Source organism: Peromyscus leucopus, chromosome 20 (genome assembly GCF_004664715.2).
Source record: "Peromyscus leucopus breed LL Stock chromosome 20, UCI_PerLeu_2.1, whole genome shotgun sequence".
NCBI classification, from domain to species: domain Eukaryota; kingdom Metazoa; phylum Chordata; class Mammalia; order Rodentia; family Cricetidae; genus Peromyscus; species Peromyscus leucopus.
This window is the reverse complement of record NC_051080.1, coordinates 36,757,671-36,826,779: the sequence shown is the minus strand read 5'-3', so window position 1 is coordinate 36,826,779 and position 69,109 is coordinate 36,757,671. Positions and strand designations below refer to the sequence as shown.

General features: G+C 51.0%; 2 protein-coding genes, 1 non-coding gene and 1 pseudogene across 7 annotated transcripts; 2 read left to right on the top strand and 2 right to left on the bottom strand.

Annotated features, from left to right (window-relative positions):
- The first annotated feature begins 6,107 nt into the window (after nt 1–6,107).
- Nucleotides 6,108–26,049, top strand: Cbx7 (chromobox 7). Of its 3 annotated transcripts, none has more exons than XM_037197675.1 (6): nt 6,108–6,411; nt 8,311–8,354; nt 17,216–17,281; nt 20,402–20,468; nt 22,708–23,134; nt 23,404–26,049. In XM_037197675.1, the coding sequence occupies exons 1-6, from the start codon at nt 6,343–6,345 to the stop codon at nt 23,556–23,558; spliced, it is 828 nt and encodes a 275-aa protein (XP_037053570.1). In that variant the 5' UTR covers nt 6,108–6,342; the 3' UTR covers nt 23,559–26,049. The 3 variants fall into 3 exon arrangements, with proteins under 3 accessions (XP_037053570.1, XP_028727002.1, XP_028727004.1); XM_028871169.2 differs by having other exon boundaries at nt 6,109–6,411; nt 23,401–26,049; XM_028871171.2 differs by having other exon boundaries at nt 6,111–6,411; nt 23,062–23,134; nt 23,401–26,049.
- Nucleotides 26,050–31,700: 5,651 nt separating this feature from the next.
- Nucleotides 31,701–31,774, top strand: Trnaa-agc. The gene has a single exon. It is a non-coding gene; the product is annotated as a tRNA-Ala (tRNA).
- Nucleotides 31,775–40,962: 9,188 nt separating this feature from the next.
- Nucleotides 40,963–68,312, bottom strand: LOC114694361 (DNA dC->dU-editing enzyme APOBEC3-like). Of its 3 annotated transcripts, none has more exons than XM_037197674.1 (8): nt 68,212–68,312; nt 52,950–53,106; nt 51,558–51,834; nt 51,335–51,449; nt 42,984–43,149; nt 41,936–42,194; nt 41,571–41,683; nt 40,963–41,182 (listed from the first exon to the last, which is right to left on the bottom strand). In XM_037197674.1, exons 2-8 carry the CDS (start codon nt 52,998–53,000, stop codon nt 41,117–41,119), a joined length of 1,047 nt encoding a protein of 348 aa, XP_037053569.1. In that variant the 5' UTR covers nt 53,001–53,106; nt 68,212–68,312; the 3' UTR covers nt 40,963–41,116. The 3 variants fall into 3 exon arrangements, with proteins under 3 accessions (XP_037053569.1, XP_028727114.1, XP_037053568.1); XM_028871281.2 differs by lacking the exon at nt 68,212–68,312 and adding an exon at nt 55,836–56,294; XM_037197673.1 differs by lacking the exons at nt 40,963–41,182; nt 68,212–68,312 and adding an exon at nt 55,836–56,298 and having other exon boundaries at nt 41,572–41,683; nt 41,913–42,194.
- On the bottom strand, nt 60,949–61,586 carry LOC114694360 (annotated as a pseudogene).
- Nucleotides 68,313–69,109: the final 797 nt, after the last annotated feature.

Sequence of the window (69,109 nt, the reverse complement as noted above, 5' to 3'; positions counted from 1 at the left end):
CAGAAAGATTAGACATTATCTCAAGATGTAGAGGAAAGGAATATAGAGCTATGATTTATGTGATTTAGGAAAAGCCCTACAAATGGACAGTAGTATTAGGACATAATATCATGAATGTAACAAATCAATACAATAATGTAATTAATGAATATCATAAATATAGTTATTGAATGAATACTGCAAATGTGATCAATGAATACCACAAATGTAATTAATATCATGAGTGTAATTAATATCTTGAATGTAATTCATGCCACTGAATTGTGAACTTAGAAATAGTTACAATTAAAAAAAAGATAATTTTCTTTCTAGTTTCAACTCTGCCATAGTATCTTCCTTTTTTTTTTTTTTTTTTTTTTTTTTTGAGACAGAGTTTCTCTGTGTAGCCCTGGCTGTCCTGGAACTGTGTAGACCAGGCTGGCCAAACTCAGAGATTTGCCTGTCTCTGCTGAGATTAAAGGCATTCACCACTAGCATCTACCGTATTTTTCCTTTTTCTTTTCTTTTTTCTTTTTTTGTTTTGTTTTTGTTTTTTGAGACAGAGTTTCTCCGTGTAGCCCTAGATGTCCTATAACTCTCTATAGATCAGGCTGGCCTTGATCTCACAGAGATCCATGTGCCTCTGAGGCCTCAGGAGTGCTGGAATTAAAAGTATGTGCCACCACTACCCAGCCATATTTTCCTTTTTCGTGGTGGATATGTGGAATTCAATTTTCCTGAAGTATCAAGAACCATTTTGTATTTCAAAAAAAAAAAAAAAATCCACTGTGTTCTTCCTTTGAGGCAGGAGCTGGCAACGGTGGGCTTTCTCTTGAATTCCACTGACCATCAGAGCAGTTGGAGTTAGATACAACTTGTCACTGAGTACATTTGTCACATTGACCCACTTAGAAACAGTGATTTTCTTTTCATTTGTTCCTCTGGAACTGGAGTTATATAGAGACCAGTGTGGATCACCACACGGTGCTAGAACTGAACCCAGATCCTCTGCAAGAGCAACAGGTGCTCTAACCACTGAACCATCCCTCTGTCCCCATAATTATGTTTTTAATATCAGAACTTACCACTTACATTAGGTTTGGTTTTTGTTTTTTTGAGACAGGGTTTCTCTGTGTAGTTTTGGTGCCTGTCCTGGATCTCACTCTGTAGACCAGGCTGGCCTCAAACTCACAGAGATCCGCCTGGCTCTGCCTCCTGAGTGCTGGGATTAAAGGTGTGGGTTACCACCTTTAGGTTTTTAAGCCACATGGAGTCCATTTTGTGAGGCAGGAGACCTAAGGGAACCATTCCCACATGGATAACCAATCATTCTAGCACCATTTGTCAGAAACATTATCTTTTCTCCACTAACAACCTGTCTTCCCTCCCTCTTCCTCTCCCTCTCCCCCTCCCCCTCTCCCTCTCCCTATCTCTCTCTCTCTCTCTCCCCCTCCCTCCCTCTCTCTTCCTCCCTCCCCCACCCCTCCCCCTTCCCCTCTCTCTCCCCCACATAGAATCTACAGATGCACCTTCTCTCTGCAGCTCCTCCTCCTTTTCTTCCCTCTCTCTTTGTACAGCTTGGGGCAAGGGGACTTACAGTTTTGTCCCATGTCCCCATTTGTCCCTTTTCCTGTCACTCAAACACTGTCCTGTTCGCTTTCTGTTCTGGTGTCTTCTAGGAAGCCCAACACGCTGGGAAAAAAGCCTGAGGGTTTAAGGAAAGCGAGCTTCAAAAGGATAGCTTTAAAAAAAAAAAAAAAAGCTCTTCAAATCGGAAATTCAGGCTGACTCAAGCCTCTCGCAGGGGCTGCAGTCTGTGAGTTACTGCCCTCAGGGTGGGTCTCTTTGGCTTGGTCTAGGGTGAGCCCGCCCGCCTAGGGGTGGTCCTTTAGCCAAAGGGTTTGAACCCGCCCGACTGGAATTGTAAGCCTCCCTGGCAGCCAGAGACTCAGTTTTCTTGCCCGGGACTCGGGGGTTTTTCTGTTTGCTCTTCCGATCTGGTGCAGTGTGTGATGGATATGGGCGTCGCGCTGAACTCACCCGGCCGTCCATCTCCAGCAGATAGATAGATGCCTTCAGCGTTCATCATTAAAGAGGAAATTTGCTGCAGTTTTTTGTTTAGTTCAGTTCAGTTTTGTTTTGTTTTAGATATCTTCATGGGGATAAGCCATTTCCCTGCGGTCCTAATTTACTTTGATTTAAAAACCTAAGCTGGGTTTGGTGGTGCATGCCAGTAATCCAGACACTGGAGGCCAGTGACTCTCTCCTTCCACACTTAAGCACAGTCACCAGGGATGGGTCCTGTTGAGCTTTACTCTTCATCTAGGTGCTTTTTGGTAAATGGCTCTTTTTTCTAGGAACTTGCCCTTGTAGTTAAGATTTCCAAGAGACTGTAATGAAATTATTCACAATCCCCCTGTATCTCTTCACTTCTCACCCCTGGTGTTAGCTAATCGCGTCTTCTCACTTTTCTCTTGATTAATTTTTTTACCAGAGAGTTATCAATACTGTTAGTCTTTTCTAAAAGAAAAAAATCCCAGCACTCGGGGAGGCAGACTCAGGCAGATCTCTGAGTTCGAGGCCAGCCTGGTCTATAGAGTGAGTGCTAGGATGGCCAGGGCTACGAAGAGAAACCCCGAGTTTTGCCTGCCTGTATGTCTGTGTACCCTCAGAGGCCCTGGCCCGAAGTCACTGACAGTTGGGATCTGTCTTGTAGTTGGTGGGAACTGAACCCCAGTCTTCTGCTCTGGAAGAGCACACAGTGCTCTTAATTGATGAGCCTTCCCTCAGGCTCCGTCCCTAGAACTCTTGATCCTTCTGCCTCTGCCTCCTCAGTGCTGGGGTCACAGGCACTTGAGCACCATTGAATACCTGGTTTCTCAGAATTTAAAAATATGTAACCTTTTCATTCTCAATCAGTTAAAATATTTTATAATTTCCATTATGATTTTTTTGATCCATTAGTTATTTAGAGACATGTTTGTTAATTTCAAAATATTTGGAGGCTTTCGATGTTATCTTTTATGAAGGTTTTGAATTTAACTTTTTTTTGGTTTTTCGAGACAGGGTTTCTCTGTGTAGTTTTGCGCCCTTCCTGGATCTCACTCTGTGAACCAGGCCGGCTTCGAACTCACAGAGATCCGCCTGCCTCTGCCTCCCGAGTGCTGGGATTAAAGGTGTGCGCCACCACCGCCCTGCAAATTTAACTTAATATTGTATGTGTGCCCTGTGTATTGCATATGTGTCCGTGTGTGTACCACAGCACGTGTGTGGAGGTCAGAGGACAGCTTTGTGAAGCCAGGTGTCTCTCTCCACCTCCACCTGGGTTCCAGAGACGGGACTCAGGTCTTGGGGGGCAGGCGTCTCTACCCACTGAGTGATCTCACCAGCCGCATTTTGCTTTTTTTAATCTTCACCTTATCATATACTTTATGTATTGAAAATTTCTCAAGGTGAACTGTTTTGGTAAATGTTCCTTTCGTATGAAAAAGAATCTGCGGCTTGGTGTTGACACTGTGTCCTAGAATAGTCCATTAGTCAGGTGTAGGAATCATGTTCAAATCTCCGATACCTTACTATTTTTCTGCTGGTCCACTGAGGGGAGGGTGCCCTCCCTAGTCTGATCTGTGGATTCCTTTGTGTTGGTGGAAGTGCCTGTCTTCTGTTTTTGTTTTTTTTTTTTTTCACTTTCTGTTTTGTAATTAATTTATTTTGATTTCATTTGCATTGGTGTTTTGCTGCATGTATGTCTGTGTGAGGATGTCAGATCTTGAGTTACAGACAGCTGTGAGCTGTCATGTGGGTGCTGGGACTTGAACCCAGGTCCTCTAGAAGAGCAGTCCAGTCAATGCTCTTAACCACTGAGCCATCTCTCCAGCCCCCTCCCCCCCCTTTTTTTTCCACTTCCAGCTGTGGTGTTTTGCATGCCAATTAGAAGCCATTCTCCGGCGCCGTGGACCTTCAATGCGAAGGGGCTTCCTCTGTCTTTGTGATGCGTTTTCCCTCATATTTAAATAGCTGCGCCAGCCTTTCCCCCTCAGCGTTTGCCTGCTGTCTGTCTACTGTCCTTGCCTCACAAACATCCCTTGGAGTTATATCGTGTAACTTGCGTCTGCTGGGATTTCATGCAGCCTGGCGTTTTAAAAAGTTGACCACAGTGTTAGTCCACTAAGTTTACTGAGTCACAGGACATTGGAACCTCTCTCATCTGTTCATCTTTCTCTCTTCTTGCTTGGTTGCTTTCCTCGGTTTTCTTCCTCTACTCTCATGCACGGTTCTCAGAGTTTGCATCCGTCTGGTGTTTACCCTAACCTTGGCAACTTGTGCCCTCAACTTATCCCTTCTTTATTTCGCTCCGGGATGTGTAAGAATCTTAGCACACGTCAACTCCAGTCGGTCGCCCTAGTTACTCGAGGCGCCTGTTGATTTTCCCGTCTGTTTTTCTCTGGAAAACGCGGCTTCTGCTTTTGTGCCATCAGTGTTTTTCATTGTCTTTCCTCAATGAATCAGACCTCTCTGTGTGCTGGTCTCTTCCCCCTCCTCCCCACCCCCTACCCCCAGTTCCTCGTTTGGAATTCCCCTCAGGGATGGTCAAATTCCTAGTGTCTGTTTTCGCAAATGTCTTTATTGTATCTTTGTTCTTAGCAGACATTTCCTCGGGATATACAGTTCAGGATGATGCTAATTTTCTCTCGGGACGGGTACTTGCGTCCTCTGCCTTCTGTCTTTCTTTGCGCTTGGTTAAAAACTCAGGTGTCAACATAGCATTCTCTCTCTCTCTCTCTTTTTTCTCCGCCGGACATAGGTGTTTAGAGTTTATTTTAAGAATAGGGAACTACGGGATGTTTCTTAGCACTGGGTCACAGGGCTGGGGGAGGGGGGCGCAGCCAGAGGAGGTTGTTAAGACTCCGGGTTGTGGGGGTGGTGATGCTGAGGGGCGACCCTGAGTCACCTCCTGGAGGTCAGAGCGGCAGGAATGAGGAGGAAGCGGGCGGTTTGGGGGCGACTCCGACCTGATCGCCATTGTAGAGAAAGGTTGGGGGCTGCGTCGGGGTTTAGGAGTCCGTTCGTTCGTTCCACACTTAGCTGCGACAAAAGTGCAGAAAACCGAGGAGGTGGAGAAGACCACTGGAGTCGAGTCTGTGGCGGGCTCTGCTGCCAGCAAAATAAAGCGTCTCCCTCTGAGATGAACTCTTACTGCCTAGCCTGGACTACGCGCTCCGGGTGGGAAACCTTTGCTGTCCGCCCCCTCCTGCCGCGCCAAGGTCCCCGCCCGGCCTGGTCTCCTTTGTGGGAAGGGGAAGCAAATGACCGGTTTATTCTGCCTGTTTCCTATCTGCATAACACGGCCCCACACCACTTTAAATTTTCATTTTTATTTGATTTTTTGAGACAGGGTCTCTCTCTACATAGCCCTGGCTGTCCTGTGTAGACCAGGCTAGCCTCGAACACATAGGTTAAAGATGTGAGTCACTATCTTCAGCTTAAGATTTTTTTTTTAAATAGTTAATGTGTACGCGTGGTTGCCTGTTTGCCCACGTGCGTGCCGCGTAGATCGGAGGGTAGCATCGAATTCCCTGGAACTATGGTTGTGAACCATGTGTGCGTTGGGGACCGAATCCAGGTCCTCTGAAAGAGCAGCAATTGCTCTTAAACACAACGCCATCTCTCCAACCCTTGTTTTAATCAATTTATTTGAGACAGGGTCTTATGTAGTTCAGGCTGGCCATGAACTAACTCCTCCTGATCCCCCTGCCTCAGCTGCCCAAGGGTTGAGATCACAGGCCTGCTACTCTCGGCTTCAGGGCCACACCATTTCGGACCTTTCCGAGTCACTTGGGAGGATTTGGGGGGAATGATCACGTCCAGCTCAGAAGCGGAAGAGAGAGAGATGGGGTGCACCGCAGATCGTTATGCCCAAACCCCAGGCTCGCAGTAAGTCGGGAGCATCAGACGCGCCGCCAGCCTCCCTACTTGGCTGGCAGGCGGGGTTAGGAGAAGGGGCGGGGTTAGGGAAAGGGGCGGGGTCCCGGCCGAGAGGGGCGGGGCTGACCCTCTGGGCGCTCTCAGAGGCCCGCCCCCTTCCCCTCCTCCCCGCCCGCCCGCGCGCGCGCGCGCGCGCGCGCTCCCGTCCGCCCGCCCGCTCGCCCGCTGGCGCTGAGGAAAACGTTGCGCAGGTTCAAAAATGGAACGTCGGCGGCGGCGTGAGGGAGCGCTAGGGGGTGTGCGCGCGTGCGCGTGCGCGCCCGGCCGAGCCTGACGGGGTCCCCGCCGCCCCGAGCATCGCGCGCAGCAGCCGCGGCCCCGCAGCTCCACCCCCGGCCCGGCCCGGCCCGGCCCCCGGCCCATCGCCCGCCGCCCCGCATGGAGCTGTCAGCCATAGGCGAGCAGGTGTTTGCGGTGGAGAGCATCCGGAAGAAGCGCGTGCGGAAGGTGAGGCTGCTCGGGGGCGGCTCCCGCGACGCGGCGAGGTCGCCTCCTGCTCCCCAGCACCGCCCCCCTCCGGGTCGGGGCCGGGCGGAAAGTAGTGCGGGGGGCACCTGGGGACCACCCCGCGCCGCTCGGGCCGCCGCACAGCGCGCTCCCCACTTTGCCCGCCGCCGCCGCCACCGGCGCGGAGGGGCCGGCCCGAGTTAAAGTTGCTGCCCCGAGATGCTGGTGCATCTGAGGCCATCTGGGATGGAGAGGTGGACGGGACAGGAGCGTCGCAGCTCCATGCCGCCCCGCTCAGTTCCGAGGAGGGCTTCAAGCTCACGTTGAGGAAGCAACTCGCTAGTGTGATCAGAGCCCAAGTGAGTCTCGAACTCGCGCCTCTGGATTTTTCAGTACCGAGCCCTTTGAAGAAGTTGGCAGCAGAGCTTTGGGGAAAAGAAAAAAAAAAAAATCTCCCCTGGTCTCTGAAGTTTCCCGCTTGGACTTTGACCTTCCCGATCCCAACCCCCGCACCCCTCCGGGGCACACCTTTCTTCTCTTCCCCCAACACTCCCCTCCCCCACCGACCAGCCCGGGTGCCGCTCCGGAGCCTGGGCCACTGTTGTTGGGGCATCCTCGAGGCTCCTCCCCCTCTGCCAAGGCCTTCCAGTCCTCCCCTGAGATTGAAGGAGGCGGTTCTGCCGCGCTCAGGACCACACACACCTCAGCCCCGGCGTTTCCGGTCCAGACCTCAAGTGTGCGCTCTTGGTGCACGTGCTGGCCGGAGGGGCTCACCCCGGCGTGAACTTGGGTCTGGGCGCATGCATGGGGGAAAAAAAGTTCTTCTCTTGGATCTACTCAAGATCCCCTTCCCTTTTCTCCCTGCAACTCCTTGAGAAGCAGGCTCCTGGCGGCCGCATTCTCCCGCTTGACTGAAGTGCAGGCCGGGGGGGGGGGGGGGGGGGGGGAGCACCGGCTGGGGGAGCCTCAGCAGGGGTTTGGGTGGACCCAGAGTGGGTGGCTTGGGGCTATGGCTGTCTGGTTTGAGCTGCCTCCTGTCCCTGCCTTCCCGGAGTACTAGACCGAAGCGGATATAGCCATCCTCGCCTCCAACAGGGCACGGGGTGGGGTGGGGGGTCAGAGAGGGAGCACGTCATTCGTTCAGCTCAGCGCTCCAAACCTACACTGAGGCTGCAGTCTGCTCCAGGTACCGCTCTGAGCCCCAGGCTCCCTTTTCTTAGAGCTAGCCTTCTGGCAAGGGACACAGATGCGGGCAGGATGAATGAGGAAATAAATGCAGATGCCTCTGGCGGACTAGGTGCTTTTCATTAAGAACTGTCCACTGTGTGGTGCTAGGGAGGAAAGCTTTTAGCAAGGTACTACTACAAATGAACCTCGAAGCTCGCCTATGGGGGTGCTTCACTCGGGGCATGGGGCTGGGCTGGACGCTCAAAGACCCCTTTTCCTCGAGACTGCAGTTTCTAACAACTGGAGCGCTGGCCGCCTTTCAGTGGGGTCCTTTTTTCTCTCCCAGAGAGAAAAGCGAAGGTCTCCAGTAGCTTTCTTTCTAAAAGTGAGGAATCATGGTCTTGGCTTGGGACTTCAGCCACTGTGCACGGCTCTGCATCCACGCTTCCATGTGGTCTCAGTTTCCCTCTGTGCCGTGAGCCCCTGACTTGGAGCCCAGCGATGTTTGGGACCAGATGCACCTCCCATGCTGCAGCGGGGAGGGTTGTGGGATGGCCATGTGGTAGCCAGAGTTTGGGGCAGCGTCTCTGGGTTGAGAGGATCTGGCCGAGAGCCTTGCCGCTCATAGACTGGTCATACTGTACTGCTGTGGAGGGTCCTTTGGCCTTTATTGTCCTGCAAGTGGTTGTAGGGGTGTGTGTATCTCACTGTGTCTTTTTTTTCTCTTCCCAGGGCAAAGTGGAGTACCTGGTGAAGTGGAAAGGATGGCCCCCCAAGTAAGGCTCCTTCCTGTGTGTGTATTCCCCTGCCTGTCATCCCCTCCCCACGCTGGCTTCAGCTCCGGTTGCTTTTGTGACTGAACCAGCAAGCTCTAGCTAAATCACTAGCTTTTCTAGGCCTCAGTTCCCCTCTGCTAGGGGGTGTTCTGCTTGTCTCCTCATCCTGCCCCCCGCTTCTGGCCATGGGTGTTAAGGCCCAGCACCTTGGCTTCCTCCATGGCTGCTGGCCAAGTGAAGAGGTCCCCATGCAGAGCAGGCACAGTGCTAGTGAGACAGGAACCTTGGGCAGTGGATCTCCAGTCCTCAGTGCAGTCAGCGTGGAGAGGGATGTAACCTGGGTCATCTTGCATTTGGATGGTACTCTCTTGTCTACAGAGTAACTTACCAGGCATCCTTTTTAAGTAGGTGTGATTCTGAGCTTTTCAGGTGAGGAAACAGTCAGAGATGGTAAGCAACTTGACTTCAGTCACACAGCAAGGGAGGCAGTGCTGGGACTTGAACTAAGCCTGGTCACTTTTCAGGCCTCTCCTCTATGTCTTCCCAGTATTCTTTCCTGGTGTTGTGGGGTAGAGAATTAGATATGCTACCTGGTACAGCTGGTGGACCTCTGGTGTTGAGGCCTGATGAGGAACCTTCTCACTGACCGATCATCTCCCAGCAAAGAGTTGTTGGGGTTGGGAACAAGCTAGATGTAGGACCCTCGTAATGGTTTGTGAATGCTCTGCCCTGCCTCCTAGAGACTGGCTTCTGGAAACCCCCTCTGCTTTCTTGATGGCTCTGATAGCCCTGGAACTTTTTCTTCATATGTGTGTGGGAGGGGCAGGGAGCATATTGGGAGGTGTGGAGGTGGAGGGAGAGGGCTGACTTGTGATTGGGTCCTGGGGTGTCGTGGAGGGATGGTGGGAAGAGGGGAAGTCAGTCCCTGAGTGCCCCAGCTTCCCCCTCTACAAAGTGGGTTCAGTGGCCCAGGGCTTCGAATCTCTTACAGGCTGCTTAGCCTGGCAAGGTGAAAGGCCTGGGCATTGGTTCAGAGTGGACCACAGGCATCCAGGTGGTGTGTGATGACACATTTGTCTACCCTTCCCGACCCGTCTTCCTTTCCCAGATGACCGTCCACTGGTCACTAGTGGTCATCTGGCCTGGGCAAAGAGGAAGGGAGTTAGGGCAAAGGGGAACAGCCAGCGGCCCGAACAGGGCTCAGTTTGCTGTCCACGTCCAGCTGCAGTTGACCACATCGACAGCTTCCCTGACGGGAGGGGAGCTGAGCTGAGCTAGGGCTTTGAGAGCTCTCCTGTTTCTTTCCAAAGCCATTGACTAGTTCACCTGAGGGTGATGCCTTCTGCTCCCTTTGCTTCTAGATTTCAGGCCTGGATGCCTATTGGGCACTTGTGAGCCCTTGGGCAACTCGTCACCTCTACTTGCTGGTATAATAATAATACCGAACCCCCAAAGCCTCTCAAGAACCAGTGTTGTGAGAATTGAACTAATAGTACAGGGCCGGCTGAGGAGGCCTCTAGGCTGTTTTTCTGTTGGAAGGAAATTCCATTCCAAATAGGAGCTTAAAGTTTCCTTAGAATAATATGTAGTCTTTTCAGATGGAGAAACTGAGGCTCAGAGAGAGGAGGTTATTACAGGAACATAACTGCTAATTCCCACCTCACAATTCCCGTTTCGTATGATGCCTGCTGCCTGTGTGGGTCAGGCCCAGCTGGTTTTCAGAAAACTGACTTGGAGCAGAGGTTGAGAAAGTGTGAGGAGTGGGCGTTGTCTGGCCTGGGAGTCTCGGGCAGGGTGAGATGCTCCCATTTTTGTAGCTACCCTCCTCATGGCTAAGTAGGGAACTCCTTATTAGTAACTGTGACAGGAAGGCACCTCTGCCAGGCCACCGCAGAGCCGTTTTGTCGCTGCCCATTTTCTCCCCAGCCAAAAGCAAACAACAGCCTCCCCTTCCCAGTGGATGTGCTAGAGGGGAACTCTTGGATCCTCTGGCCATCAGGCAGAGGGTGTTGCTCCAGGTGTTCTGTTCCCCCTAGAGACCCTTGGGTACTGCACTTTTGCCTCTGCCTGCCCGGCACCCTGCAGCTCCTCATCTTCATTCCTTCTCCCCACGCATAGAGCTCCAGCTTTTCAGAAAGGCTGCTCCCTGGAGCTTCAGTAATGACGTCATTTACCAAGCTGCCCGTGAGAGCCCCAGTGTGAGCCAGGCATCACCCACCTCCGAGATGGAGAGTCCTCATTTGAGATTCCGGCCTGACCCCTGGAATACATGGCCAGCGTGGCCACGCAAGGGGCCCCGGGGTGGCCTTTGCTGTTAGCTTTTCCAGTGTCAGACTATCATGCCTCCTCATGAACTTCGGGTGATTGACAAGCCATGACCCAAGGCAAAACTCTTAAGTTGCCTGTGCCTCCATTTCCTCACGTGTGATGAAGCCCACTAGGAGTCACTCATGCACCCTGGCAGCCAGGCACAGGGCAGGGTGCCGCAGCCACCGCCTCCTCGCTAGGCCCAGAAAGAAGCCTGGTTAAAAAGCCCTGGCAGCCATGCCCGCAACCTTGGGCTTGGGAAGCTGGTTTCATGAACGCTTCTTGGATTTTATTATGTGTCACACTCGAGTATGTGCGTCCTGCGGCTTAACACATGGAGTCTTCTCCACAACTCAAGGCTGAGGAATTACAGGGAGACTCAGTTTAGAATGAGGCTCACCGTTGGGGCGGTTGAAACTGGAGTCATGGAGCTGCCGCTGGCCTGGCTCCGCGTGGCCCCAGCTCGCCCGGTTTCGCGGACAGCTCAGCAGGCCCCTCCCCCACCCTGGAACGGCAGGCAGGCTAGGGCCCGGCGACCTGGCTTGCTTGGGGGTGCTGCGCCCCACCCCAATCGCCTGACCCCCGGCTCGCGGGGGCCGGCAGAGAAGGGGCCGGGTGCCGTGGCGGAGCTTGTTTACCGGGCGGGGAGGCGGGGCTGCGGTCACGTGGTCGTGTTTATCTCCAGCAGGCAGGCGTGCCCCGCCCAGATAGGTTTCCAGTGATCCGGGCTCCCACTCTCACGCTGTGCTTGCAGCGCCGGCTCTCTACCTGCACCAGATGCTTGCAGTGCACCAGAAGCTTGCAGCGGCACTTTGCGGCCAGTTTTGGACCCTCTGCAGGACCCTGCTGTTTCACTTTGCCTCAGGGGTTAGCGGTCCGGTCCTCGCACCACCCGGCCCTCCTGCGGCTCCCTTTCTCTGCCTTGGAACTTGGTTCTAGGACTCTGGCCGCCCTTTTTCTGTGGTTTCACAGCTTGTAGGGCTAAGAGGGCCGAGATATAGGCAGTGATCCTCCCCCAGGGATGCTCCAGCTTGTGGGGAGCCCAAGGAGGTGACCTTAGGCAAGTTGCTTAATCTCTATGCCTCATCTGTAAACTGGAGTGATTATTTAGGAACCTGCCGTGGTGTAAGATTATGGGGGATGCTTCAGAGTAGACTGGTGTGTTCTCGTGACAGACAGTGGGGGCAGTTGTTCTTTAGATGAGGGAATTGGGGTGCAGAGAAGGGTAGAGACTTACCAGGAATCACATCGTAGCTGCGGCGGTAAGGAATGGGCCCGAGGGGGGGCAGGGCAGGCTAAAGATGCTGAGCAGGCAGGGAGGGTACAGTAGGCAGAGTGCCTCTCCCTTTGTTGGGCAGAAGGCATGAGTTCCACCTGCCCTGGTCGGGGCAGCTCAGCAGCTTTCCCGGAACACCTGCGGCTGAGGTGTGCGTTCATAGTTGCACGGGTCCTCCTTAGCAAGGGCCAGTTGGGCCGGGGTGGAGGGTGGGGCTGGTGATGCCACTGTTGAAACCCGAGAGGCAGCCCAGGTACCCACGTGTCGGCTGAGTACCAAGGAGGAAGGAAGAAAGTTCTGTCCCGGGACCGCTTGCCCCTCTGCATGGTCCAGTGTCCCTGAGACTTAAGACAAAGGTTTTAGCTCTTAGGGTGTCTCTGCCTCCTTTCTCCCTGCTAGTGAGCCCTCCCACCCAGTTGCCTGCTTTCTCCAGGAGGACGTTGGCCTGAATCACAGAACATGGCCTTGTTTTTTTTTTAATTATATAACACTGGGGATTTGGGATTTAGCTCAGTGGTAGAGCGCTTGGACCCTGGGTTCGGTCCTCAGCTCCGAGGAAAGAAATTATATAGCACTGGACATGGTGGTGCAGGCCTTTAATCCCAGCACTAGGGAGGTGGATTTCTTGAGTTGGAGGCCAGTTTGGTTCACAGAGGGAGTTCCGGGACAGCCAGGGCTACACAGAGAAACCCTGTCTGGAAAAAACAAAACAAAAAACAAAAAAAAGCAAAGCACATACATACACATATATGTGTATGTGTATATAATTTATTTACATATACTTCATATGTGTATTATCATTATTTTATTTTATTCTTTGATAAATTCATGTGTGTAAAATTTAATATCTTTATTTATTTATTTTATTATGTATATAGTGTTCTGGCATATATGCCTACATGCCAGAAGAGGGCACCAAATCTCAATATAGATGGTTCTGAGCCACCATGTGATACCTGGGAATTGAACTCAGGACCTCTGGAAGAGCAGCCAGTGCTCTTAACCTCTGAGCTATCTCTCCAGCTCCTATAATTTAATATTTTAAATATAAAAGATTTAATTTTAAAAATTATGCACATGAATGTTTTTGCTTGCATGTATGTATGTGCCCCACCTGAGTGCCTCAGAGGCCAGAGAAAGATGTCCCTTAGAACTGGAGTTACAGGTGGTTGTGAGCCACTGTGTGGGTGCTGGGAACTGACTCAGGTCCTCTCTGCAAGAGCAGTAAGTGCTTTTAACTGCTGAGCTATCTCTCCAGTCCTAATTATGATTATATTTAAGTCCATTTCCCTCTTTTTTGGTTGGTTTGTTTGTTTGGTTTGGTTTTTTGTTCGAAGCAGTGTTTCTCTGTGTAACCTTGACTGTCCTGGAACTCACTCCGTAGATCAGGCTGTACTCGAACTCAGAAATCCTGCCTTTGCCTTGGGAGTGCTGGGATTAAAGATGTGCACCCGGCTTCCATTTCCCTTCATCTCCTTTTACTGGAACCATTCTTGCCAACGTGTCCCCGTGTCCGCGCGCGCGCGTGTATGTGTGTGTGTGTGTGTGTGTGTGTGTGTGTGTGTGTATGTATGTGTATGGATGTGGGGTTATTTACTGGGTCGTAGGTGTCTTACCAGTAGCCACACCTCTGAAGAAAAATGACTTCTTTCCTAGCAGCTATGGACTTTCAATGGTTCCTCAGCTAGGGGCATAGTTTTGTGTGCTTCCTCCCTCATCCATACTGGAATGTTGACAGGCTCCATTTTGTGCAAATAACCACAGCTCCTGTGAGTTCAGGAATGTGGTAGCCATGTCGTGTCCAGGACAGCATCTTACAGCACTCCTCATCCTCTGGCTGACACATTCTTTCTGCCTGCTCTTCTGTGATGTTTCCTGAGATTTCTTGGAGAGGACTAATATAGATGTCCCGTTTAGGGCTGAGCATTCAAAATTTAACTCATGCTCAGCAGCATTTCTACCTTTTTGTTATGTTTTTGTTTTTCTTTTTCTTTATTATTTTTTTTCAGAGCTGAGGATCGAACCCAGGGCCTTGCGCTTGCTAGGCAAGCGCTCTACCACTGAGCTAAATCCCCAACCCCTGTTTTTGTTTTTCAAGACAGGGTTTCTCTGTAGCAGGCTTTCTTAGACTGGTAGCTTCCAAACCATGACACGGACACTTATTAAATATGAATGCTCAGCCTTTAGCTTAGGCTAGCTTTTATAACTTAACCCATTTCTATTAATCTATGTGCTGCCCCAAGGCTCGTTTACCTCATCTACGTACTGTCCATCCTGATTTCCTACTTCCTCTGTGTCTGTCTGTCTGGCTCCCTTTTCTCTCTGCCCATAAACACCGCCTATCCCTCCTCTGCGTAGCTATTGGCCATTCAGCTCTTTATTAGACCAATTTGGCACCTTAGGCAGGCAAGGTGAAACAGCAGCACATCTTTACATAGTTAAACAAATACTCTATTCCACAACATTTCTCTGTGTAAAAGCCCTGGTTGTCTTGGAACTCACACTGTAGACCAGGCTGGCCTCAAACTCAGAGATCCACCTGTCTCTACCTCCCAAGTGCTGGGATTAAAGGCATGCACCACCACCACCTGGCTTCACACTGACCATTTTTGAGTCTGCATAAATTCTGCTCACTGCAAAAAGCAGCTTCTCTAAGATTGAAAACAGCATAGAGCTATGGGTATAAACACTTAGAAGGCAGTTTGATAGCGTGTCCCTTTGGCAAACAACAGATGGGTTCCCTCCTAGGAACTATGATTCCCCTCCATGGTTTTTAACCAAGTTTACAGCCCCAGACGTAATTTTTCTCTTGTGGAGTTGGCCTCAAATCAGTTCAGAAAGTGGTTGGTTACTTACCATTTATGCCTCTGTTATACCATTGGCAGTGTCTTGCCTAGCCAGTCAATATTTAATAAGAAGCCCCAGGTCAGTTTTAGCTTGATTATCTAGGTCTCATAGTCAAAATATATGGTGTCTTCACTATCAGGGTCCTACTACTTAATTTTGGTGGGCAACCAAGAACAATGACAATAGCCTGTTTTGTTTGGGTCCTCTGACCTTCTTGTCAAATAACTCATTGAAGCCTGGCGGTGGTGGCGCAGGCCTTTAATCCCAGCACTCGGGAGGCAGAGGCAGGCGGATCTTTGTGAGTTTAAGAGGCCAGCCTGGTCTATGGAAAGTTCCAGGACAAGCTCCAAAAGCTACACAGAGAAACCCTGTCTCGAAAAACTAAAAAAACAAAACAAAACAAAACAAAACAAAACAAAACAAAAAAAAAAACTCATCGGGAGGCATCTCATGCCTGGCACTGAGATTTTCACTTAGTAACCTGTGCTTTCTGGGAGCAATAGCAATAGACCTCCATTCACAATCCTGTTTTTAAAAATACTGTGTGTGTGTGTGTGTGTGTGTGTGTGTGTGTGTGTGTGTGTGTGTGTACGTGTACAGGTGGGAGGGTGCATTTGAGTCTCACTGTGACAGTTGAGTACATCTTGGTTCTGTCTACCTGGTAGGTACCAGGGAGCAAACTCAGATTGTCAAGCTGGGCAGCAAGTACCTTTACCTGCTGAGCCATATTACCAACCCTTAATCTCTTTAAAATAAGTGTGTGTGTGATGGTGATGGTGATAATGGTGATGATTATTAATCGTTTGTGTATGTGTGTGGTTGTGTGCACATGCGTGCAAGTTTCCAAGGAGACCAGAAGAGGGCACTGGACCCCCAGGAGCTGGGTGGCACAGGCTGTTAAGAGCTACCTGACCTGGGTGCTGGGCACTGAACTCCTGCTTCTTCCAAGAGCAGCACGTGCTCCTAACTGCTAGGCCATCTCCAACCTCTATATTTTAAAAACTAGCTTACGGATTAGTGGTTTTGCGTTGACTTCATACGTCGGTAGTTTTGACTGGCTCTCTCCCATCCCTTGTTCTCATCCCCACTTAAGCCTTTTTCCACCCCTGGCTGTCTGCTCCACTCCGACGCTTGGGTCCGCTCTCCCCCTCCCACTTCCAAACCTTCCCCTCTGTCTCATGGGACCTTTCTAGTTTCCTGACCTCCACAGACACTGCAAATTAACACACATCTGAAAATATGAAACTAGGCTCCATCCATATGAGAGCATGTGGTGTGGTCTTTCTGGACCCGGGTTACTTCTTTTACTGTAGTTTCCGCTCCCATCCATTTTCCTGTGAATTTCTAGTTTAAGTTTTCTTCACATCTGAATAAAATCCCGTTGTATATGTGCCACATTTCACTGTCTGTTCATTGATGAACATCTAGGCTAATTCCATTTCTTCACCATGATGAACAGAGCAGAAACGAACACAGGTGAGCAAGTGGCTCTGCAATGGTCTTTAAGTACATGCCCAGGAGTGGTGGTTGAGCCCGTGCCTCTTTATTTATTTTTTATTATTTATTTATTTATTTATTTTAATTGAGACGGTCTCACTATTGTCGTTTTGGCTGGTCTGGAACTCAGTATGTAGACCAGCACACCCAGGCATCCATCCATCCATTTTTAATTAAGAATTTTATACTTGCTAGGTGGTGGCGGTGCACTCCTTCAATCCCCGCACTCAGGAGGCAGACGCAGGTTGACCTCTGACAAGGCTAGCCTGGTCTACAGGGCAAGTTCCAAGACAGCCAGGGCTACACAGAGAAACCCTGTTTCAAAAAAGAAAAAAAAAACACAAAAAACAGATTTTCTACTTGTATTCCCACTTACTGCTTTAGAATTTTATTTATTTTTGTTCTTTTAAGATACCTGTCATCACTAGATGCTTAGCAGACTCCTGTGATGGGCAAGGCTGCAAGGAGGGGCTGCAGGCCTCACTTGATGCCTGGGGCCGGGGCTGAGCAACATAAAAACACAGACAGCAGAACCCTTTCTCTGCAGGCACCACCGTGAGCAGCCCGAGACCCTCGGTCCGGACTCGAGTACTGAGAGAGAAACACGGAAGGAAGCACAGGGCTGCTGAGTGTGTAGCCCAAGGTTACACCGTCAGCTAGGGTCAGAGCTGGGATCGGAACCCAGATGGGCTAGCCCCAGAGCCCCTGCCAGGCTGTGGGATGAGGAACGGAGGCATCCTTAGGCCTCACTCAGGAGGATGTTAGAGCTAACTGGGGTCTGTAGTAGGAGTCTGATCACAGTGTGGCATGAATGGGGGGGGCGTTGTGACATCACACACCTCCCGAAGGCCTAGGCTAGGGCTCTCATACCACACAGGCCAGCCCAAGGCTAGGTGGTGGCCGGGCCGCACTGACCTTTTGTTCTTCTCCCCAGGTACAGCACATGGGAGCCAGAGGAGCACATCCTGGACCCCCGCCTTGTCATGGCCTACGAGGAGAAGTAAGGGCCCTGCCTGTTCTGGGCCTGGCCTGAGGCCAGCTCCAAGACGTCTCAGGAAGCCTGCCAGTGGCTTGGCCCCGGGGAAGAGTCTTTTAGGGCAGGGTGGGTTAGGGGGTGTGTGGCAGGGACAGGTGGTGGGCACCTAAGACCTGTTCCTGTGTCCTGTTGGTGTCTCCCTCTCGGGCAGCTTTTGCCCTCCTGTGGCTTCTGAGTCCCAGGCGGAGGATTCATTCAGAAGCACTGACAGGTGTATCCCATGTGGGAACGACAGCATCTGGCTCTCCCTGTCAGAGGAAGAAGTCTGCTGAGGTCAAGCAAGGCCAGGGATGTGAGGAAGGCTTCCAGCTTGGCCTCTGACCTCCTGTCAGCACCCTGAAAGTCATGATCCCACCCTTCCCATGGGCTTCACTGCTCCCACCTGGACCATGGAGTGTGTGTAATTCTCACACACACACACACACACACACACACACACACACACACACACACACACACACACACGCCGCAGTGCATGTGTGAAGGTTAAACAGTGACTGGCGTTGGTTCTCCCAGGGAACTCAGGTTGTCAGACTTAGCAGTGAGCCGTTTGCCAGCTGAGAGATCTCACCAGTGTCCCCCACCCCGCACCTGTTTTTAGGTAGTCTCCATACGCCCTGTAGCCCTGGCCCACCTAGACTTGTGGCTGATCCACCACCTTCTTTCTCCTACTTTGTGGACTTAGGGTGTGGGCTAAGGTGTCTAATTCTCAAAACTGGTTTTTTTGTTGTTGTTGTTGTTTTTGGTTTTTTGAGACAGGGTTTGTCTGTGTAGCTTTGGAGCCTGTCCTGGAACTCGCTCTGTAGACCAGGCTGGCCTTGAACTAACAGAGATCCTCCTGCCTCTGCCTCCCGAGTGCTGGGATTAAAGGTGTGTACCACCACCACCACCACCACCACCACCACCACCACCACCACCCCCCAGCGAATCTGAGTTTTCTACAAGAGCAACCAGTGCTCTTAACTATTGAGTCCCTGCTCCAGCCCTTCGTCATCGCTCTTAACTCATTATGATGCTGTTCCTGTCCCACACTTTCTCTCTGCTTCTTGGTGAGATCTTGGTCTAAAACAGTGGTTCCCAACCTGTGGGTCATGACCCCTTTGGGAACTTTTTTACAACCCTTTACACGGGTCACCTAAGCCCATCAGGAAAACACAGATATTTACAGTATGACTTGTAACAGTAACAAAATTACAGTTATGAAGTAGCAATGAAAACGATTTTATGGTGGAGGGTCAGCATGACACAAAGAGCTGCATTAACGGGTTGCAGCGTTAGGAAGGTTGAGAAGCACTGGTCCTCAGGGTCGTGTCACTGAGAGAGTCTTTTCTGAGACAGGGTCTCACTCTATAGTCCTAAAGAGGAACTCACTGTATAGACCTGGCTGGCCTTATACTTGTAGCAATCCTCCTGCCTCTACCTCCCAAGTGCTGGGATTACAGACATGTGCCACCATGCCCAGGTGTGTGGCAGAGAAAGTGGGGAGGATCCAGGCCAGGTGCCATTCCTCGGATCATTGCTTGGCAGGGGTGTGGTAGCTCCCACCAAGAAGACCAGTTTCCGACATTTGGGGAAGACTGGTTTATGGCTAGCCCGGATGAGGAGGTGGCCTAAGGTCACCCAGCCATAGTGGAGAAAGAGCACGCTCCCGGCCCCACCTGACTTGTCTCTGGGGTCTTTGTGGTGGGCTGCAGGAGAATGAGTGGAGGGAACGGAGACAGTAGAGGATGCAGTGTCCCCATGTCTTTGGCAGTGCCGTGTGGGATCTCAAGTTGTGTCATATAGGTTGAGGGAGGTTTTGGAAGGAGGGCACCCTGCAGGGCCCTTTCTGCAGATTCCAGTAGGTCCCAAATAGGATGGCTGGGTCGATCTCCCCTTGTCAAGGAACTTGCGATAATACTTAGTGCCCTAAGACACTGAAGGCCAGCTGAGTTCTTGCTGAGTGAGAGTGGACAGCAGAGCTCCATTCTTTTTTTTTTTTTTTTTTTTTTTTCATGTTTTATAAAATCTTTATTGACAAATAATTCATAGTATACAATTACAATTTGCCTGTTTGCACAATTTGATAGACTTTAGTCCAGCATCCTCATAGGCCCATGACATCATTACCACTTTCTATTTTAGAATATCGCTGTCTTCAATTTATTTTTCTTTCTTTCTTTTTTTTTTTTTCTTTTTTTTTTTTTTTTTTAATGCCGAATGTTGTTTATTGAAGGGGGTAGGAGGTCTTAAATACAGGCTTACAGCACAATGGGAGAACCCTGGAGGGCAGAGTTCGCTACTGATGTTTTACAATCTTGCATCTAAGCTGTTAACACCCATTATGCAGGATGCACAGACAAGGAACTTCCCTTAAGCATTCAGGAGGGTGGAACCTGGCAGGGAATTAGCATAGGGAGGATATCAAGGTCAAGGTCAGCAAGCAAGGCAACAATTACCCAAAAGGGGCCAGGGCCCTGTAGGTCCCCCTTTTACTAAAAAATGAGCTTCTGACTTGGTTTGCGTGGGACGTCAGCAGGTCACCTTACCCATCATGGAGACGCCTGCCCAGGCCACACAGGCGCTCTGTCTTAGGTTGGTGAGCGCCCCCCCCAGGCATTACCCATCAGAGCTCCATTCTTTTTTTTTTTAAGATTTATTTATTTATTATGTATAGTGTTGTTCTGTCTGCACACACCCCTGCAGGCCAGAAGAGGGCACCAGATCTCACTACAGATGGTTGTGAGCCACCATGTGGTTGCTGGGAATTGAACTCGGGACCTTTGGAAGAACAAGCAGTGCTCTTAACCTCTGAGCCATCTCTCCAGCCCCCAGAGCTCCATTCTTACGGGGTTCCCAGTAGCATAGGCCGAAGAGCCCTGTGTGGCCCTGGAGTGTAGCAAGGACCTGTATGTTTTCAGAGGAAAGGCTAAGCCCTGGAAGTTGAATGCCGCCCCCACTGTTATGGCCCCATAGAGCAATGGGGAGGGTATGGGATGGCCTATGTCCCCAACCCAGGTGCGTGATGGGGGGTTGGGGGGGTGATGCTTCGCTTAGATGTCACCAGTGTTTATTTTTCTTCTGCCTTCTTCTTCGTACTCCCAGGGAGGAGAGAGACCGAGCGTCAGGGTATAGGAAGAGAGGGCCGAAACCCAAGCGGCTTCTGCTGCAGGTAACCACCATCTCTGAGCCTTCCCCCTTGCCCTGCGCGACCCTGCCTGCCCCCACCTGCATGTGCACCGGCCCTGGAGTCCATCTTCTCACCCTACCCAGCACCACCCGGTGAACTGACACTCAGTGGGTACATTTCAGTAGGAGGGGTTGGGTAAAGGCCACGTGTGAGCCGGAGCCAGGGAAGTCAGCCTGGGCTGGGGACTCCGGCGGGCCTGAGGGTAGACATGTAGCCAGTCTTTGAGAACTTGAAATGTTGTAAGTCTTTTTATTGCTCCAAATCTCTAAACACAAAACAACCGAGGACCTTAGTGTTGAGGGAACATGGCACTAGGATTGCAGAATCCAAGAACCGGACACCCTTAGCATTCTGAGCATGGCCTTGGAACAGCAGGCTTACAGAGCCGTGGTCTCTTTGGATGGGAAGAAGACCGTGAAGCCTGTGTTGTCCCGCCTTACAGAGGTTTCTGCTCATTCTCAGGATGCCTTAAGTCTTGGCATAGAAGCCAAAAGAGGATGAAGCCACGCTGTTCAGTGATTCTGGGCAGGTCTGAGTGTTTTCTCACCTGTGAGGGGGTGGATGGAAGTATGCGTTCTTGATTTCATGAGCCCCGTCTGGGCATTTGGCTCGTACGTGTTTAACCGCTCCTGGTGCTGGATTACCTCGGGGTCTCTTTAGTGGACAGGAAGGCTCGCCTTTAGGTGGAGATGACCCATGGGGTTTGTCATAAAGTGGCCTTTACTAGACATGCACCCAGCACACATCCTAAGTGGACACGTTCCCTCCCTCCATCAAAGCCGGGGGTGGGGGGCGGTTGTAGCAGTCACCTACTGCTGTGTGACAAACTCCCCCACCCAGCACAGCAACTTGAAAATGGAACTGTTGTTGTATCATGTGGCCTCTGCGGGTCCAGAAGGGGGTGCGGCCTCAGCTGGTTGTGGAGTCCCTCAGATCCTTTCCGGATGGCTCATGTGCCAGGGAGTCGGTGCTGGAGGTTGGCAGGTCCTCTTGTGTGGGTGTCCTCACAGTCAAGTAGGTGATCAAAGAGCAAGGGAGCCTCCGCCACCGTGTGTTTGTGACCTTGCCTGAAGTCACACTCTGCAGAGGTCCAGAAGGCAGCGCTGACGGACACAGGCTAGTGTCTGCCTCTCCCTTTGAGGCCGTCCTGACGGCTCAGCCAGGCCTGGGCTTTGCCTGGGGTCACACAGCAGGGTAGAATCCAGCTCTGGAGATGGCAGGGTGAGGTCACAAAGACCAAAGGATCTTGCTGTGAGAGGGCTTGTGAAACCCTGAAGTCTCCTGAGGGCTGGCTTCCGGGCAATCCTTGAGGTCCTCACCGTGATGTGCATGATGATGAGCAGGCGGGGCGGAGTGTGGGGCTGGCGGATGAGGATGACATCGCCTCCTCCACCTTCAGGGTTGGTGACCTCATGGCTCCATTTGATGGCGCTTGTCCTGGGAACCTTGGCCTCTGGTGGCATATGGCAGAAGATGCTGTCCCAGAGTAATATGGGATTTTCTTTGGTCTTGATCTAGGATTTTTTTTTTTTTTTTTTTTTTTTGAGCTGTGCAAATTTTACTCCAAGTTGGGAGGACAGACTCCCCATTCTAGAGTTCCAGCCCTTAGTTGTGTGAGCACCATCCTGCTCTGCTTCTCCGAGGTTGGGTTGGCAGCAGAGACCCAGCCCTAGAGAGGGGCCAGGGCAGTTGCCTGCAAAGAGCAGGTGGGGTGCTGTTTCTGCAGGCTGGACTTTGCCTCTGCCATCTCCCTGAAGAGCCTGTTTCAGCTTTCAAGGCTCCTTGGGAGGCAGACTCCTCTCTAAAAGGCAAAAAGCCTCCTCAACGTGTCTACTTCAGAAATTGAGTTTTTTTGTTTTTGTTTTAACTTTGAATAACACTTGATATCAAATCCAGGCCCGTGTTCGTGGTGGGCAAGCGCTGTGCCCCTACCCCTGTGGGTTAGTTTTCCGTAGACTTGTGTGCTGTCCTGCTGTGGGTCAATGGAATAAGCCCTACAGCCCTGACCCTCAGCCCTGGGGAGACAAGGCCCGTGCTGTGGCCAAGAGGGGTGACTGGACTCAGCGGGTGTGGGGCTGGGCTGGTGTGGGCCCATGGACAGCGGTGCAGGTGGGACAGATGAGACCTGGGTGTCCCCTGGGGGAGTTACAGGCCGCGCAGAGGAGCCGCCGTGGGAGGCGGGCTGACCCGCGCCCTGGCTTGCCCCTGCTTGCCCCTGCAGCGGCTCTACAGCATGGACCTGCGGAGCTCCCACAAAGCCAAGGGCAAGGAGGAGCTCTGCTTCTCTCTGACGTGCCCGCTCGGCAGCGGGAGCCCCGAGGGGGTGGTCAAGGCGGGGGCGGCTGAGCTGGTGGACAAGGGCGCCTGGTGCCCGCCCTGCCCTTCCCACTCCGGGGTGGTCAAGGCGGGGGCGGCTGAGCTGGTGGACAAGGGCCCCCTGGTGCCCGCCCTGCCCTTCCCGCCCCGCAAGCCGCGCAAGGCCCACAAGTACCTGCGACTCTCACGCAAGAAGTTCCCGCCACGCAGCGGGTCCCACCCGGAGAGTCACAGCCATCGACGGGAGCTCTCCCTGCAGGAGCCACCAGCCCCAGATGTCCTGCAGGCCGCCAGCGACTGGGAGCCTGTGGAGCAGCCCCCCGAGGAGGAGGGTAAGCCGGTCATCCTGAGACCTCAAACCCTGAAAGGGAGGCCCCTGACCTTCGTCCAGTGGGGCTGGAGACCATGCAGCTGTGGCACATGAGGGCCGATTGGGCCTGACCCCTCCCTGCCCATCCCGTCTAGCCGGGCAGGGTGCATGCGTAGCCTCCTAAGCATCCGCTGGGGGGCGGGCTGCATGCTACCATCACTGCTAATGGACCACTTTGTGCCTACCTGTGCCTCATCTGTGTCTCTGTCCCGTGTCCCGTGACTGCAGCAGAAGCAGACCTGGCCAATGGGCCCCCTCCCTGGACACCCACGCTCCCCTCGAGTGAAGTGACCGTGACTGACATCACCGCCAACTCCGTCACCGTCACCTTCCGTGAGGCTCAGGCTGCCGAGGGCTTCTTCCGAGACCGCGGTGGGAAGCTGTGAACAGCGGCTTCCCTTCCTCTTAAACTGTGTTCCTTGGGGCTTGGGTGAGGAATTCCAGAGACAGGAGGGGCTGGGAGCACGACACATACTTTATTTAAGAAAAAAAAAGCAGAAGCATGGGGAAGACCCCACCACCCTGCCCTTGCCCCACGAGGGTTGTCTACAAAGGGGCCTCTGGGACAGGGAGGGCAGGCCAGTGCTGTCTGGTTCCTGTCTCCAGGGCAGATGGGGATGGGCTCCCCTGCCCGGTCCGTCTCCGCCATTATCTTACAGAGGCTGATCCTAGGAGTCGGAGGAGCCCAGGAGGTCCAGACCTTGCCTTGGCAGTCACCCCAGCTTTCTGGTGGTGTCCCCTCTCTGTTCCTTGGCTAGGGTCTTTACTATGAACTTTCCACTCCAGCTTTGTGGTGGGACATGGAGGCTGGCTTTGGCCACCAGGGGCGGGATCAGGACAAAGGGTGTGTGGACTGGACCAGAGAAGAGGTTGCCTTCCAAGCCTCCTCTGAATGTGCTTTCCCCTCCTCACTGGCCTGTGTAGAGATGCCCATGAACACATCCAGCCCCCCCAGTGTGTACACACTGCCTGTGTGTGTGTTCACACCTGCCCCGTGTTTATAGACCTGTCCACATGGACCTTGCACACCTTTAGAAACTGATCAGGTGAACATGGCCTAACTCACAGCACAAATGAACGTGCCACGGCACCGCCACTCCACCTTGCACATATGACATGGGACAGGATCAGACAGCGCGGGCCCACCCTGGGCCTGATGGCATCTGATCTCCCGACCACAGACAGAACCAGGCTCCGGGTGTGCCGGCTGCAGATGCATCCGCACAGGATGGTAGACACCTGGCCCTTCCTTCCTCCCACAGGAGTTCATGTTCTTTCTGACTCAGGTGACTTTTCAGCCCTTCCAGCCTCCCCCCTCCCCCTTCTCTACCCTCTCCTGCGGCTCAGCTGATCTGGGCATCCGTGGATGCCTGTAGGTGTGGGCAGTCAGGGAGGGGGTATCCCCCCACTTTCTCAGGGCAGTCCTTGTCTTCTGTGTTCCCTCCCCACCCACCCTGAATGGCACAGCTAGGGAGGACCCCTCACGCCTGTGGGGATTGAGCTGTGGGACGTGGTGAGTCGGGCTGCACGCAGGCCTGTGCTCCTTCCTGTGAGGGAGCAGTTTGCTGCTTGGCACAGCAGGTGAACTGGAGGCCGACACTTCCCCTGTGTGGCTGGGTCCCAGCAGCCCCCGGTTCTGCTGTGTTTTTAGGAGGCCAACAGAGTTTGCCTGAGCAAGGGTGGTGGGACTCACTCCTAGACCCCCATCCCCTAACCAAAGAGCCTGGACCCTGTGTCTGGGATTCTGTCCTCAAATTTCTCAAGTCCCTGGTCTCCCTCCTCCTCCTCCTCCTCCTCCTCAGTTCTTGGTTGTCCAGGGTTAACTCAGTGCTTCCATTGGGGGCAGTCTCCTGTGGGTGACCTGCTTCACCTCTGACCTGGAACCTGAATGTAGAGAATGTCGGGGTGAGCTAGGGAAAGGAGAGTCAGGAGGAGCCCCAGCTCAGAGAAGGTGAGGGTGGGTGGCGAAAGCTTTTCTTTGTAGCTGGGTTTGCTCCCCCACAATACTGGGGGACAGCATCCTGTGGGGAGCATGCTCCCCATCCCTAGGGGCATGAGACTAAATGCCTGTGCAACTTGGACCAGGAGGCTCCCGTGGGGAGAAGAGGCCTTTCCAGGCAGCGGTCTTCTGTCCCTTTCTCCCATGTGGCCCTTGATGAAACCCACCAGCTTGGGGAGATTGTGGCCTAGGCTGGGGATCCCTCAGGGCAGCCATGTGGCTCTGGACTGCTGTGGACTGGTTCCCTAGGAGAATGGCTGCAGGCTTTGAGTGGCTACACAGGCTTCTCCCAGCCTGAAGCTACCCAAGTGGACAGTACCCCCTCCACACACTAACCCCCTACAAGGCCAGTACTCGAGTGAGGAGTGGTGGCCGCCTGCCTGTCTTTCCCTTGGCCCCACCCATTTGAATGTAAAGGTTGGGGTGAAGATGTGCCTCAGCCTCTGGTGTGGGCACTTGAAGTGCCACAGCTGAGCCCATTCGGGCTGTGCGGTTATCATCTGGTAAGATGGTGATCTCATTGCCAAGTTCCTCCCACCTCCTGCCCACTGGGGAAGGAGCTCAGGGTCAGTGAGGTGGCACAGTTTTTTGCTTTAAGTGGCGGACCAGACCTGGCCGCCAGGTCTCAGCACAAGATGGCTTCCTTTGCACAGAAAGCTCCGAGCTTTGTTCAGACTACATGAATGTATTGGGAGGGATTGGGATGGGGCACAGGCCTTCCCCTGGGGGATGTGTGCTGGGGAGAATCAGCAGGTGCAGAGTGTGGTTTTATTTTTGTACTGATGGGTAAGAGACTGTATAGCATCTATTTATTTAGATGATTTGTCTGGTAGATGAGGCAAAAATTATTAAAAGTACATTAAAACGATTTAAGAGTTCCTGTGTGTCTGATTATTTCTTTTGATGATGTCATAGCTGTGTGACAACCAACTCCCTACCCCAAGACTACAGCCTAGGTCAAGACTACAGCCTAGGTTGGTCTCCAGGTCTCCCAACAATAGTTTGTGATCTGGGACAAACCAATCTTCCGAACCCTCTAGACCACCAGTGAAAATCAGCTGGGGACAGAAATGAGACTAGTGTGTCAGTGGGTAGGGCCCCTGCAGTGTCCTCGGACTGGGCCTGCTTCTGTGGGCTTTGTTCCGCATTTTCCCCAGAGTATCTTGTTCTAGAACTTTGGGTCAACAACCTGGGGCTCTGCGGTCCCAGGTTAGAGAACCCAGGTCTACTGTGAGGCTAACTCACGTTCACACAGGCTCTGCACGCCTGACAGCCCTAGACAGGCAGGCAGTGCACAAAGCTTGGTGGGTGAGTCTGAGTACACCTGTGCTTCGGTTCCTCACTGGCTTGCAGGGTGGAGCTGGACAGGAACCTGGAGGAAGGTCAGACTGATGCAGTTGTCCGGGCAGAGGATAGCTGTGGCCACAATAAGGGATATTGTATGGGAGAGATGCTTATGCTGGGGGTGTAAGGCAGGCGGGAGAATTGTCACACTCAACACTGATGGAATGTGAGGTGGGGCATGTGTGTGCATACACGCCAAGATCATGCCTGAGTTTCCAATTGGAACATTGGGTAATTGGACCCCATCTGTAAGGAGACAGGGAAAAGAAGTAGATTTGGGGGTGTTCTGAGTTATCCCCAAAGCTGAGCCTGAGACCAGGATGTTCTGTGAGAAAAGAGTGCTTTGGGGGTGACTCGGGAGCAAAGTGAGAGGTTTGAATGAATGGAAGGATGGATAGCCACCACTGTGGTCACCGGGGTCAGTTGTGAACTAAGACTATTGAGATGTACACTGCATTGCCCAGTCCCGAGAATGGGGTGGGAGGGAAGCCCCTCATTGGGTGGCTGGCCCTACGTGTGCTCGTGTCCGCCTCCCTAACCACCCGCCTGTGGTATTGAACCTGGACTAGAAAGTGACATCAGCTGTCATTTGACCTGCAAAGGGGCCTTCCACATACCATCCACAGCCAAGGTCAGAGGGGATGTCAAGAGAGCCAATGGAGGTGTGGTGTCTCCTCCTCTTCTACCTAGCTCAACCCCACGGTAAGCTCACACCCTTTGGGATTCTCCAAAGAGGGGGGGCCTATGAAAGTACAACAAAAGAGACTCAAGAACTTTTTGTTTGTTTGTTTGTTTTGGCTTTGTTTTGTTTTTTGAGACAGGGTTTCTCTGTGTTGTTTTGGAGCCTGTCCTGGATCTTGCTCTGTAGACCAGGGTGGCCTCGAACTCACAGAGATCTGCCTGCCTGCCTCTGCCTGGGATTAAAGGTGTGCACCACCACTGCCTGGCTTTTTATTTATTTATTTGGAAGAACTTCTTGGTAGGATGGCCATTGGTCCTTGGAGGCCCTTCATACGGGCCCCAAGGTTGCAGTGAACAGTATCCATCTCCTGCTTCGCCCCCCTTCCGCTGATCAGTGCATTTGTCTGAGGGGACCAGGAGGGACCAGTAGAGGAGAGATGCTTATGCTGAAGATGTAGGAAGGCGGGAGAATTGTCACACTCACCCCTGATTGAATGTCGGGTGAGGCATGTGTGTGCATACACACCAAGATCGAGCCTGAGTTTCCAATTGGAACACTGGGTAATCGTTTCATCAGAGGGGACCGATTACCTTCCCTTCATCAACCAGACCTTGCTTCCTATAATGTCTTAGTCTCCACTAGGGATGCGAACAGTAAGACCGCCCAGGGACAACTCCAGGTTCCAGCAAGCTGCCCTCTCTCTCTCCTGGATGTGAAGCAGTAGCCTCAGGACCAGTGGCAGCCTCGAGTAAGCGCTGTGTTAGCTTGTTTGTCCTGTTGAGCCGCTGACGACTTCTGATCCTTTCCACAGGAGGAGCAGATTCCACAAGTCCAAGAAAGGACGTACTTAGCTTCCGGTCCTTGCCATTTCCTGGACATGGCAGCATTCACTGGGCATGTGTACTGGGTCTTCAGAGGTGTGACCTGCACAGACACCCCCCTCTGGGCTGTGTAATTCATTGTCCCCACCGGCCGGCCGGCTGCCCTGGATAGTGTCCCATGGGGCAGGGCAGCGGGTCTGATGACCATGCTCACATGGCAGCATCCCCTTCCCCGCAACTAGGAGGCTGCTGCTACTGAAAGCCTGTGTGGTAAACCCTGTGTTTTGTCACCCATAGGTGGCAGCAAGGACCTAGGTGATGTGCAGCCTGACTAGGTGTTAAGCAGACGTAAATGACTCTAAAGCAGTGGTTCTCAGCCCTCCCCATGCTGTGACCCTTTCAGACAGTGCCTCATGTTATGGGGATCCTCAACCATAAAATGATTTTCATTGCTACTTCATAACTTTGCGACTGTTATGAATTGTCATGGAAATACCTGATATGCAGGATGTCTGATATGTGACCCCCAGAGGGGCCACGACCCGCCGGTTGAGAACTGTTGCTCTAAAGGGTCAGGAGTCCCATGGTGGCCAACTAGCCATGACACTGGCAAGTGGCCTCCGGGAGCATCACGAGGGACCCACCATCAGTTCCCGCCTCTGGCGGATGCTGAACCCTCACGTAGCCTCTGCTGCCCATCTCACCTGCTCCAGGGGCTGTGTGTGTGTGTGCCACTGGGCAGATGCTGGGGTGAGGACTGGAGTTGGCCGTCACCCACTGTCAACAAATGGAGGGGGAATGAACCTCCCAGCCTCGCGTTTCCTGAGAGTCCTCTGTGGTGCTGGTCTCAAGCCATACTTTATGTACACTTGCAGTCTCCGTGGTGGGGAGGCTGAAGCAGGAGGATTGTGAATTTGAGCCTAGCCTGTATATAGGCTGGGTCTACAGTGAGTCCTTGTTTTACAAACAAACAAACAAATAGAAATCCAGGTAGGAGTCAGACATGGTACTACATGCCTTTAAGAGTACTTTCCAGCTGGGCAATGGTGGCGCACGCCTTTAACCCCAGCACTCAGGAGGCAGAGCCAGGCAGATCTCTGTGAGATCGAGGCCAGCCTGGTCTATATAGATCGAATTCCAGGACAAGCTCCAAAGCTACACAGAGAAACCCTGTCTTGGGGGAAAAAAAAAAAAAAAAAAAAACCACTTTCCAGGGTTCCAGGGGCTGGAGAGATGGCTCAGCAGTTAAGAGCACTGGCTGCTCTTCCAGAGGACCCAGGATCAATTCCCAGCACTCACATGGCAGTTCACAATTGTCTATAACTCCAGTTCCAGGACACCCTCACACAGACATGAATGTGGACAAAACACCAATGCACATAAAATAAAATTAAATAAAATCTTCTTCTTTTTTTTTTTTTTTTTTAAAGTGCTTTCCCAGGGGCTGGAGAGATGGCTCAGTGATTAAGAGCACTGGCTGCTCTTCCAAAGGACCCGGGTTCAATTCCCAGCAACCACATGGCAGTTCACAACTGTCTGTAACTCCAGTTCCAGGGGATCTGGCAGCCTCATGCGGGCAAAACCCCAATGTACATAAAAAATAAATCTTTAAAAAAAAAAAAAAAAAAAAAAAAAAAAAAAAAAAAAAAAAAAAAAGAGCCGGGCGTGGTGGCGCACGCCTTTAATCCCAGCACTCGGGAGGCAGAGCCAGGCGGATCTCTGTGAGTTCGAGGCCAGCCTGGGCTACCAAGTGAGCTCCAGAAAAGGCGCAAAGCTACACAGAGAAACCCTGTCTCGAAAAAACCAAAAAAAAAAAAAAAAAAAAAAAAAAAGTGCTTTCCCAGCACTCTGAAAATAGAGGCAAGCAGCTGTTTATGAGTTCGAAGCTAACTTGGTCTACTTAGGGAATACCAGGCAGCCAGGGTTACAAACCCAAACAAAAAGCTGGGCGTGGTGGCCCGTATGTGCAAAGCCTGTATACTCGGAGGCGGGAGGGTGGAGGAGCTCAAGGTCATCCTTGGCTATGTAGCAATTTTGAGGCCAGCCTGGGCTATGTGAGACTCTGTCACCAAAAAAAAGAAAAGAAAGAAAAAAAGAAGTGCAGGAATTGAAAAGGAGGGAAGGAGGAGGACACTGACAGAGTCGGGGCTGACACTGTTTACATTAAGTCCACTCAGCATCCCACCACGTGGAGATCTCAGCTCCTTCACACAGAGACTCCCAGGCTGATAGCCCCCTGCAGAGGGAGAGGGAGTCCAGAGAGCTCAAGGCAGCCCTCCCAAGCAGCCCCAAATGGCCTGAGAGGACCAGCAGGGGAGATCCATCGGCCTGGGTGTTCGCTGTGGTGAGGATGTTTGTGAGCTAGGTGGCCAGAGTTCTCCTAAAAAGGGGGTCACACCGCACCCCACACTCTCATCAGCTCTCCCAGGTGCAGAAGGGAGGGGAAGGTGGACGCTGTCTTCACACCCACGCTTCCGGAGCATGCTCGTCACTGTGGTGGCCTTGGTACCAGGTCCTGGCCAGCCTGTGACATCCTGTAGGTGGCAGGCCTCTGTTCCACAGGTGCTTGCTGGGTAGCCATGTTCTTATGTTCTTTTGACTCTCCAGCTACTGCATCTTTGGGAGGGAGTCTACTTGTAAGTGTGGTCTGAGCTAACAACGGGAGGTGGGGGTGGGGTGGGGGTGGTGGGGGGTGGGGGTGGTGGTGGTAGTGCTGGTTGGTTTTCGCCAACTTGACACAAGCTACAGTCATCTGGAAGGAAGGGACCTCCACTGAGGAAACGCCTCCATCAGATTGGCCTGTGGGCAAACCTTTGAGGCCTTTTCTTGATTAATGATTGATATGAGAGGGTCCAGCCCACTGTGGGCGGTGCCACACTGGGTAAGTGGTGCTGGGGCGTATAAGAAAGCAGACTGAGCCGGGCAGTGGTGGTGCACGCCTTTAATCCCAGCACTCGGGAGGCAGAGGCAGGCGAATCTCTGTGAGTTCGAGGCCCGCCTGGGCTACAGAGCGAGTTCCAGGACAGGCACCAAAACTACACAGAGAAACCCTGTCTCAAAAAAACAAAAATAAAAACAAAAACAAAAAACAAAAAATGAAGAAAGAAAAGAAAAGGCACACTGAGCAAGCTATGTGGAGCAAGCCAGTAAGTAGCACTCCTCAATGGGCTCGGCTTCTGTTCCTGCCTCCAGGTTCCTGCCTTGACTTCCCTTTTTGAGGTACTGTGATCAGGATGTGGAAACCGAACAAGCCCTTTCCTCCCAAGTTGCTTTTGGTCGTGCTGTTTATCACCGTAATAGAAAGAAAACTAAGCCAGAGCCTCTTCCCCACAGGCTGGCTCTCAGGCCCTGTAGGAATCTGCTGGGCCTTCCTTGTCAGGGTAGGAGCTCCATGCCTGCAGAAGCTGTGTGCTCAAGCTTCTCTCCATCTCCTTCAGGGCTGAACATACCCTAGAAAAAATACAAAAGAAAGTGATGATGGGAAAACCTCATCTTCCCAGGCAGCCAACTGGATGAGAAAGGCCTCTGGCTCTCACGGCATGGCCTTTGTTGACGACTGAGTCCCTGGTACTGTCTGTAGGGCTGAGCGTGGAAACTAAGGTTTCATGCATGTGAGGCAAACACTCGATCATTGATGGTGGGCTTGGTTCTGCCTGGAGTTTTGAGGACCTAAAAAAAAGGCTGGGGGTGTAGCTCAGTTGGTAGAGTGCTTGCCTAGCATGCACAGAGCCCTGGGTTCGAACCCCAGCACCACATAAAACTTGGCACAGTGGTGCCAACCTGTGATCCTAGGCGCCAGGGAGGTAGAGGCAGGAAGATTTGAAGTTCACGAACATCCTCAGTGTGTAGTGAGTTTGAAGCTAGTCTAAGCCACATAAAACCTTGACTGGGGGGTTAGGGGAGAAACCCTCTTAAAAGCATCCTTCAGTGAGGAGGTCCCTGCAGGTTCAGACAGGGAAGCAAACCTCTTGAACAGATGAGAATGAAAACCTAGTGTAGATGGATTCCATCAACCTGGATCAGATTTCGGGGAGTCTAGTGTCACTGTCAGCGTGTGTGTGTGTGTGTGTGTGTGTGTGTGTGTGTGTGTGTGTGTGTGTGTACACACACGCGCGCGCATGTGTGTGTTTAGTTTCTCAAGACAGGGTTTGTCGTGAAATGTCAAGGCACGGGTGTGTGGGTTCACACAAATCTGTGAAAAGAAAACTCAGAGGCACCTTAAGAATGAATTTAGCCTTTCATGGCTGCAAGGTGATCCAGTTTCTAAGGACTGGAACATTTTTCCCTTCACCCAGGGCTTTTTTTTTCTATGTTTACAGTTTAGCCAGTTGACTTCCAGATGTTCAAAACAACCTGAAAGGAGCTCCCAAAAATACATTGCCAAGTGCAAGTCCCTCGATTCATCAGGTACCACAATTTCCTGGGTTTCCTGAACCAAGTTTTGCATAGGCCTTTGTATCCTTGGGAGACTCTGAGACAAGATTCACATAGGGCAACAAGAGAAACAAAGGGTGTCTGCTAAACAAAGGATAGATTAGGGTCAGGTGCTGCTCTCTGGAGCCCAGGCCAGGTGTAGCCCAATGGGAATGTAGCCACAAGGGGTTCTCTGTATAACTGCTGTGGCTGTCCTGGATCTTGCTCTGTAGACTAGGCTGTCCTGAACTCACAGAGATCCGCCTGCCTCTGGCACCCGAGGGCTGGGATTAAAGGTGTGCACCACCATCACATGGTCATTGTGAGCATATTGAAAACACAGTACAATTTGGGCAAACGTTTCCAGGCAACAATCAATCCAATTAGTCCAATTTCCGGTGCACAATAAAGCTTAAGGTGTGACTAAGTAGAGACTCTTTTAAAGAGTGCGTGTGACCATGAGGGTGGGTTCTGTAGCTAAAAGGCCTAGAATCTAGTGTGGTCTCTGACCAATAGCATAGATGTCAGCAGGCCATAAAGTACATGTGACATCTCCCTTAAGGATGGGTAACGGTCTATGGAGAGAAGAGTCTGGAATAATCATTCTGGGGAATTTAGGTGAAGTTTTCTTCTACAGCAAAGGTGGGTGATATCTGCCTCCACAGACAGCAAAAAAAGTCATCAGGCCATTAACAAAATCCACTCCTGCAGACTGTCCCCACCCCCACCCCCTAAGGCAGGGTTTCTCTGTGTAGCTTTGCACCTTTCCTGGAACTCACTCTGTAGCCCAGGCTGGCCTCAAACTCACTCCTGTAGTCTGAAGGTTTCTCCAGTCCCACCCAGCCCTGAGGTCCCACAGCCGCTTATAAAATAATCACTCACAGGCTCAATATTATTTACAAACTGTATGGTCCATGGAAGGCCTCTTGCTAGCTAGCTCTTATATCTTCAATTAACCCATTTCTATTCATCTATGCTTTGCCACGTGTTCCATGGCTTACTGGTCTGCTGGCATGTTCTTCCTTGGCTGGCAGGCTGGGTCTCTCTCCAAACTCTGCCTTTTTCTTTCCTGTCTCTCTCCTTGGATTTCCCGCCTGCCTCTAAGCTGCCTTGCCATAGGTCAAAACAGCTTATTTATTAACCAGTGGGAACAACATATATTCACAGCGTACAGAAAGATATCCCTCAGCACACTCCTACCTTTCTGAGTGGGAAACAGGTATTTTATCTCCTCCAATGAGAAAAGGTGCCTGTGCATTTAACATTCTTGGTTTTCCTTAAGGCTTCTCTGTGAGTACAAAGATCTCTGTGTCCCCAAAACATTAGATCAGGTGGTAGTGGCAAACATGCCTTTAATTCCAGTACTCAGGAGGCAGAGGCAAGTGGATCTCTGAGTTCAAGGCCAGCCTGGTCTGTGGGAGTCCAGTTCCCACCTTTTGAAGGGTTCTTAGGTGGAGGAGAGGAATTAAGAAATGATAGATAGAGAGACTTAGATGATAAGAAAGATAGAAACACAGGATAGCTTTGGGAGGGCCTGGGTCAATATCCAACAGCCTCATCCTTTATTGAAAAGGGATTTTTATAATATGTCAAGAGGAGAGGCAAAAGACCCCCCCCCCTTGGAAGATCAAAGCACACTGTGCAGCCAAGTGTAGACCCTTCCAAACACCTGGTAACCATGCCTGTGGTCAAATCATCCCATTATGCAGCCCTGCTGGGTAAAGCAAGCTCAGATTCTCTGACCCTGAGTAAGTTCTCACGAGGAAGCCTCTGTGGGATCCCACACTGGTCTGCAGAGAGTTCCAGGACAATCAGGGCTACACAGAGAAACCCTGTCTCAGAAACCAAAACGAAAAGTGTTCGTCTGAAGTCCAGCATTCAGGAGCTGGTTGCCCATACTCTATCACTCCAGTTCTTCTTCATTAGCTGGGGTACCCAGAAGGAGGACTCCCAGCCCCTTCTGGGTCTTTTCAGAGGCCAAATAGCCCCACTTGGCATCTGAGGAGCCCCCAGGCTTGGTAGGAAGTGAGAGAGACACATCAGTGTCAGAGTCAGCAACTGAAACATTTTGCAGGTGCAAGTTTCATTCTGAGTTGAAGGTGACTGTGGGCGTCCTGGTACAGCCTGCTCGCCACACACTGATGGTTTAAGCACATCTACCTCCCACAATTTCAGCGATAGAAAAGGTCAAGTCCAACATAATGGTGCTGCTTGGGTATGGTGAGGGCTGCTTATGGGTTTGTACATGGTCACCTTTTTGCTAATCGATCCTGGGGAGGGATGGTATCTCAGGTGACACCCCCCCCCCACCGCCATGTGCTGTTTGATTTTTAGGTACTCTTTGTATATTGTGGGAAATTGCCTCCTTGCATTATGTGTGCATGTCAAGTCTCTTTTTCCAGGCTTATTGCCTCTCTGCTTTATGTGTATGTTTCCCCATGGTTCTGTGTGGTCCTGAGAATGATCTCCAATAGCCACAGTTGTGGTTTAATGAGTAAGTTTATTTGGTAAGCCACAAGGCAAAGTAAAAGAAGAACAGCCATAACAAAACATCATCAAATGGGGCTTATAAACGTCCAGCAAAAGTCAGCTGGGGAAACCCTATTAAGGCAGCCAGCTGTGTTTCCCCCATGGAGTCCTGGGCAGAGCCGAGTGTCCCCTCGGGTAAGGCTTTCAAATAAAGGAACAAATAGCAACAAATAGAGACAACATCATTCAGTGAGGTGCTCGCATCACCCAGCAGAAACCAACTGGAGAGGCAAAGGCAGTCAGCTGGGGGTCCCGCTGCCTCCGGGGCTGAACCTCCAGCCTCTTCTCACTCAGAGCACTTTTCTATCGTGGGAGATGGCTGACCTGCTAGCTGTTGTTGTTGATGTTGTTTGTTTTTGTTTTTTGAGCCCGGGCTTCTCTGTGTAGTCCTGGCTGTCCTGAAACTCGATCTGTAGAACTGGCTGGCCTCGAACTCAGAGATCCGAGTGCTGGTATTAAAGTCAGGTGCCTGCACCTTCCGGCTCTTCTAGCTGTTCCTTAGGACGCTGTTTTAACTCTTGGGCTGTTTTACGGTTCTCTCTTCCCTCTCCTCCCTCTCATGGTTATGGGGCCAGCCCATTCCCTAGACAAGGGGTCTTGGGGGACACTTGGTGTAAACATGCTTGCATCTGAAGCAACTCCACCTTCAGAGCCAGACTCTGAATGAATTCAAACAGCATGCAACGATTTACCAGTACACCCACACAAATGGTTTAGAGCTCATCTAACCAAATAGGCTCAAAGTCTGTCTGTCTGTCTGTCAAATCTAAATGCTCTCCCAGGAGATATTTTCTTACACTGACAGATTATAGTTGAGTCGCACGGACACCCTTAGCTTTGGGAGAAACAAAGGTATCGACAAAGGGGGAGGGCTACATGATTAGACCAAGCACGGTCCACCTTGACCTACCAATATTACCGCTCCAGCCAAATCTGGGACTTCAAGTAGTTTTTTTCCTTCATGTATATGGCTGCTATTTAAAAAAAAAAAAAAAGTTTGTTGTTTGTTTGTTTTTTTAAAAAATGTGTGTGTGTGTGTGTGTGTGTGTGTGTGTGTGTGTGTGTGTGTGCACATGACTATAAGTTCCCATGGAGGCCAGAGGCGTCAGAGCCCCTGGAGCAGGAGTTAGAGATGGTTGTGAGCTACCAGATGTAGACGCTAGGAATTGGATTTGCATCCTCTACAAGAGCAGCAGACTTGTGTCTGAGCCATCTCTCTCCCTCTCTTGACGGCTAGTTTTTAAAAAAAGATTTATTTTTCTTCATGTGTATGTATGTGTCGATGTCAATGCGTGCCACGTGTGTACGGATGCCTGTGGAGGACACTAGATCCCTTTGTGGGCCTGGAGCCACAGGCAGCTGTGAGCAGCACCATGTGGGCACCAGGAACCGAACTCAGGTCCTCTGGAAGGGCAGCAAACACTCTTAACCACCGAGCCATCTCTGAAGCCCCTGCCTTCTTCCGGTGCAAGGAAAAGTCTAAATATAGTATGTCACATTCTTCAATTGTTCCTTTATGTCATGACGTTAAGTCCCCTTTTAACCTGTCACTGCCTCGAACCCCGCCTTGTTCCTATGGCTACCCTGGACTTGGTGAGAAGTCAGCAGGCAGAAACACTTGCACACTGACAGCCTGACAACCCGAGTTCAATTCCTGGGGCCCACACGAGAGCAGAAGGGGAAACCCAACCCCACAAAAGTTGTCTCTGAGGACTGCAGAGATGAGTCAGCGGTCAGGAACATTTGCTGTTCTTGCAGAGGGTTTGGGGTTTGTTTCCAGCATGCACTTTAGGCAGCTCACAACTGCCTGTAACTCCAGCTCCAGGAGAGGTCGGGTTTTCGTTGTTTGTTTTAGGCAGGGTGGTCTCACTAGATAGCCTCAGCTGGCCTGGAACTCATTATGTAGACCAGGCTGGGCTTGAACTCACAGAGATCCACCTGCCTCCCACGTGCTAAGACTAAAGGTGTGTGCCACCAGCCACTCCTGCCCTACAGACTTGCTTCCATCTTTTTATTTGCCTGTTGTGGTAGTTTGAATGAGAAATGCCTCCCACGGGCTCAGATATTTGAACACTTGGTGTCCAGTTGGGGACGTTCTAGAACCTTTACGAGATGGAATTTTTTGTTGTTTTTGTTTTTTTGAGACAGGGTCTATGTAGCCCTGCCTGTCCTGGAACTTGCTCTGTAGACTAGGCTGGCCTCAAACTCAGAGCTCGGCCTGCCTCCCCCTCCCGAGTGCTGGGATCACTGCCAGGCTAGGAGGTGGAGTCTTGATGGGGGAAGTTGGTCACTGGGGGTTGGGTTTAAGAGGTTACAGCCTTGGGCTGGAGAGATGGCTCAGCTGTTAAAGGCTAGGCTCACAACCAAAAATATAAGAGTTTACAGCCTCTTCCCACGTCCAGCTGGTTCACTAGGCTTCCCGGTTGCGGATGGAACCGTGATCTCTCAGCTTCCTGCTTCAGCTGTTGGCTGCTGAACCTTCCCGTCATTATGAATTCCCCTCGAGAACCATCGGCCATAACAAATGATTTCTTTCATAGTTACGTCTGGTCGCGGTGTTTTGTCATGGTGACCAGATTATCTGTCTGTTAAACACCGGATTATCTGTTTGTCCCCTTGCTTTCAACCTCTATGACTTAAAAAAAAGAAGGGGAAAAAAAGGTGTTTCTTGTGAACAGTATGAAATGATTTATGCTCTTTACGTTTAGTGTGGTATGCCTGGTTTCCCTTCCTTCTTGTGCTATGCTCCTTATTGTAACCTCCTTCCCCTCACTTTTTCTTCCTTCATTCTGACGAGTGTTCCTAGCGGAGGTGACCTGAGGCAGAGGTTCTGTGTCAGCATCCAGTGTCCAGATGGCTGGTGTGGGAGGAACGTCCTGCACAATAGCCACGCTCACTGTCATCCCCGACTGAACACTAGTCTTGGGGTCCCTCCTGAAGCCCCTCAGTCCAGTTCTCACATCTTTCTTAGGGACTCAGTGGGCCACCCAGCATCTTCAAGTGCCTAATCAAACTGACCCTCAACATCTTTTGGTTCTCTTGGTGTTTAACTAGCTGGAATTCCTGCTTGTGGCTTCAGCCTAGAACCCTGAACAGTGTGCCTTGCCAAGATTTTTGTTTCCAACCACTACTATGGGACCTGTGCTGCTAATCTTCATGGCCAACGGGACTGGATTTGGAGTCACCTAGGAGACAACCCTGCTGGGCAGTGTGAATGGAAGGGCTTTCCAAAGAGGTTGAACTGAGGAGCAGAGACTTAGAACTGTTACCCACATGGTACGGGTTTTGCAAAACGTCACTTATTATGGGGCCACTGAGGCTTACACCAAGATTCCAGAAAGCTCTAAGTAGGGCAGTGTCAGATTGGATTACCCCTGAGGAAGCTGTGCTGAGTCATTTTGTGAAGTTGTGGAGAAGGCTGAGTCGCAATGGAGAGCCCACTGTTTTGTAGATGGGCTGTCCACAAAAGGAGGCAGGCCTGGGGTGGAGCTGTCAAAAGATGTTCTGTGTACTGCAGATGACAGAGCTGGAGAGGTGAACCAACCCGCCCCAGGTGGCAGGCAGAGCTGTAGGCTTTGGTGTTTGCCTTGGTGGTTTTTTTTTTTCCCTTCGGTCTTGCTTTGGTAAAACTTTCCTGGCCATGCCCATTCAGCTCTTTTGGAATGAGGGTGTTTATTCCATTCTGTGGTTTACTAGAAGTGTGTGACTTTGTATGTGTTTCCTTTACAGAAGCTGACTGTTAAGCAATTGCCTTGAGTCTCAGAAGAGACTTTGGGATTTTTTTTAATTATGTAGGAACTGTTAAGATTTTAGGCACCAGGACTGGGAAGGTTGCTCAGTGGTTAGGACCACTGACTACTCCTCCAGAGGACCCAGGTTCCATTCCCAGCACCCACAGAGTGGCTCTCACCCATCTGTAAATCCTACCCCAGGGGCTCCAAATCCTTCTTCTAGCCTCTGTGTGCATCAGGGGCACATGGTGCACAGGCACACATCCAGACACATGAAATACAATGAAAAAAAAAAGATTCGGGGTGCCTTACAAATGAACTAAATGCATTTTGTGTAATGAAATGGCCATAAGCCTTTGAGGATCATGATGGAATATTCTAGTAACATTTTTAGCTGTTAAATTCACAAGAAGACTTTTAAAAGATGGTTAACCCTGTCAGCCTGACTGGATTTGGATATGTCTTTAACAGTGTTTCCAGAGAGGCCTATGTCATTTCCTTGTGGGATGTGTGTGTGTGTGTGGTGTGTGTGTGTGTGTGTGTGTGTGTGTGTGTGTGTGTGTGTGTAGGGGGTGCACATGAAGTCAACATCAGCTGTCTTCCTCTATTGTATTCCACCTTATTCATTTAGTTTGTTTGTTTTTGAGACAGGCTGGCCTGGACTCCCTGCACAGACAAGGCTGGCCTGGAACTCCAGAGATCCCCTACCTCTGTGGGTAGGAAGCTGGGGTTGAAGACATGGACCATTATGCCTGGCAACTAATTAATGAGAAAGAACCTTTCACCGAACCCAGGGCTCACCATTGTAGCTAAAGTGACTGGCCAGGGAGCGAGCTCTGGGGATCATCCTATCCCTGAGCCTCCCACCCCACCCCACCAGTACCGGGCTCTAAGCAAGTCAGTCACGTCACACCTAGCCTTTTACATGGGTGCAGAGGACCAAACTCAGGTCCCCTTGGTGTACAGCAAGCACCTTACCCTCTGAATGTCTCCCAGACCCCCAGAAAGGTTTGAAGAGAGAGGACTCAGCCTGATGGGGGAGACCGCTTCCCAGGGGTGGGGTCCTGGACAGAGGAAGAGGGAAACAGGAAGCTGGGAAGCGCCAGCTTCCCTTCATTTCCTGGCTGTAGACACGTCTTCCTAAGGTTTCCAGGCTGGCCTTGAACTGGATTGAGATCCTTCCGGAAGCCTCAACCTCTGCAGTACATAGGACTGCCGGGACATAGCACCAAGCCTGCCTTAGTCCTGATAATTTAGGCACGTAATAGAGATTTGGAAGGGACAGAGCACAGTGAAAACAATCTAATCAACTCCTCCACACTGGACAGGGCATTTGCCCACAAACGTTTCTTTCTTTTCCTCTTTAATCTATGTATATACACAGGATATATATGGGGGCGGTGCCCACAGGTGCGGGGGTGAGGTGGGGTGGGGGAGCTGTCCAGGAAAAGGCATCAGGCATACCCTGGAGCTGGAATCAGAGCTGGGTTAGCTGCTGGGATCTGAACTCCAATCTTCAAGAGCAGCAAGAGTAGCCATCTCTCTGGCTCCCCTTTCTTGTCATTCCCACCATGATTGGTGAGGGGCCCTGTTGCCCACCTTCTTCGAGAGGAACTCGGGTTTTTGGATTTTAAACTGTTTGTTATAGCCTGGCAGTACTGGCGCGCACCTTTAATCCCAGCGCTCAGGAGGCTTAAAGCATGTCTCAAAATAGACAAACAAACAGACAAATAAACCCCAACTGTCTGTTCTCTTGATTTTTTAAAAATTTTTTGAGACAGAATCTCACTGTGTGGCCCAGGCTGACCTCAAACTTGTGGCAATCCTCCTGCCTCAGCCTCTCAAGTGCTGGATGACAGACATGACCCATCATGCCCAACTTTTTCCCTTATTTATTTATTTATTTATTTATTTCTCTGTGTAGCCCTGGCTATCCTGAAAGTCTCTCTGTAGACCAGGCTGGCCTCGAACTCACAGAGATCCTCCTGCCCCTGCCTCCCAAGTACTGGGTTAAAGGCATGAGCCACCATGCCCAACCCAACTTAAATTTTTCAATTACAAAATTAAGCACCTATTAATGAAAAAAGATAAAATGAGAATAAAAAAAAAGAAAGGAAGGAAAGGTCCGGAATGGTGACGCCGCAAAGCCTGGAATGGTGGCACATTCCTTAATCCCAGCACTCAGAAGACAGAGGCAGGTGGATGTCTATGACTTTCAGGCCAGCCTGGTCTAGTAGCGAGTTCCAGAGTAGCAAGCTACACAGTGAGACTCTGCATCAAATAACAAAACAGAAACAAAACAACAACAACAACAACAAAACAAAATAAAAAAGAAAAGAAATAGGAGAACAAGGTCTTCTTGACCTGGCATTGGGGCAGACGCCAAAAGACACGCTTGAGACTGTCTTGAATCTCTTCTTGCCATTCAGGGCAATGGCGGTCCAAGTTGTAGATTTCCAAAGTCATTCAACAAACCTTGCAGGCCCCAGGACTGTGGAGAGAGAAATTAGGGTGTGCCAATGCGCCTGAGGAAGGGAGGAAATTGAAAATAGGGATGTTCAAGGAAATTGAAAATAGGGATGTTCAAGGAAAGAACATGGGCAGAGAGGTGAGGAGAGTGCCTGAGGGAGAGAAGGCAGGACCAGGAGGCTCTGGTGGGAGAGAACAAAATAAGTCTAGGAGGGAGAGGGCAGTGGGAAGGGTGAACAGTAGGGGGGCTCCAAAGCCTAGCCCAGGGGAAGAGGGGGCGGGGCCTGCAGGAAGCCCGGTAGCAGGAGGGGGTGGAGCCTGAAACGGGAGGCGGTGTCTGCAGGAGGGGCCTGAAGCAGGAGGGCGGGGTCTACACTAGGAGGCGGGGCCTGCAGCAGGGCGGATCTCACCTCCTTGATCCTCCAGAGCCGTCTTTGTATGCACCTGCTGTTTTTCTCCAGTTGATTCCATGGCTGGAACGGCCTTTGGGGGTTCACAAAGTCTGTCCAGCAGTCAGTAAATTCTGAGATGGAAAAACGGGTAGCCAGTGAGGTCCCAGGCCGTGCAGAGGCCTTCCTCCTTCCTTCTCCCGCCTTCTCCTCCCAGGATATTACTCTCCGCATCGAATCTGCCCTTCGGGTGGAGGCACATCTTTGCCCTCAGCAGGGTCAGCACCCTTCCTTCCTGCCCAGCTTCTCCCCCGGCCTCCTGGCCATCGCTAGTCCTCTTGGAACTGAGAAACCTTTGCCCACCGGTGGCTGTGGTCCCTTCTTACGCGGGAGGTCCATGACGTCCACCTGGATCCCTGATTGCCACATAGCACACAGCCCCTCTTGGTACTTCCTCCTCCAGTGGAAGTACAGGCGGGAGGTGTAGACGCGCAGAACCAGGTCTGGGTGATCCTTTTTGAATGCAGCCAGTTTCTGGGCACAGTTCGGGCAGGGGCTCCATGTGAGGTAGCAGGTGATTCGCGCTTGGCCCAGCTCCAAGGAACGCATCTCATCAATGAAGAGGATTTCTGCGTGTTTACCTTTCTGAGGGGAGTCCAGGCAGAGAGAAGAAAGAGTTGGAAGGTGGGAGCCAGACATCACGTGATTGGGGGTGAGCTTGGAGACCAGGGGCTCTAGCTTGTGAACTTCCTAATGTCTTGCCTAGCAGAGGAGAGACTCTCCTTTCTGCACTCACTCCCTAACTCCACATTCCCAAAGCACCACAGCCTTTTCTAAATTGGACGAGGATCCCAGAGGTGCCCAGAGAAAAGGGATCAGCAAACAGATGGTGCTTTCGAGATGGTCCCCAGTGCCCCAGTGCTGTGGCCTCACTTTAGGATGCTGACCCATGAGTTTTTCTTTTCTTCTTTTTCCCCCAAGACAGGGTCTCTCAGTGTAGTCCTGGCTGTCCTGAAACTCACACTATGTAGATCAGGCTGTCCTTGAACTCACAGAGATCCGCTTACCTCTGCCTCCCCAGCGCTGGAATTAAAGGCGTGCGCCACGCCGCCCAGCAAGCGCTTTTCAAAGAGGTTTTAATCAGGATGCAGCCTGGGAGACAGCAGTAAAGAGGCCACTGTGTGCAGTCCACTGTTTCTCCAAGGCAGTAAAAAAGCTGAGCTCGGAGGCTTATCTAACCTTGAGTGGCGGGAAGACTTTCTATGAAAGGGAACAACCTCGAAAGATCCAGGGCCAGCAAGAAAGACTAAGCCCCAGTGTGTGGGGGCGGGGGGGATGGAAGTGAACATGGGGACCCTCACACTGTGCATGGTGTACTGGAGAGGGGGGGTCCCTGGCTGCCTCTCCATCTGGCTCTGAGACCCCATCTGGCACCTTGTTCTGCAGGCAGCCTTTGAGCGGCTCTTGGTCATCGTTCTGCTCCAGCTGGTAGCACAGATAGGTCGTCCTTTGGTAGAAGCGATGCTGGACTGGCTCAACCCGGGCCCCGTTGTTAAACTGCAAGTTGAATATGTCTTCTCTCAGCAGATTCACCGGGTTTCTGTACAAGAAACCAACAAAGGGAGGCGTGAATACGGGACCTCTGGGCCGAGGAGGGGAAGGTGCAGGTGCCTCAGGGCACGGCCTCCCTCCCACCCTGTGCCCTGGCGCCACACTCCCTGTGGACGCCGTTTAGGAGTGATGGGCATGCTGAACCATTTCAGAAAATGCTTCACATTTATTTATTTATTAATTCTGAGTGTGTGCAATTATGCACGACTAAATGCCATAGCCCGTGCGGCAGTCAGAGGTCAGCCTGCAGGAGCTGGACCCTTCCTTCCGCTGTGTGGCTCATCAGGCGGGCAGCACTACTCAGACATCTTGCCAGCACGAGACATGTTTGTTTGTTTTTGTTTTTTTGAGACAGGGTTTCTCTGGGTAGCCTTGGCTATTCTGGAACCTTCTCTATAGACCAGGCTGGCCTCAAACTCACAGAGACGCACCTGCCTCTGCCTCCTGAGGGCTGGGATTAAAGGCGTGCGCCACCACTGCCTGACTGAGTCTTTTTTTTTTTTTTTGACTCAAGGCCTGGCTCTTGCTGGCCGTAAGTCCAACTTGAATTGACGTGGCTACGTGACATCACTGTCTGACTGACGTAGAAGCAGCCCCACAGGGCACATCAGCACACTTCCTGCTGCCCTACCCGATGATCTGATGACCGACCCTCCTCTACTTCTGACGTCTGCATCAGCAACATGCCACCACCACCCCTACAAGGCCCTCCCCACCGTTCCTCTGTTTCCCTTCCCTCGCAGCCCTTGGTGAGTGGCATGTGTGGTCACAAACAAGTGATGTCTCTAGCCAAGGCTGCTCCCCAATGGAACCTGAAGGTGTCTGGGCTCCATCACTGCCCTTGGAGCGAAGACATGGATTCTTCTGGGACTGTCTCTCTGCTCTGGAACTCAGGGACACCTGATGGTTCCTGGCCAAAGTGACTCTTTGGTGGGATCTGAAGGCCTGGGACAAGGTGGCTCAACCACTTAGCCTAGAAGGGAGAAGGGACTGTTTCCTGTCTTGTCTCACTTCCTGGTTGAAATACAGGAGGCCCAGCTCATCCTGGGTGAATATGTGTATTGTGTGGATTTTTTTCCTCTCTGTCTGTCTGTCTCTCTCCCCCATCTCTGTGGCTGTGACACACAGCAAAACTTGCTTCTCTTTCTTATCTCTCAATTCCTGATTTCAGAGTGTGGCGTGGATGTCAGGGGCAGCTTGTCTGGAGTGAATCCTTACTCTGGCTTTACTTTCTTGCCTGCCTTTCTTCATGGGTCTCTGCAGTGAGCCCTGCATCCTGTGATCTCTGCTGGAAACTCCATCTTCCATTGATTGGTAAGTCTCTGCTTTCTTCACAGGAGTGCTGACTGCCCTGTGCCTGCAGCCCTCCCTCTCTGTTAAGTAAGGCACTGCTTTACCTTCCAAGCGGATACTCTGTGAGTGCCCATAGTCCCATCGTCCCCCTTTTACTTACTACTAGGATGCTTTCTTTTCAAGTGGAACAAATCTGACTTTCAGACTCTCAAAGCATTAAACTCCCTGTGTATCATCTCAGGCCAAAGTGTGAGCTCCAGATCAGGAGCCTTGACCCTCCATGGTATTGTTCTTTCTTTCTTTCTCTCCCTCTCTGTTTCATTTTTTTGAGACAGGGTTTCTCTGTGTAGCCCTGGCTGTCCTGGACTCGTTCTGTAGACCAGGCTGGCCTCAAACTCACAAACATCCACCTGCCTCTGCCTTGTGAGTCCTGGGATGACTAAAGGTATGCACCGCCACAGCCTGGCTATCTTCTCTTTTTCTATGTACACGTGTGGCATGTTTGGTGTACATGCATGTGGACATGTACACCCATGTGTGCCCACGTAGAGGCCAGAGCTGGACACTGGGTATCTTTACTGTCACCCCCCACTTTATTGCCTTGAGACAGACAGGGAGCCTCTCACTGAACCGGAAGCTCCTCATTTAGTCTAGAATGGCTGGCGGGGGTGGGGTGGGGTGGGGGCTCCCGGGATCTGGCCATCTTTGACACTCAACACACGCACACACGCAGCTTTCCCAACTTTTTTTTTACACAGGTACTGGGATTTGAACTCTGGTCTTCATGCTTACAAAGCAAATACTCAAACCTCATGAGCCATCTCCCTCACCCTGTCCTTTCCAAGTGTTCAGGGATCCCATTTTCTGGCATCTCTGTCAAAATTCAAGTCTACAAAAACTCACCACATGTTGGGGCTATAGGGCAGTCTGAAGGGCTCCCGGTGGCTCAGTGGTTAAGAGTACTTGATGCTCTTGCAAAGGACCCAGGTTTGGTTCCCAGCACCCACATGGTGGCTCGTAGCCTTCTGTAACTCTAGTTCCAAGGTATCTGATCCCTCCTCTGCCCTCTACAGGCCATGCCTGTGGGTGTACTTACGTAAGTGCAAAACATTCATATGCATGAAACAAAAAGAATTAAATCTAAAAAAACAAACAAACACAGAACCTCACCATGTGAGCAGGGGCATGGTGGAGCACACCTTTAATCCCAGCACTCAAGAGGCAGAGGCAGGTGGATCTCTGTGAGTTCGAGGCCAGCCTGGTCTACAAAGTGAGTTTTAGGACAGCCAGGGCTGTTACACAGAGAAACCCCATCTTGAAAAACCAAAACCAAACCAAATACCTCACCACATGTAAAGTTCGGTGAGATTCTCTGAGCCTTAACTCATCCAACCTACCTCTCAAAAGGAAAAAATGTAAGCAAGTGGATAAATGTTACATCTAGCGGCAGCATCCCATCCTCAGATCCCAGGTCTCATTCCCAAGACTGCAGATATGGGGAGTGGGGGACGACAAAGAACAGTCCTGAGGTATCCATTCCTAATTCACACTCTGAGAAATACTGTGAAGAGACCCAAGTGGTCTGGGCCCAGCCTGCATCCTCACCCTGCCTGGTTCTTCAGGAGAAAGCAACCCTATGTTCTCTGGGGAGGGCACATGCCTTCTGTATCAAAACTGCAAGCATAGGTCATCATAGATGGTTCTCGGCCCCTCTGAATTCCCTCTCCTCCTGCCTAAGGTTGAGTTCATTGTCCAAGATTGATAAAACTTTTCTTTCTTTTCAAAAAGATTGTAAGCCAGGCAGGGGGGCCACATGCCTTTAATCCCAGCACTCTGGAGGCAGAGGCAAGTAGAGCTCTGTGAGTTTGAGGCCAGCCTGGTCTACAGAGTGAGTTATAGGACAGCCAGGGCTACACAAAAAAACTGTCTCAAAAAAAAAAAAAAAAAAGATTTTCGTTTTCATCTTTAATTCTGTAGGGGCTGGGTGGGAGGGAGATGGGTATGGGCACACGTATGCAGGTGCCCACAGAGGCCAGAAGAGGTTATCAGATCTCCTGAAACTGGAGTTACAGGCAATTATGAGCTACCTGATGTGAGTGCGGGGTTCTTCTGCAAGAGCAGTTGGTGCTTTGAACCACTGAGCAGTCTCCAAGCTTTTCTTATCTTGGCCAATTGTGCTGGAAGGCAACTCTGTAACCCTCAGACTCATGTGAAATCAAGGCCCTCACTCCCTCAGAAGTGTGGGTGTGGGCACATGCACGCATGAGTGCACACATGATATCCAGAGGACAATCAGAGCAGTAACACACAGGCACTTTGTGTATTGGCAGCACACAAACAGCCTGGTGGAGTTATCCTGCAGTGTACTCCATAACTGAAGCTTATGAACCTAAACCAAGGATGGTAAAGGGGCAAAAAGGTCAGCCAGAACCCGGGGGAGGATGGGACTTACAACATCCCAAGTGCTGATGGTGATACACAGGCAGCCGTGTCCCAACAGTGAACCACTCAAGGATTTCTGCTTTCTCCTCAAAAGGACTCATAATCTACTTATGCCCATCCTGCCTGTGCCCACCAGGCAGATCTTTTGTTTTTAAACAGAGTCTTACTGTGTAGCTCAGGCTGACCTAAAACTCACCATGTAGAGCAGGTTAGCCCTGAGCTCATAGAGCTCCACTAATTGGTGCTAGGATTAAAGGTCTGTGCCACAGAAGGGGGCGGGGGTGGGGGTAGGCTTTTAATCCCTGCACTTGGGAGGCAGAAGCAGGTGATCTGAGGTTAAGGCTAGCCTGGTCTACAGAGTGAGTTCCAGGATAGCCAGAGCTACACAGAGAAACCCTGTTTCAGAAAAACAAAACAAAACAAAAAACAACAACAACAAAAAAAACCCCACAAAACAAAACAAAAAGATCTATGCCACCACACCTAACATTAGGCAAGTCCTTCTAAATTTTTATTTTATTTTATTTTTATTTATGTGACTCTGGGTGTGTCTGCCATCCCCATGTAGCATGTTAGCATCTGGTGCACTATGTGGGGATTGGGGAATTTTATCAAGTAGGCTCTGTCTATGAGACCCTGATAGTGATCTACAGGCTCTACCCGGGAACCGGAGGGCCCAGGGCAGTCAGGCTGGCACAGTCTCAGGCTCACTCTCCTTCCTATTGTCCTGTGACTTGGCAAAGCAGAGCCTGGGATGGAGACAGGCCTCCCCATGCAGTCCGAGCAAGGACCCCAAAGGAAAGAGGAAGTAAATGCCAGAAAGGGAGGTGGAGGAACAGCTGGATTGGGAAGGGGGAAAGGCAGATGGAGTCCTCTTCACTCACGTCTACCTGGCACTTGGTGTGTGTGGGTCAGGGCACAGGATTTCATCTCTAGCCCCGGAGAAGGCCGCACCTCTGCCCTATCTGCTACACCAACAGTACAGGAATGGGGGACACAGCGGGGTGGGGGTGGCGTGTGTGTGGGGGGAAGGTTCATGGCTCTGTCATCTCAGAAGAGGTCTCAAGCACACAGAGAGGCTGAGACTGTCTCTAGAGGCCACACAGCCATGAAGGACATGGCGGGAGTGCTGGCCAGGTCTGCTTGGCTGGGTTCCCTCCCGCTCCAGCTGCTGCTTCTGTGGCCTTCATTGTTCTAAGTAGCAGGAGTAGGGGGTGGGAAAGAGGTGACTCCCCCACGGCCTGCCAGGTCTAAGATACAAGGACATGGACTTCAAGTGCACATTCCTGAAGCTGTCGGCCTGCTTTGGCAAGTCTCAACCAAGGAGCCTCAGATTAGAAAATACAAAGAACATTCTGTGAAAGCTGTCACCTCAGGGCCTGGCTCTCACGAGAACTAGAGTCCCCCAGCAGGCCTTCTCTCTCCCCACAGTCCTCCTCCTCCGTGACCTCCTCCCTGGGCTCAGCCTCCACACTGCCCTGGCTCCAATCCCACATTAACAGAGACTCAGGCAAGACTTTAAGAGAGTCCCTCCTCCCCCATCTGTCCTAACATCCTGGGGCCAGCGTCTGAGGAGGATTCCAGAATGAGCTGGGTCCTTTCAGGAAGACGCCACATCTGTATAACCGAGTCAGAGGGCTGAGGTGTGTCTCACATCAAAAGGTGGAACCCGGGGGCTGGAGAGATGGCTCAGCGGTTAAGAGCACTGGCTGCTCTTCCAGAGGACCTGAGTTCAGTTCCCAGCAACCACATGGTGGCTCACAACCATCTGTAATGAGATCTGGCACACAGACAGAACACTGTATACATAATAAATAAATAAATCTTTAAGGAAAAAAAAAAAAAAAAGGGTGGAACCCTGGCTTCTCCCTAGGGAATATTCCCACGTCTCCAGCCTTGAGAGGCACCGTGAACGACAGAATGCCCCAAGTCTGTGAGCCAGGGGAAGAGGAAGCGTATGCTACCTTGGGAGCCACACCAGGCTCTGGAAGCTACTGGACACCCCAGGGTGGGTCTCAAGGACAGGTATCTCCCAACATAAGAGGCAGTCTTGCTCATGAGGGACAATGTTGGTGACTGGGATCATGGAGCTTGGGGCCACATCAGGGCCTCTCTGTACCTCTTCCCTTAGGGGAGATTTGGAAGGTCAGACATGATGACCCAGCCAGAGGACCCCTGGCTGCTGCTGATCTCAAATGACATACCAACAGCCCAGAGGAAGATGGGACTCTGACCACCACATGGTGACCTCAGTGTCCCTGCCCCTGGGTCGGCATGCCTGGAGTCATCTGGGTCAAGCTGAGGCCTTTTGCTTCTCATGGTGTTATGAAATGGCAGGGGATGTCAAGGGCGATTGTCCCTGGCCAGCCTGTCAGCATGCTCCCCTGAGCTTCCCCAAAACACCTGCCTCCTGGTCTCACTTCCCATCCTGCCCAGTACCAGAGGTGCATCCCCTGGTTGTCCCTCTTGGACAGCCTCTACACTTAAAAAACAAACTACGGTGGTGGTGCACGCCTTTAATCCCAGCACTCGGGAGGCAGAGCCAGGCGGATCTCTGTGAGTTCGAGGCTAGCCTGGGCTACCAAGTGAGTTCCAGGAAAGGCCCAAAGCTACACAGAGAAACTCTGTCTCAAAAAACCAAAAAAAAAAAAAAAAAAAACCAAACAAACAAACCAGCCGGGCGGTGGCAGCGCACTCGGGAGGCAGAGCCAGGAGGATCTTTGTGAGTTCGAGGCCAGCCTGGTCTACAGAGCGAGATCCAGGAAAGGCTCAAAGCTACACAGAGAAACCCTGTCTCAAAAAAACAACCAAAAACCAAAAAAACCAACCAACCAACCAACCAACCAACCAACCAGTGTTTATTCCTTGTATTATTATTATTTGTGTGTGTGTATGACGTAGGTGTGTATCTGCCATGGCCTAACAAGTCTGGAGGTCAGAGCGCAACTCGGTCGAGTTGGTTCTCTCCTTCCTCCTTTATGTGGGTTCCAGGGATCAAACTCATGTGGCAAGGCTTGTATGACAAGGACCTTTACCCACTGAACCGCCTTACCAGCCTCTACTCTTACCCAACTTGTTCCTCAACCCCCCTCCCTCACTCTTATGTAAGTATATATTCCACCATTCCTCTCTGTCCAGTCCCATGGCTCACCTGCATCCCACCCCCCAGCTTCATCTCTGGGAGACATCAGACAGATATTTGACAGGGTGAGAGGACAATGGGGAGGGGTCCAGGGTGGAGCAAGGTCTAAATGGAAGAGGGTGTCAGGGCATGCTCAGGGATTCTCCTGGGCCCTGACAACTCTGCGCTCTCCATCCACAAAGAAGTCTCTTACGGTAAGGAGCCCAAGTTCCAGGCCCTAAGCCTTAGGACTCAGAATGGAACCATTTAGATGGGTCCTAATCCAAGCCTTATAAAGGGAAGAGGGAATCTGGACAGAGGGATACTAGGAAAGGAGGACCACAGCGCACAGAGACCCAACGAGAAGGGACCATCTACAAGTCAGGGGAGAGCCTCAGAAAAAAAATGCCCATCAGCCTCTTGGACCTGGAGAGGGCACAGCGGGCTGGCGTAGCATCTGGTGGGTGACATCCTGGCAGTTGGGAATATGACAGCCTCTTCCTTCCTGTGAACACTCAGGCTGCATTTTTTTTTTTTTTTTTTTTTAAGACATGGTTTTGCCGGGCGGTGGTGGCGCACACCTTTAATTCTTGCACATGGGAGGCAGAGCCAGGCAGATCTCTGTGAGTTCGAGGCCAGCCTAGACTACCAAGTGAGTTCCAGGAAAGGTGCAAAGCTACACAGAGAAACCCTGTCTCAAAAAACCAAAATAAATAAATAAATAAATAAATAAATAAAAAAAGTAAAGACAGGGTTTCTCTGTGTAGCCCTGGTTGTCCTAGAACTTGATCTGTAGACCAGGCTGGCCTCGAACTCACAGAGATCCGCCTGCCTCTGCCTCACCAGTGCTGGGATTAAAGATGTGTGCCACCACTGCCCAGTGGCTGTCTTTTATAAAAAAATAAAATAAAATAAAAATTATTTTCTACGTGCACTGGTGTTTTGCCTGCATGTGTGTCTGTGTGAGGGTTCTGGATTTCCATGGACTGGAGTTATGTCCAGTTCTGAGCAGCCACGTGGGCGCTGGGAATTGAACCCAGGTCCTCTAGGAAGAACAGCCACTGTTCTTAACTGCTGAGCCATCTCTTCACCTCCTCCAGGCTGCCTTTTTGGAGTCTCTACCTTACAACCTCCATGCTTACACATACACCAATTTGTTTCCGTTTAGCAAGAGGATTCTGCTAAATCATGATGGCATGATCGGAGACACCAGGTTACGGGGTGGGAAGAGCCTTGTGGGTAAAGATGCCCCAGAGAAAGAGGAGGTCTGGGAGGAGGGAGAAGAGAGGAGGTGGCCCGGCATAAGAAAGCCCCTCACCTGAGAATCTCCCAAAGCTTGGAATCCTGGAACCTAAAATTGATTTTAAGTTTCTTCCAAGGCCTGAAAGACTTGCCGCCATTGTCCACAAACGTGTTCCAACACTTTTTAAATTCTGAGACAGAAGAGGAGAGAAGGCATCAAGGCTGGCTCCCCGGCTGCTCCCCCTTCACTGTGTGGCAGACCCACAGGCCCTCCTGCAGCCCTGACGCCCACCCCTCACCTGGGAAGTCCATGGCAGCTATCTGGGCTCCCGCCTGAATCAGCCTGTGAAGCTTGTGCTGGTAGTGGGGGTCCCAAAAATAGTAGAGGCGGGAGCTGAAGATGGTCAGGCTCAGGTTGCGGTGGGTGGCCAGGAACCTGGCCACCTGCTCGGCACAGCTGCCGCAGGGGCTCCAGGACACGTACCAGGTGATCTTGTACTCTTTGCTAGGGGACAACACTTCCAGGAATTGGGCGTGGAACCAGTAGAGGAAGCACTCTTCAGCATGGATGTCATCCTGGGAAAGAAAGGGGAACCCAGGATGGGAGGGGAGGGGCAGGCCGCATGTGGAGGCAGGATTCTGGCACTGGACTGGTTCTGTGTCTCCATCCCTCCCCGTCCTCCTTTGTTAATTTTGCACCCCTCACCATTCCAGGTTTAGCTACTAAGCCCACATCCATTCTGCAGCTCCCTGGCATCTCTCAGTAGTACTAAGCCCTCCTGTAGCCAGGTCCACTGGGCGGCTAGTTATCATCTGCTGTTCCCTTAGTTGGCCGTGGGTAGCTACCGAGTCTTGAAATGTGGCTCATCTGAGTTAACATTTACAGCACGTACGCAACACACAAGTCATTTTGTTTCCTCTAAAATTTTATTTTATTGGCTTTTCAAGGCAGTGCTTCTCTGTGTAGCCCTGGCTGTCCTGGAGCTGGCTCTGTAGACCAGGGTGGCCTTGAACTCAGAGATCCTCCTGCCTCTGCCTCCTGAATGCTGGGATTAAAGGTGTGCACCACCATGCCCAGCCACATTAATCATTCTATATTCTCAATGGGCTGAGGAGAGCCTGAGCAATCTATTTATTTAGATTGTGTGTGTGTGTGTGTGTGTGTGTGTGTGTGTGTGTGTGTGTGTTCCCGTGTGTGGGAACACATGTGTGCTGGAGCATGTATATGTGGAGGCTAGAACTTGATACTGGATGTTTTTCTTGTTCACTCTCCACATTGAGGCAGGGTCCCCTACTGTACCCAGAGCTAGATGCCTCAGCTAGCCCAGTGAGCCAGCTTGCCCTGGCACTTCCCGGGCTCTGCCTCTCATAGGTTAGGATTGTAGCTGCCCTCTATGTCCACCCGGCTTTTACATGGATGCCCGGGATCCAAACTCTGGTCTCCTCCATGCCTCTGCAGCCCCTTGGCATTTATTGATTTGTTTGTTTGGATAAGGTCTCACATCACCCAGGCCGGCCCCAGTCTCTACATCACCCAGGATGATCTTGCACTGCCAGCCTTCCTGAGAGCTAGGATTACAGGTATGAGCCACTGTGCCTGGGTTTTCTGGGGCCGCCACGGATCAAACCCAGGACTCCGTGCACGTTAGGTAAACAGTCTACCAACTGAGCTGCACTTCCGACCCCAATACCTCTTTTCTGAAGACCCCCTGGTAAAGGGGGACGAGTTCGCCGCACTCCATCCCGTTCACTTCGTAGCACAGGAAGGTGTTGTTCCGGCTGTTGGCGTAGCGTAGGTTCTTAAAGTGGAAGTAGAAGGTTCTTTGATACAACAGCTTTATCGTGTTTCTGCAGGCACGAGGGAGAAAACAAGCTGCAGCGCGTGCCCGGGAGGGACTCCAAGCAGAACAAGGCCCCCGGAGCCCTGAGACACCGCCTCACGTCGACCTTTGACAGTTCCCGCAAGCGGGAAGGTGGGGGAAAGGAGAGAAAAGGCTGCCGTCGGAGCAGTCCCCTCCGACCCGTGTCCCAGGGCTGGCCCTTCCAGCGGAGCCCCTACCTGAGAACATGGGAGGCACAGAACGCTTCCAACCCTGAGGAATAACGTTTAGCATTTCACCCCAGCTCCTTCCTGACTCGACACCTCTACAGAGTACGGAGGTTTTAAAAATCCAGGAAACGGTACTCGAGCTATGACTCAGTAATAAAGTGCTTACACCCAAGTCCCAGTTCTCAGAGCAGATGTAAAAGCCAAGCACAGGGGTGTGCATCTATAACCCCAGAGTTGGGGTAGCAGAGACAGGAGGATCCCAGGAGCTCTGTGGCCAGCCAACTGGAATCCACAAGCTTGTTTCACTGAAAGGTCCTAACTCAAAGAAATAAGGCGGGGTGCAACTGAGGAAGACACTAGACATCAACCTCTGGCTCCCAGATGTGAGCACATGTATACAACCACACACACACACACACACACACACACACACACACACACACACACACAGAGAGAGATCTTGTCAGAGAAATTCCTACCTTCACATAGACAATCTACTGTCTCAGCATTTCTTGGGTCTGAACTCATAAAAATCCTTCCATGACCCTGCAGGAAATGTTCCCATTTAATAGACAGGGTAAGCCCAAGCCTGTAACTATAGCCTTTGGGGAGCAGGAACAGGGGGAGACTATTACAAGATTGAGTCCTGCTTGATCTATATAGTGAGTTCAAGGCTAGCCAAAGCTTCATAGCAAAATCCTGTCTGAAAAAAAACCAAAAGCAGCCAAACTACCATCACCACCACCATCACCACCACCACCACCACAAAATCCCACAACACAGTAACAACCCAAAACCAGGAGGCAGAGATGCCCTATCATAGAGCTTGGTGGGAAAGAACTGGGTGCCTGGTAGACCAGTTGATCCCCGATGTTGTTAGGACAATGGTTAAGAGTTAGTGGAGGGAATCAGCCTGGACCCCTCCCTCACAGTCAGCAGCCTGGAGAACAAAAGGCCGGAAGACCCACACTTCAATCAACCCCTGGTCAGAAGAAAGAGTCTTATCTCTGTCACAGGGAGAGAGGTGACATCCGGGCCTGGTTTCAAGGCCACCCATGGGCCAAGGCTAACAGATAAGTGCCTATACCTGGCTTCAGGGAATCTTTCTGTGGAAGATTAAAGACATGCTTTTCTGTGATATGCCTTGCTGAGGCCTCTCCTGACGGTCCTCTGTACAGGTCTATCCATCACTAGATAGAATCAAGTTGCTCAGGAGGTGAATGTTCTAAAGACGGGGGGGGGGGGGGGGGGGGGGGGGGGGGGGGGGGGGGAAGGAACGACACCCCACTATGGGCCAGGAAGATGATTCAGCAGGTAAAAGTACTAGCCTTGAAAGCCTGCATCCCCCACCCCCCTACACATGGCTGCTTGGGGTGCAGGAGGGCCAGTGGTCTCTGGTTGCCGACCACTCTCACGCCTCCATTTTCTGGGCACTGACTGGGCCGGCCTTCTACTTTCACATGAGCCGACCAAGGAATTCTTTAATCGAGATCAAAAGCACCAGGAGAGGGAATAGAAATCAGTGAGAGTCACCTGTGGGAGTAGGCAGTTTGGGGGTGTAACTTTCATATTCATATGTATATATGTATACTTATATACGTATACACACACACACACACAGGCTTATGTCTATTTATTTAGGTTTTTTAAAACGTTTTCTCTGTGTAGCTCTGGAACTCATTCTGTAGCTCAGGCTGGCCTCAAACAGAGATCCACCAGGCTCTGCCTCCCGAGTGCTGGGATAATAGGCGTGCGCCACCACCCCACGGCTGCTTATATCTCTTGACATTGGATATGGGTACGTGTGCGTGTGTGAGAATATTGCATGTTGGGATGCCTGGAGGTCGGGAGAGGGCCTTGGATCCCCTGAAGTTGGAGATGCAACTGATTGTGGGAATTGAACTTGGGTCCTCTGTGGAAGCAGAAACCGTTCCTGACTGAAGCGCCAATCTCTCCAGTGCCAACCCCGCCCCCTACTCTTACTCTTTTTCTCAAACGTTATCTGAATGGTGTGGTTGTGAGGGGTCACAGTGGCCATCCAGGAAGTGGGTGTGTTGAGGGACTTCTCTTTTCACTCTTTCTTTCCCGGGGGGCTACTTCGGGAAAGGTGATTCACATCAGAGTGGCCCCCTCTTCTCCCGAGACTGGGTTAGAACAGCATGGAGAGCCTAGAACATCCATCGAAAGTGCTCCAAAGTTCGCTTCCATGGACTTTTCTTTAAATTCAGACGCACAGCCCAGCCCAGGATCAGCGGAAAGACCCACGGACGAGCAGCCCCAGCCTGAGGAGGAGTTTTAAGAGGAAGAAATATGGGAGATATGGAGAGGGGTGCCAGGGGGCCAGTGTAAAAGCAGCTACGAGGCAACCGCGGGACCCTCGAAGGGAGAGGGGGCTACAGAGGATCATGGAGAGAGAGAGAGGAGTCGCAGGGTCGGGGACCTGGAGGAGAGGCCCAGCACATAGCACAATGGGGGCCCCCAGGAAGAGACTGCAGGGGAAATCTTGGAGTAGCGGGGCCAGCGGTACCTGATTGGTGAGTAGGGTCTGCGACGGCGGCATCCCGGGCAGGTTGGTCCCATCCCAGCTCTGGGCCCCACGCGCTGGGATTGCATTTCCTGTGTCTAGGCCCCGGTTTTGGGAGACCCCAGAAATGCGAGTGACCTCCTGGGCCATGTGAGTGCAGGCCCCACCCTCTTCCTGCTTCAGCTCCCGGAATGGGAGGGCTCTGGGCGATCGAGCCCAGCAGGCTCCTGCCCACCTTCCCTCCTACCCGCTGTCCCCTCGATTGGCAGAGACCTGCTCCTCGGTACAATGGCCCGAGGGGATCGCAAAGAGAAAGAGAAACTAACTGAGGGCGGTGGGAGGCCGGCGCCCAGCGCGGTGAGGGGCAGAACACGCCTCTAGGGTAGCCTCAGGCTTCTCCATCCCACCGGCTCAATCCAGGCTGTGCCAGAACTTGGAGCGGCAGCTGCTAGTTGAACCCTGACTCTTCAGGTGTGAAGGGGGCGTGGATTCTGGGTGGGGACTCCTGGGCTCTCTCCCCTCGACTCAGGGGAGGGGACAGTCTAGCTTTGGGTTTCTAGTTGTGGACTTGGATTTTGGCATCTTTCATCTCTAATTTCCCAGCTGCCCAAGCTCAGATGGGTCATTGATGGCTCAGGACCAGGCAGCTGCCCGTGGACGAGCTGGCATTAGAGGCCGTGATCCAAGCTCCTTTCCTGTGTGTCCCTGCAGATGAGGGAGACAGATTCTCAAAGGTGGACGAGCTTGCTTTCCCCACAGACCTGGCTCTCAAAGGTGGCAGTGTGGACCAAGAACCAGAAGCACGAACTTCTGGTTATTGAAGTTCATTCAGAGTTCTTTGGAGGAATGAATGCACATGGCGTCAAATAATCTGACGCGTCCTTGGATACATGTCTGTGCTGGTGAATCCTTGCTCTCTACAGAGGCTCTGGACTCTTAGCCTGCTGTCCAAGAGTGAGAATGTGTCACAGCGCCCCCACCTGGCGGAAGTCTGTCCTACCTCTGTGCAAAGCCGATTAACTGGTTGAACTTGGTGGGATGAGATGTGTGTGAAGGTTTTTCTATTGCCATGGAAAACAAATGGACACAATATAACAGCATTAATGGGAAATAATACTTCATTCAGAACTAGACACATTTAAAAAGAAAATGTAACAAAAAGACCCAGAAAATGCACCAAACCCAGATTCCGAGGAGTCCGAAGACACAGTGGTAAAAATTCCGTTTTTGCAGCCAAGGGATGAACTCTGTCCCCTTATTACTGTGTGGACTTTGGTGATTTATTTAACACCCCGAGTCTAGTATTTCCCCATCTATAAATGGGCATTAAAAAAAAAAAGCCAACCTGGTGGTGGTGGCCGGCGGCGGCGGCAGCGCACGCCTTTAAGCCCAGCTCTGGGGAGGCCGAGGCAGGTGGATCTCTGTGAGTTCCAGAGACAGCCAGAGTGAGTTTACAGAGTGAGTTCCAGGACAGCCAGGGCTACGCAAAGAAACCCTGTCTTGAACCTCCCTCAAAAAAAAAAAATCCTACTTTATGGGGCTACTGGCAAGATAAAATGTGGTTTATTTAAGGAACTTATTGGGTACCCAAATTGTTACAAAAACTGAGCCAAAAAAATGATATCACCACTGACACTACATTTTTTCTTCATTATATATATATATATATATATATATATATATATATATATATATATATACACATATATATGTGTGTGTTTTATTTTTTGTGCATTGGTGTTTTGCCTGGATGTATGTCTGTATGAGGGTGTTGGATCCTGGAGTTACAGTTAAGTTGTAAGTTTCCATGTGGGTGCTGGGAATTGAACTCGGTCCTCTGGAAGAGCAGTCAGTGCTCTAACCACTGTGTCATCTCTTCAGTCCCTCTTTATTATATTTATTTGTATGGTATGTGTGTGCCTGGTATAAGGAGTCCAAACTAGGGCATCAGATTCCTGGGAACTGGAGTTACAGACAGTTGTGAGCTGCCATGTAGGTGCTGGGAATTGAACCTGGGTCCTCTGGAAGAGCAGTCAGTGCTCTTAACCACTGAGCCATCTCTGCAGCCTGTTCTCTGTCTTTTGATAAGAGATAGGATGGCTCAAGAGATGTACTTGGATGGAGTTACAATCTATTGGTAAAACTGGAAACTGGCCGGGCGGTGGTGGCGCACGCCTTTAATCCCAGCACTCAGGAGGCAGAGGCAGGCGGATCTCTGTGAGTTCGAGGCCAGCCTGGGCTACAGAGCGAGATCCAGGCCAGGATCCAAAAAGCTACACAGAGAAACCCTGTCTTGAAAACAAAGAAAAACCCAGAAACTGGAAACTGCTGAGCTGCACAAGGGGTTTGGTGCAAGTCCTTTCCCTGTTACTGGGGGTTCTGGTGAACGTCCTGGAAAATTGGAAGTTTTTGACAAAGCTGGCTTCCTAGCACCTGTGTGTTTAGTTTAATAAGAAATTACTAACTCGGGCTGGAGAGATGGCTCAGAGGTTAAGAGCACTGCCTGCTCTTCCAGAGGTCCTGAGTTCAATTCCCAGAAACCACATGGTGGCTCACAACCATCTGTAGTGAGATCTGGTGCCCTCTTCTGGCCTGCAGGCTTATTGTATACATAATAAATAAATAAATCTTAAAAAAATAAAAAAAGAAATTACTAACTCTACAAGAGCTATACCGTTTTGTATTCTCCTTGCCAATGTGTGAGTAGTCCATCTTCTCCACAGCTGTCCCAGCATCTGGTTGTATCACTCATTTTCATTTTAACCACCCAGTGAATTTAAAGTGATATTATGAGGTTGTTTTGTTTTGCTTTTTTGTTTGTTTTGTTTTGTTTTTTGTTTTTCAAGACAGGTTTTCTCTGTGTAGCCCTGGTTGTCCTGGAACTCACTCTGTAGACCAGGCTGGTCTTAAACTCACAGAGATCCACCTGCCTCTGCTTCCCAAGTTCTGGGATTAAAGGCGTGCACCACCACTGCCTGGCTTGCTTTGCTTTTTGAGACACACTCTCACTAGGTAAATCAGGCTGAACTTGAACTGGAGATTCCCCTGACAGCCTCTTGAGCATTGTGATCACAGGCATGTGGCACTGTGCACGGCTGTGCTGTGGTGTCCCTGTTCATTCCCATGGTGAGTGACAGTGAAAGTGTGTGCAGATGCCTCTCTGCCCTCTCTAGCTTGTATTAAATATACTAATAACCCGCACAAATAGATTCACCTCCTTGACTCTCAACCCTGTAAAGCTGAAATGCCACCAAGTCCAGCTCTCCCTTCCTCTCCCCTCCCAGCTTTCTCCCTTCTGTCTCTGGGATCTGCACTTGTAAAATGGAATTGTTAATCCCCCAGCGAGAATAAAACCACTACCTCAATTTGAGCCAAATATGAAGTGACCTTGATTTTTATTGGGGTGGCCAGTGCCTGCCTCCTAAGTCGGGTTAAAGAGAGCAGTCTGAATCCATGTCTTGGGCCCCTTTTAAGGAGTGAAATTAGGAGTTGTTGCAAAGCTGTTTTACAGAAGAGAGACGATTGGGCAATAAGAAAATACAGAAAAAAAATCTCCAAAAAACATCGTGTGTGCTGGGTCTGGGAATTGTGCAAATATCGAAGACGAGGCTGCCAACCTTGTATGAGCAGAAGCAACTTTATTCCATCACCCTGGGGTACCAGAACTTCTAACTAGTTAGGGCCACAGGCAGGCTGGGATGCGCTCTGTGACTGGAACAGAGGGAGTAGGTCCTTTAAGGGGGGTGCTCAGGGGTGATATAAGAAAAAGAATTTTTACAATTTGAGATTAAGTCCTGGATGATGGTATATTCCAGGAATTTACAACTTTTGATAACATTTTACAATTAGTAGTACAATTTGTGATAACATAGTGTTTGTACAAGCTTAACAGAGGGGTTGCAAACACAAGTCTGTGGTTATCTCAACACAGCTCTCGACCCAGCTGGGCTCTTGTCTTTATTTTTAACCAACTCTTCTCCCTGTGACTGAGAATTTTGGGCAAGGCTCAAGCAGTACAAGAAGCTGGGTAGGTGGGCTCATGTTCAGACCTGCTCTGGGCTCTTGAGTGTGGTCACCGTGTGATTAGGGAAGGTAAGGGTATTCTCAAAAATGAGTCAAGGTCATGGGTTGGGGAAGGTCAGGTTCCAGGAAACAGAGCAGCTCAGCTCTTAGAGTAAACAGAAACTTATTTTTAACAATACAGCATAATGGCTCCTGCCCTCCAAATGGAGCCAGGCGGGTTCCTCAGAATCACACCCGACTTGTGTCTCTGTGTGTCCTAGTCAGGGTCACTGTTGCTGTGATGAAACACCATGACCAAAGCAACCCGGGGAGGAAAGGGTTCATCGGCTTATGCTTCCACATCACCATTCATCACTGAAGGAAGCCAGGACAGGAACCCTAAACGGGGCAGGAACCTGGAGGCAGGAGCTGATGCAGAGGCCACAGAGGGGTGCTGCTTACTGGCTTACTCCTGGTTTGCTCAGCCTGCTTCCTTACAGAATGCAGAAAAGGTACCACCCACAGTGGCCTGGGCCATATCCCCCCTGCTCCCCCGTCAATCGTTAATTAAGAAAATGCCCTTCATCTGTATCTGATGGAGGCATTCTCTCAATTGAGGTTCCCTCCTCTCAGGTAACTCTAGCTTATGTCAAGTTGACCCAGAACTTGCTAGCACTCTGTGACTGCTGGCCTACTTCAATATCCTCAGAGTCTCTAATTTCCTTTCTTTCCTGCCTTGCTTCTTTCGCTTGTTTTTGAGGCAGGGTGTCTCACTATGCAACCCTGGCTGCCCCAAAACTCAGAGATCCACCTGCCTCTTCTAACTCATGGCTGGGGTTAAAGGTGTGTGCTCCCACACTGACACACACACCCCTCCCGTTTTTGCCTTTTGGAGACAGGGTTTCTCTGTGTGGTCCTGGCTGTCCTAGTACTCACTCTGTAGATCAGGCTTGTCTCAAACCCAGAGATCCTCCTGTCTCTGTCTCCCAAGTGCTAGGATTAAAGGTGTGTGCCACCACCACTCAGCCCATTTTTGTTTTTTAATGGCAAATAGAAACTGAGGCTGGAACTGAGTTTTTTTTTTTTTAATTTATATTTTTTTCCAGATACAAAGCAAACAGGTTTATTCTGTAGGCCAGCCCCACAATCATGTAGGATCTTCAGGCTGAGTCCACAGGAAAAGCGAGGACAGAGGAACCTTCCATGTTCTGAGGGTTCCAGGGCTCTCTCCCTGATAGCTCCATCCGGGCAACCCAGGGATGCAGCTACCTCAACACCCTTTCCTGTGAGGACAAGGGGAGGGGGCCATTTTTGCTGGGAAAGATTAGATCACTTGGTCTGGGGGTCACTTTTGCCTGAGCTTCATGATAAAGGAAATTTCATCTAGATTCCGGATGCCGTAATCTCTGAGCTCCTTCCTGTCCTCTGTGAGCTTCTCCCCAGCTGAGGTCAGATGGTACAGTCCGCCACACGTTCGATCAGCTGATGTGCTGAATGCCTCCTTCCCGGTCCTGCTTGAGCTGCATGTATCTCTGGATAGCTTTCTTCAGGTCCAGGACCGTGGCATTGTACGACGACCACAGGCATTACTTCTCCATCCATCTTGCACACTCGGACTGTCATTGCGTGGCCATATTCCAGTGCGATCTGAGAGTTGACCTCTTCTAAAGTGACCTGGATGGGAAGGTCGCAGAGCAGTGGGTCTTGCACCACAATGGCGAGACCTTCTTGGAACAAATCCATCCTCATCATCCTCAGACTTACATCTCCTTTTTTTTTTTTTTTTTTTTTTTTTTTTTTTTTTTTTTTTTTTTAAGAGATTGGGTTTCTCTGTGTAGCCCTGGCTGTCCTGGAACTCACTCTGTAGCCCAGGCTGGCCTCAAACTCTTGATCCTCTTGCTTCCACCTCCCAAGTGCTGGTACTTAGGCATGCACCTTTACTCTTGGCAACAGTGAATACTTCTATAATATTCAGCATGTGTGGGCCAAGCATTCTTCATATTTAGCTATAAACTCACAAGTCTGCCGGGCCTCACAGGCAGTCCTGGAAGAGTTCTAATGCTCTCCTGTAGCAGGCTTTCTTTGGGCCAGCCAGCTCCCAAATCATGACACAGAGACTTATTATTAGTTATGAATGTTCCATCTTATCTTATGCATGTCCCACTAGCTCTTGTAAATTAAACCTGTTTCTCTTCATCTACATTTTGCCTCGGGGCTTTTTACCTTTCTTTCCTTCTGTGTGTCTCTCTTTTCCTGCCTCTTCCTTGGCTGACTGGCTGGTGGCTGCCTGCCTCCCTGGCCCCAGGTGTCGCCCTGTCTTCCTCCTCCTCTCTTCTCTCATTCTTGGAGCCTAGATGTCCCCTCCCACTTATTCTCTCTGCCCATCAGCCCCACCTATCCCTCTACTGCCTAGCTATTCAGCTTTTTTTTAGGCCAATAAATGTATAGACGTTGGGCAGATTCTTCCATATGCTCCTGTGAAAGGTGGCACACACCCGAGGCAGGAGGATCTCAAATTCAAAGTCAGCTACACGTTCAGCTTTTTATTTGGCCAATCAGGTGCCTTAGTCAGGCAAGATTAAAAAAAAAAAAATGCAACACATCTTTACCTAATTAAACAAATGCAACATAAACAAATGTAACACATCTTGCCTAGTTAAAGTAATTTCCACAACATTCTCACTTATACAATAGAAAAGAATCACGGAGCTGTGGGACCCACCAAATGTCAGGGCCTACACCTATCACCAACTTATCCTGCTTGGTAATGCCTGTTTACATGAGTCCAGGCATGCCCCGTGGGCGTCAGCCTTTTACTCAAACTTGAACTAGTTCTCTGAATAGATTCCATGACACAGCAAAGCAGCCACAGAGGAGGGGGTCCATTTCATCTCTAGCCCACAGTCTCATGAGTTCACGAAGATAAGTTAACTACACTCAGTTTATATGGTGCTGGGGAATCAAACCCAGGGCCTCTTGAACGCTAGGCAAGTGTTCTACCAATTGAGCCACATCCTCAGCCACTTTGGCATGGGTTCAGGCTGTGGAATAAATGACAGGTTAGGTAAGCAGATCTGACTTTTAGAAGTTGCCACTAATACAAAACAAAAACCACCACAGAGTAATGTCCAGTAGGGTGGGTATTGTGGATAGGAGGCGCGCGCGCGCGCGTGCGCGCGCGCACACACACACACACACACACACACCTCAGCCTCCAACTGGAATTCCAGCTGTGTGCCACTTTGCACAGAAGCATGTGGAAATATCTACCCAGCAGCTATACATTGATCTAACATTTATATGTCATCTGTCTATACTTATTATCTATTATCTACCATCCATTCATCTTTATATACATCACTAATCTATCATCTAGTTATCGCCTATCTATAATCAACTATTGATCATTCATCGATCATCTATCATTTTATCTACTTATTATTAATTGATCTACAAGGATTTCAGCTTTCAGAGTCATTCCGTCGCTGACCACAGCGCTCACAGCTGCTTCTCTTGGCCGGAATAGTATCCGCCTTGCCATGTGGGGGTTTTGGGATGCATTCCCGGGAAACAACCTAGCTCGCTAGTTCATGCTCTGCAAGACGCGTGGGATGCGTGGGACCTGTTTCTCCCTCCCATCCCACAGCTCATCCACTGGAAATACCCTCGAGACTGTAGGTTTGCCTGGTCTGCTCTACTCGGCCCACAGGCCACCCCCCTGATTTTCCTTTGGTTCCGCTGATGGGTCCGCTCCCGCTCCTAGGATAGCGCAGCTGAGGATGCGGCTGTTCCTTTCTCCCTGCAACTGCGCAGTCTCGGGCAGAGACGCCAGGGCGGGTCCTCCTGCCGCCGCCGCCACTGCTTCTTCAGCCGCCGCCTGCAGGGGGCGCCCGGGCACAGGGCGCCGCATTCCCAGCCACCACCTTCTAACGCGCCACAATCCTTGGCCCGGGTGGTGCAGACTTGGCGCGGCGCTCGTTGTGCGGAGCTCTCAACAGCACCTGAGTCTTTGGCGTTTTAAACGACTTGGATCATTTGGCCAGCGATGTCTCTGGTGTTAAAAGACTGCGATTGAATAGTTTTGCAACCTACGAATCTATACCAATACCGAAAATATTCCTAATACCCAGTGCGTGGTTGGCAAGGAGCAAACGCAAGGCTGGCTTGAGAAAGGGGAGCGCCGAGATCCCGCGCGGGAAGGATTGGAAGGACCTGGGCTTGGGATGCGAGAATGCAGGCGCGGGCTGTCAGGGAGGGAGCTTGGCACTCCCGTCCTGTTCTGGACCTGGGGCTTTTCTTTTGGGTCAGCAGAGGTTAGGCCATGCTGTAAGAAACCGAGCACCCCTAGATCTCAGGGGTTTGACTCTAGGAAGCCCTTTTCTACTTAAGTTAAGTACCCCTGGGGCGGGGCGGCGAGTTCCACCCCGCATCTGCACTCAGGAGCGATGCTGTCAGGGAGCCAGCAACACCTAGGGATGCTGACTGCTCTGGCTCTTAAAGCGTCTACATGGAAGTGACGTCACCCATGCTCGCATCGCATTGGCCAAAACGAGTCACATGTCCACGGCGAACCTCAAAGATGGAAAATCTGACTCCATCCTGTACTTCATTAAAGACGGGGAGGAGGGGTTCCTGTGAGCGGTCCTGGGCTGGCGCTGCTCTCTGCCACCAGGTGCAGTCAATTTCTCTGAATGTCCGCGCTAATAAATAAGGCAAGGAAAAGGGAGGAAACGGCTGCTGTGCGTCCTTGTCCAGGTCACCCTTACATCCTGACCCTAAAGACACATCCTGGTAGAAGTTAGCATCAGGGTCCTAGCTCAGGCACAAGACCGTTTGCCGTCAGCTACCACCAGTTACCTCCTGGCCGATGAAAATCTTTAGTTAAGAATGGAGGGAAAAGGGGCCGGCTGGGTGGCACGGGCCTTTAATCTGGGCACTAGGGGGTTTGTGAGTTGAAGACAACCCACATAGTGAGTTCCAGGTCAGCCAGGGCTAACAGTGAGAGCCTGTCTCACAAAATACCAATGAAGGGAAAGAAACTAGAAAACAGAATTCACAGTCTAGAAATCCAGTAAGTTTCCCCCCCCCCTCCCCAAAGACTTGGTTGCTTTTACACCTGCCTCTACTTCACCTCGTTATTCAGGCACTCAAACATGTCACAGAACTTAAGAAATTAAAAAAAAAAAAAAAAAAAAAAAAAGAATCTCACTATGTAGCCTTGCTCGGTCTTGAACTCACAGAGACCTGCCCGGCTTCTGGTCCCTCCCACCCAGTGCTGGGATTAAAGTTGTCAGCCACTGTGCAAAATAAAAATCCTGAAAGCTCCCACTTAGAGGAGGTACCTTGCCTAGAAAGGAATGAGGAAGATTCTAATTGGTGGAGAACTGTTTTCAGGATACTGCTCCTGTTCTGTTTTTGAGTGTGCTTGGTTGCGATTATGTTACATTGTATTTCTGACTTAACAGAAGTGAATCAGAACAAAACAGAGGTTCTTTAAAAGTAATAATGAAACCCTCAGCCTAAGGGTCAGGGAGAGGGCTCAGCAGATAAAAGGTGCTTGCCGCCAAGCCCATGGATCCGCGCTCGGTCTTCCGTACTCATGTGATTGAAGAAAACTGATTTCCACAAGTGCCCTGATCTCTCTCTATGCATCTGGGTGCATGCAGACACATATCACAAATGAACATATAACAAAATAAAAATGACTAATGAGAAAATGGCAGCATACCAGGCCCAGAAGGGTTCTGCAAGCGTAATGAGCAAACAGTCCTCCAGAGTGAGTATAAAATTGGAAATGTATGTTCTAAGACATGCAGATCCTTAGGTAATGCTTTTGTATATGCAGCCATGAATCAGCATTGTAGGTTCAAAGAGGGCTAGCGGAACATCTCATTTGCTGGACCACCAATCCATTCTCCCCTAGGTGTGAATACGTGACTTGAGGCACAGTCTGAAGCTGTGAAAACATTTTTTTTTTTAAAAATTTTCCCCGAGACAAGGTTTTTCTGGAACTTGCTTTGTAGACCAGGCTGGCCTTGAACTCACAGAGATCTATCTGCCGGCCTTTGCCTCCCAAGTGCTGGGATTAAAGGCATGTGCCACCATCACTCGGCTTGAATACATTTTCTACTTAAGGGCTGTGGAGAAGGTTAGCTGGTAACGAGCTTGTCTTGCAAGCCTGTAGATCTAAGATCAGCTCCCCAGAACCCACATAAAAATCCAGGGGTGGTCTATGGCCATACCACCCTGAGCACGACTGATCTCATCTGATCTCAGAAGCTAAACAGGGATGGGAGACTGCCTGGGAATATCAGGTGTTGTAGGCATTTAAATAAAAAAAGCAAGAAAAAGAAAAGAAAAGAAAAAAAATCCAGGGATGATACTCCCAGTGATGGTAAGATGGGAGTTGGGGCCCTAAAAGCATGGGGACCAGCCAGCTTGCTCTTTGTGTGAAGTTCCTGGCTTGTGAGAGACTCTCTCAGGAAAAAGGTAGGAGACACTGGAGAACCAGCACCCACGTTTGAGCTCTGCCTTCTACACACACAGACACATAAATACACACACACACACACACACACACACACACACACACACACACATTAAAAAATAACCAACCCATTACCTCAGAATAAGCATGAAAATAATGCCTTTTTTTTTTTTTTTAAGATAGGGTTTCTCTGTGTAGGCCTGTCTGTCTTGGAACTTGTTCTATAGACCAGGCTGGCCTTGAACTCACAACTCTCCATCTACCTCTGCCTCCCAAGTGCTGGGATTAAAAGCATGCACCACGAGGCAATGCCTGGCCCGGTTAATGCCTTTTAATACAAGGCTGGTTAGTCTCTCCGGGGATGTGGCCCCGTTATTGGGCCTTGCCTAGCGCGCACGAAGCCTGGGCTTGAGTCCGAGCACTGAATTAAACCACGGTGGAGAGGGAGGCGCAGCAGCTGCTCCGACTCCATTAACAGCTCCTGCTGGCAGCGCCGACGCCCACCGGTTTCCTGGACTCCGGCCAAAGCTCTGAACCGCCAACTCTGTCGAAGCCTGCACTTGATATCATGGGTGGTGCCACCCCCGTGAAAAGAGGATGCTGGCCAGGAGATGAACGCTCTGCTCTGCCCTAACCTGAGGGTGAACGGTGGCAAAGCAGTGGCCGGAATGCACCATCCTGTGGTCTCCACCAGGGGGGCCAAAGCCAGTGGACTTCGCACTAGCTCCTCTGGGTCACCATGTCCGATAGGCTCCACCCCTACCGCCAAGCCCCACCTTCAACCTGCGCCCGCCCGTTCCTCACCTTAGGAGCCACTATCAAGAGATGGCCAATGGGGTTGGGGTCGGGAGGCAGAATCCCTGCCAAACTAGGGCTTTGGGGCCCAGGGAGGAGGGGCAGGATCATGCTCTCTTGCCTTCAGAGAGCTCAGCTCGCATTGACTCTCAAGAGAAGGCGTTGATGTTTCCTATGGTAGAACTGGAAGCCGCGGCTGGGCCAGAGAGTGAATCTGAACCCACTGTAGACTCTCCTTCTGGCTGCTGAGGCCAAGGGTTCCCAAAGGAACAAAGACACCAATTTGGTTGTATAAACAAAACAAGTATGGTGATGCACACCTGTAAGCCTGGCCCTGGGGAGGCAGAGCCAGGCAGATCTCTGTGAGTTCGAGGCCAGCCTGGTCTACAGAGTGAGTTCCAGGACAGCCAGAGTGTTACACAGAGAAATCATGTCTCAAACAGAAAAAAAGAAAAGAAAAGTTCAAGGTTATCCTTGAATACATAGCGAGTTCCAATCCAGCCTGGGCTACAAGAGACCTTGTCTCAAAAGCACGAGTCGATTTATCTTGTTCCTACAGGAGCAAGGTGACAGGAGAGAGTCCTCCGTCCCTGGACACCCCTGTCCTCTTAGCAAACACACAGGCAGGGCTCTGTGATCAGGTGGGGCCGTTGAACGCTACTCCGCGTCCTGTTGGGAGCGCACAGAACAGGAAACAGTTGCGCACCCGAGCAAGGGCACCCAGCCTTTGAGCAAACGTTGCTCATGCGCAGTGTGCAGAGCAGCCCTTGGCACACCGAGGCTCCAGCGTGAAGACCGTTGCCTGGCTTGCCATCTTGTTTTTCCTGCCAAAGTTATGATAAGAGGTTTTTCACTTGTAGGCGATTTACTTTGTGAGTCACAGGCCAGAAATGGTGCCTTGGGATCTGAGCCAGCGTGGAAGCAGCCGTGAGCGGGAGGAAGAGCCCCGTTCTAGGAACAAAGGCCTATGGTCCTCTCATGGCCATATTCACAGAAAAGGGTTAATGGTCGCCAGTGACATCTCTGGACCTTGATTCTGGTCAAAGGAAACAGCAATCATTTAAAAAAAAAAAATGGAGCGTGTCTAAAGCTTACTGCGTTCTTCAGCATGCTGTGTAGAGGAGCAGGTAGGGGCAGGTCAGTGTGTGTTCAGTCAGGGGTGACAGGAACCCAATTCCGAGGAGATCCAATGACAAGTGGAACTAAGGGAGGCCTCTGTGACGTCAGGGCTCTGGCTCCTGCCAGCTGCAGGTGCCCTGGCTCCGGCTCTGTCCTCTTTGTGCTGGCCTCTTTTCAGACCCGCTTCTGGCGGTTAGGGAAACCAGTTGCCGAGGTGGCGATGACAAGCCCTCCCACACCATCCAGACAAGGAAGAGAAGCTGCATCCCAGAATTCCCAGGGGGAAAGGACACAAGTTTGAGATTGACTGGACCAGCACAGGTCATGTGCCCACTTGTGACCCAGTCACAGCGTAGCTGAGCGTGGAGTTCACTAGTGTCCACTCTTGTCCGAGGGAGGGAGGCTTTATGGGTATGAAGCACTTATTCATGTTTAGAATGATGTTTTAGGAGCTGGAAAGATGACTCAGTGGTAAAGAGCACATATTACATTTGCAGAGACCCTGAGTTCGGTTCCCAGCATCCACAGCAATCAGCTCACAATGTTAAGCCCACCAGACAGGAGTAAAAGACCACCAATCGGCCAGGCGGTGGTGGCACACGACTTTAATCCCAGCACTCTGGAGGCAGAGGCAGGCAGATCTCTGTGAGTTCAAGGCCAGCCTGGTCTACAGAGTGTGTTAGTTATTTAGCTGCGTTGTGTTCTTACCCTGCAAGGAAGTGTCACGAATCACGACAGAATCCGCTTATAAGAGTTTATTAGAGATAAAGGGACAGAGAGTGCTCAGGCCTGTGGGAGAGACACGTGCGTGGAGAGAAGAGGAGAGAAGAGAGAACTGGGAATATGGCGCTCCGCTTTAAAGTTGTGAACCCTT

What these genes read in the sequence shown, in the direction of transcription:
- LOC114694361 (XM_028871281.2), bottom strand. Translation starts at nt 55,921, where the DNA reads ATGCAATCCCAGCGCGTGGGGCCCAGAGCTGGGATGGGACCAACCTGC. An exon ending in AAGGCTGCCTGCAGAACAAG is followed by an intron (nt 42,195 to 42,983) that starts GTGCCAGATGGG and finishes GACTCCCCTCAG; the next exon opens with AAAGGTAAACACGCAGAAAT. An exon ending in GGACGTCATGGACCTCCCGC is followed by an intron (nt 41,684 to 41,935) that starts GTAAGAAGGGAC and finishes TTTCCATCTCAG; the next exon opens with AATTTACTGACTGCTGGACA.
- Cbx7 (XM_028871169.2), top strand. Translation starts at nt 6,343, where the DNA reads ATGGAGCTGTCAGCCATAGGCGAGCAGGTGTTTGCGGTGGAGAGCATC. An exon ending in CCAAGCGGCTTCTGCTGCAG is followed by an intron (nt 20,469 to 22,707) that starts GTAACCACCATC and finishes TTGCCCCTGCAG; the next exon opens with CGGCTCTACAGCATGGACCT. An exon ending in GCAGCCCCCCGAGGAGGAGG is followed by an intron (nt 23,135 to 23,400) that starts GTAAGCCGGTCA and finishes CCGTGACTGCAG; the next exon opens with CAGAAGCAGACCTGGCCAAT.